Source organism: Myotis lucifugus, unplaced genomic scaffold (assembly GCF_000147115.1).
Source record: "Myotis lucifugus unplaced genomic scaffold, Myoluc2.0 scaffold_47, whole genome shotgun sequence".
NCBI classification, from domain to species: domain Eukaryota; kingdom Metazoa; phylum Chordata; class Mammalia; order Chiroptera; family Vespertilionidae; genus Myotis; species Myotis lucifugus.
The window spans coordinates 3,749,057-3,812,887 of NW_005871095.1; the positions used below are offsets into that span (position 1 = coordinate 3,749,057).

The following is a 63,831-nucleotide window of genomic DNA, read 5'->3' on the forward strand; positions in this document are numbered from 1 at the left end:
GGGGATGTGCCCACAACCAAGGTACATGCCCTTGACCGGAATCGAACCCGGGACCCTTCAGTCCGCAGGCCGACTCTCTATCCACTGAGCCAAGCCGGTTAGGGCAGCATCCTCATTCTTTAAATGGGATTTTTCCCTCTCTAGAAACTTTTAGGGTTTTTCCTTATCCTTGCAGTACTGAAATTATTTGGCAGTGTGGCTTGGTGTGGGCCTTCTTTACTATATACTAGTATATCACTCAGGCGTCTCACTGGACCCTTCCCATCCAGAAATCATCCCTTTCAATTCAGGGACTTTTTAGTGTAATATATTTGAGGGTTCTCTTTCCTCTTTTTGGCACCCCTGTTAATTGGGCCTTAGACTTCCTGAATGGATCCTTTGTTTTTCTAACTATTTTTTCTTACTATTTTCTACCTCCTCCTCCCTGTTTTGTCCTACTATCTGCCAGATTTTCTGAACTTCATTTTCCAATTCTTAGTGGATTTGTTTTTAATTTTCACTATCATATTTTTTATTGTCAAAAGGTCTTATTCCCTGAATTTTCTTTTAAAATGCGTTTTGCTGTTGTTTCATATTTTCTCTCCTGTCTTCTGAGGTTTCAAAATAGTTTTTTAGATGTTTTTACCTACATTGAACTGGTTTCTTCTGAATTCTTTATTTTTTGTTCGTTCTGATCTCTTTTCTTTTCATATAAGGCTTGGCTGTGCATTTGCAAGAGGCACCACAGAGAATGTTGGGAGGTAGGCTTATTGATTTGATTTCACGCAGGGAGTTTGGGCAGGGACCTGTCTCAGTGAGCTGGGAGCTCTCTGTACACTTCAGTGTCATCATCTGTGGGTATTCCTCCTGCTCCACCCTCCCAAACCACCTGGGTATTTTCTCATGGGTGGAGAGATATTTAGAGCCTGAAGCTTGTCCTAAAACTGGCCTTTAAATAAGACTTGTAAACACACAAACTAAGAAGCCTATTTAGGGCAAATGGAGGTATTCGAAGATACCACACGTACATAGTGTGAGTTACAAACTCTTATTGAGTACTTTTCTGGGAAAATTGTTGCACGTCATTCTCTTATTTTCTCTATTTAAGGACACTGTGAAATATGATCTCCAATGATAAGAAACTGACACTTAGATGATTTCAAATGAGAAACTTCCCAAAGTCCCTGGGATAGAGTGGGGAAGGTGGAGGATGACTGCTCAGTGGTTAGGATGTAAAGCCCTCACCCTCTGTGCTCTGTGGTTAGGGGAGGAGGAACCAGGGAGGGGATGAGCATTGGAGATGAGCGGCTCTAATTGTGTTCAGGGAGAGCTGCCTGCAGAAAGACTGCGCCGGTCACTAAGAGGCCGCCTCCTCTTAATACCTCTTCCCTTTTTCCTGGCTGCCTTTCTCTTTTTAGCAATCTAGTTTCCTTTCTTTTCTCTTTCTCTTTTGCTTTCAGTTATTCTCTTTCACTTTCTTTTTTTCTCATTTACCGAGTTCTGACTGTTTTGTCCCTATAGGAAGATAACGTTTTCTATTTAATTTTTACCTAATTTAACATATCTTAAAACCACACTGTAGGCTGTTTGACTCCATGTTTACTGACAAACAATATTTTGGGTATTCATGATTAAAACATTGAAAAAGAACTTGCTGAAAAATGTCTTAAAAAGCAACAGAAAATTTAGCCCCATTTCCTAAGTAAGCGTTTCTACATATAAAAATAAAGATTTCTGTTTTCCCTTGAAAATCAAGGTGACTGCTAATTCCCAGTTCACTAAAACTTTAATTCAGACTGCACTATTCAAAATTGGTGGTCGTGATAAGCATCATTAAGCAAGCAACCACTTTGTGCAAGGCTTTTCACATATACTAGCCACCCAGCACGCGAAATCGTGCAAGACCCTGACCCTCGAGAAATTGCGAGACCCGGGACCCAGAGTCAAATCCCCGCCCACCCGCTCGTGCCTTGCTGCACATGCAGCACTGCTCACCTGCTTGCACCTCGCCACACACACAGCCTCCTGGTGATCAGTCTTTGGTCGTTACGGCATTAGGGCCACTGGTTTTTATAATATAGATTGTGTCGTTGGTTCTTATAGCATCTTGCAGAGTAGATATTGTCATCCTTAGACGCTGGACTCTTTGTCCTTATAGGTTTATGACCCTTTTCTTTTTTTTACTCCTTTACAATCAGAGGGATGGGTATACTTTGCCATGCTTTTCTGGAAGTGTTGATTGTAAAGGATTTTTAAGGCCCTTCCAGTTCTTAAATTCACTGGTAGCTTTTACACACAGCTCCTTGTCCTTTGGGGACCTTGTGGGATGAGTCACTGGGGACCTCTGACTTTCCCCTGAGACCTGAAGTTTAGTCCAGTGAGCAGGCCTCAGAAAAGCAACCGTACTATGACTTTAGTGTTCGTTCTTGGCTGCTACGTCTCCCACTCTGGGCTCCTCTGCAGGAATGGCCTGCCTTCCCATCTATCTAGCTCTGCCACCATTTCAAGAATGTTTACTGGGTATTTTGGAGAAGGGCGTATGCCAGAGCTGGCAGATTATTTTCCATCTGTAGCTGTGGCAGAGAAGGACCTTTCTGCAGCAAGGACCCAGGCTGCCCTAATGATGTACTTTGGAACAAAAATTCCTGGGCCCAAGCAACATCTAAAGGTGCATGGTGGATGTTGACCCCCAACTAAACCCCAGTGTGTTTGGATCAGTTTTGTAGTAAAAGGTATTCTCTGAGGCCATTTTGGAAAAACAGTCTGTTTAGAGGCAGGGCTGCTGTTCCATGGGAGAGGGCAGAGGGAGGAAAGGCCCTGGAGCAGGGCGAGGCTCACAGAAGGACTAGAAAAGACAGTGTGGCTTGGGTTCTGATCTCTGGAGAATTTAGTGGAGCCAATGAGTGCTCTGATCTACCTGGGCAGGGGGCCTGCTAGGCCATGTAAATCATAGACACAGGCTCCCTGGGAGGGCAGGTGGGCCATTGGCTGAAGAGCTGGTGTTTGGGCTCAAGGAGCAGGATTCTGGTCTCTGGCTGACTAAGTGGGATGCTGGTAAAGTGTCTCTCTGGAAAAAAAAAAGGGGGGGCAGAAAAAAGGAATACAAACAAGATTCTGATTTGCTGCTTTTCCTGTTGTAAATACTCACACCATGGCTGACTTTGAGCTCCTAACAGTTTCTGGCTGGTGGAATTCCTGGATATTTAACAGTTGGCTGTGTAAGCTGGTAGAAGCTGGTAGGAATGCAGGCTGCAGTGTCAGAGGGCCCAGGAACTGTGCAGGTAAACTCATTATGGAACAAGGACAGATGGAAAAGCTGGAACCCAAGACCCAACAGGACTAGCAGAAGTAGTCATAATGATGATGATGATGCCATCATAGTCATAGTGTCTGTCATTTACTGAGTTTTTATAATTGGCTGGGAACTGCAAAATAGCATCCCTTCAGTTTTCACAGCCACCCTATGGGGTAGTCAAAAATATGTACATTTTATAAGGGAGAAAACAGGCTCTGAGAGGGTAAGTAACTTGCACAAGGTCTCAGAGATTATTGTAAGTGACAGAGACAGGTGTTGGGTGATTCCTGAGGCTCCTCAGTCACCACATACGTTCTCCCTCAGGGCAGCTGATGCAGAACCACTTGAATTACTCAACTGGGGCTTTTTGATTCCCGAAGGATAGACTTGGGCCTGGGGCCTTCAGATGTGGGGTGTCAGGGGCCCAGCTAAGGCACAGAGGGTGTTGGAGCTGGGAGCCAGAAAGGTGCACATCTGGTGCACAGGCTGAATTAATTAGGTCATACTGGGGGGCAGAGAGGTGGCAAAAGTGTTTCCAAGCACCAATCATTCCTCCTTACATAACCCTGACTGCCGGTGAAACTCTAGTTTTCAAGAGGAAGGTCTTCATTTAGCCCTTCATGAGCTTGGGCTTGCCAGCAGCTGGTCGACCTGAGGAATGACAGGTGTCATTATGACCTCCAACCAAAGCCCAGGCAAGAGGCAGGAATAAGCTGGATGCAGCTACCAGCCTGGAGCACAAGTGCCCAGATGCTCTTCCAGGACTGTGACCTTGGCTCTTGTTACAACAGACTCCTATGTAATTGATGCTCTGGCGCCTGGCTCAGTGCCAGGAGCTGGGCAGGCCTGTGAAGGGCAGGGAAGGTGGTTATACTTTGGCAGGTGGGAGGTGGGGGGAGGGCAGACACAACTGCAGGGGGAAGGCATTGTCTGGCAAGTCAAACCTGCTCTGGAGAGTATTTACTCATCCCATACCTGTGTGTCAGGTGCCCTGCTGGAACCAGAGGGTGGGCTTGTCCTATCCTAGAGATGCTTGAGGAGGGAGGGGAGAGGAGTGCAAATGAGATGCAGGTGTGAGGGTGTGCACGGCTAATGGTACAGAGATGGAATGAAGAAGGGAGCGGGTGGGTGGGCTGCACGCTGAAAGGCTTCTGAAGGAACAGACGTTCCACTGGGTCTTACTGGGTGAGGAGGATTTACTCACTCAGGCAGAAGCTGTGGTATGGGAAGCTAGGGAGTGCATTTCCATAGGGAGGCAGGGACAGCAAACACAAAGGCACAAGGCCTGACCCTCTGTGAGCTATGTGAAGTTCATTATAATTAGAGACAATTGTGTGTGTGTGGGGGGGCAGGCGATGGGAGGGACAAAGGTGGTAGTGGGGAGGGGGAGAAAGACTAAGAAAAGAGGTCAAGACTCCATCCTGGAGGGCCTGTGTGCCTGGCTTGTAAAGGAGTGTGGATTTTATCTTGAAAGAAGGGGCAATTGAAGGGTCCTGAGGAGGCCCCACACGATCCACTTATGATTTAGCTGCATCATAGGAAGGGGGTGAGGGGAGGGGCCCAGGGGAGGTATGGGAAGGCTGGAAGCCGGTGTGATGGGACTGAGGGGTGGTGATGGGAAGAGGGAAGCTAGGAAACCAATTAAGTGGCAGGGCTGGGATTTAGGGGAATGCTCATCCCTGAGGGAACTTGCCAGAACAGGAGTTCTCAGGTTTCTAGGGTGGCCCCTCTCCCAGGGGGATGGGGCATCATGTCACAACTGGGGTTCAGGCACAGGGCTGGAAACAAAGCCTGAGGTCAGGCCTGGCAGTGGCCTGACTAATGTGTAGTGTTTTCCCGTGCTCTCCCCACTGAAGGCAAGCAGATGCATCTTTTTGCTTATGGTTAATAAGTCCCCGCTTTTTCATGGGGGAAAGCCGAGCTTTCCCTGGAGGGAGGGCCAGCGCTCAGTCACACTGCTCCGTGGGGCACCATGCAGCCCCACATTCTTTATGTGCAGGTGGTTCTCCCCTCCCCTTGCTTCGCAGCTCTTCCTAGAGGCGGTTGAAGTCACATTCTTCCCCTCATCCCCTCCCCCCCATAACTGTCCCCTGTTGATGACAGCCTGTGGTTGGTACCAGCTGCAGGTGACGAACTCCCCATCCTCAGGGACTCCACCATCTTTTTGTTACTTTAAAAAAATAGAATTTTTAAAGTTTTAATTGTGGTTAAAAAAACCACACAGAAATTGTTAAGATGCTATAGTTTAAGTGTACAGTTTAGTAGTGTTAACTATGTGCACATCATTGAGCAACCGATATCCAGAACTTTTTCTTCTTGCAACAGTGAAGCTCTGCACCTGTGAAACTGCCTTACTCCCCTCCCCTTGGCAACCACCATTCTACTTTCTGTCTGTATGAATTCAATGACTCTTATAAGTAGAATCATATATTTGCTTTTCTATGACTTTTTAAATTAAATTTAATTTTATAAAAAATATTTTTATATTTATTTCAGAGAGGAAAGAAGATGGAGAGAGAGATAGAAACATCAATGATGAGAGAGAACCATTGATCGGTTGCCTCCTGCACACCCCCCACCAGGGATCGAGCCCACAACCCAGGCATGTATCCTGACGGGGAATTGAATTCTGACCTCCTGGTTCATAGGTCAACACTCAACCACTGAACCATGCTGGCCAGGCTTTTTTTGATTTTCAAAAAATTTTATTTTTATTTTGTAATATGTTTTTATTGAAGAAGGGAGACGGATAGAGAGATAGAAACATTGGTGAGAGAGAAATAACACTGATCAACCGTCTCCTGCACAACCCCTACTGGGGATCGAGTTCACATCTCGGGCATGTGCCTTGACCAGGAATTGAACCCATGGCCTCCTGGTTCATAGGTCGACGCTCAACCACCAAGCCAGACAAGCCAGGCTTTTTGTGACTTTTTAAATTTCACTTAGAATAATGTCCTCAAGTTTCATTAATGTAGCATGTGTCAGAATTTTCCTCCTTTTTAAAAGGCTGAGTAATATTCCATTGTATGGATAAACCGTATTTCTTTATCCATTCATCTATCCATGGACACCTGGATTGCTTCCACTTCTTGGCTATTGTGAATAATTCTGTGGTGAACACGGCGGGTGCAGATATCTCTTCAATATCCTGCTTTTGGTTCATTTGGATATATACCTAGAAGTGGGATTCCTGGGTCATATGGTAAAATCTTTAATTTTCTGAGGAACCAGAATACTCTTTTCCATAGTGGCGGTACCATCTTATATTCCTCACCAACATTTATTTTCTGGTTCTTTTTGTTTGTTTGTTTGTTTGTTTGTTTGTTTGTTTGTTTTAATAGTGGACATCTTAGTGGATGTGAGGTGATATCTCATTGTGGTATTGATTTACATTTCTCTGATGATTAGTGATATTGAACATCTTTTCATATACTTGTTGGCCATTGTATATCTTCTTTGGAGAAATACCTATTTAAGTCTTTGCCAATTTTTAAATTAGATTATTTATGTTGTTGAGTTACAGGCATTCTTTATATATTCTGGATATTAACCTATTCAGATATATGATTTGAAAATATTTTCTTCCATTCTGTAGGTTGCCTTTCAATCTGTTGATCGTGCCCTTTGATGTGCACAAGTTTCTTTTCTCTGCTTTGTTATCGCACCTCCTGCTTCTGATCTCTGCCTTCCATCACTGCTGCTGGTTACCAGTAAGTTGCATTTCCTCTATAGACTGATCATAAAGAAAGAAAATTCAATTTTTTTAAAAAAAATTTATGTCCAGACTTTATAGTTTCTTTTAGTAATTTCATTCATTCATTCATTCATTCATTCAGTTCATTCAACAAGCGGGTGGATATAAGCATCTCTGTTAAGCTTTATTCTGTGACAGATGCTGTGAATGCAAAGCCAACAAGTGATGTTTGTCATAGACTCACTGCAGCCCTTCTCCTCCGTGATGCTTTCCTGACTGGCTCTGGATGCTTGGGTGGTCCTGCTTCCAACTTCCTATAACTTGAAATGTCCCTCCAGTGTTGTAGTCATCATGCTTTGAATTATTTGTACATCTCCCTTGCCCATGACAGTAAACTGCTTTTTGTCACATCTTATTCATCTTTGTACAGGACAGTGGAAGTTGCTACATCTCTTTAGGTAACTGCTGGATGGATGCATGTGTGAGCCATGCCAGGCTGCCCACCACTTAGCCACAGGTCTCCCCAGTGCCCAGCCTTTCTGAGCAGCACCTCCCTTTCTGCTGCAAGACCCAGGGCCTCACCTTGCTCTCTTCTTTTTAGGGTTGCAATTGCTCATTCTGCCGTTGGAACATTGCTCCCCTTAGATTCTCTTTAAAGTGATCCATAGCCACTTTTTGTTACTTCCCAAGACAGGCCTGCAGGTGACTGTTAATTACCTGGGAAATATGCTGGGGCCCTTTCTTGAGATGGTAAGTAGAAAGCACCATAAGCCTGGCTTATATATTTTTGTGGAAATTAAATATTCCTCCATATTTCAGCTCTTTCTTGGTTTCTCCCATCCCCTATTATTGAGTCCTCATTTCATGGGGTTACATAGGCTCGCTGGCTAAAGGGAAAAATAGATAGGTACAATTAATTGTGTGGGGGGGTGTAAAATACTACAGATCAATAGTATTTATTGGGGGGGGAGCTCAAATGGGAAGCTGCTAACCCAAAGTGGACTGAGGCTTCAGGGTGGGCAAGGTCTCCTGGAAAAAAAAATAACCATTGGATTTCAGTCAAGAAAGGTGCCAAGTAGGTTATCTAGAATGAGTGGGGAGAGGTGGGGGTGGAGGGGTCGGGGAGAAATGAATTAAAGAGGTAGAGCTGGGGAGCAAAGGGGTTCTTTTCAGAGGAAAAAGTATTGTCTAAAGCAACGGTTCTCAAAGTGTAGTCCCCAGACCAGCTGCATTGGCATCATCTGGGAGCTTGTCAGAAATTCAGGTTCTCAGGTTCCATCTGAGACCTACTTACTCAACAACTCTGGAGGTGGGCTTAGTCTTCTAGGTGATGCTGGTGCTTAAGTATGAGCACTGCTGGTTAAAGGTATGGGGAGGTCAGAGTGCTGCGTTCTGTGTACCTCATTCTCTAGAGCTGAAGGCAGGTGTTGGGTAGGGAGTGATGAGAAGAGGCAAACTATTGCATAAAAAAGAGGGATAGGAGTAGTGCCAGGCTAGTTGAACATGTATTTTATGAGATTAGAATGCAAAAATAAATAATTGTAGTTTTAGATTATTGAAAATGAAAACACAACACACCAAAACTAAACAGATGCAGCTCAAGCAGTACTTAGAGGAAATTTATAGTAGTAAACACCTGTATTAAAAAAGAAAGATCTCAAATCAATGACCTAACTTTCCATCTTAAGACATTGGAAGAAGAGAAAACTAAACTTAAAGCAAACACAAGGAAAGAAATACAGATTAGAGAGGAAATTAATGAAATAGAGACCAGAAAACAATATAGAGAATCCACAAAACCAAAAAGTTGGTTCTTTGAAAAGATCAACAAAATTGACAAACCTAACTAAACTGACCAAGAAAAAAAGGAGAAAAGACTCGAATTACCAAAATTAGAAATGAAAGAGGGACAGTATTGTGGACCTTACAGAATAAAAGGATCATAAGGGAATACTATGAACAGTGGTGGATTAGTCAGCTCAGGCTGCCATAGCAAAAAACCACAGATTGGGAGACTTAAACAATAGACACTAATTTCTCACACTCTGGAGGCTGGCAGTCCAAGATTAAGGTGCTAGCAGGGTTGGTTTCTCTTGAGGCCTCTCTCCTTGGCTTGCAGATAGTCATTTTCTGTCTATGCCCCTGCAAGGTTTTCCTCTATTCATGGACATCCTTAGTGACTCTCTGTGTGTTTTAATTTCATCTTTTTATGAAGGCTCCAGTCAGGTTGATTAGGACCCATCCCAATCGTCTCACTTTAACTTAATCACTTCTATAAAGGCCCTAGCTCTAGATATAGTCATATGCTGAGGTACTAGGGGTTAGGGCTTCAACATTTGAATTTGGGGGTGGTGAGGGGGACACAATTCAGTCCATAACAAATTGTATGCCAACAAGTTAGATAACATGGATGATGTGGAGAGATTCTTAAAAAGGCACAAACTACCAAAACTGACTTAAAAACAGAAAATATGAATAGATCTATAATAAATGAAGAGATTGAAGTAGTAATTAAAAAACTTAACATAGGAAAGCCCAGACCCAGATGTCTTCACAGGTGAATTTGACCCAAGGCCCTTATATGCCACCAAAGACCAATTACATTATTCTTCATAAATTCTTCCAAAAATTAGAAAAGGAGAGAATATTTCTCAACTCATCCTAGTATTGCCTTTATATCAAATCCAGACAAATACATTGATCACAAGAAAAAGGACACTTATGAACACAGACACAAAACTCCTCAACAAAATACTAGAAAACCAAATCTAGCATCATATAAAAAAGATTATGCACCATGAGCAAGTGGGATTTATCCCAGGAATGCATGGTTGGTTTAACATTTGAAAATCAACATATTACCCCATTTTGATGGAATTAAGAAAAAAAAAAAGCCTGCATAATTATTGCAATAGATGCTGAAAAAGTATTTGATAAAATCCAGCACCCTTTCACTAGAAATAGAAGGGAACATCCTCAACCTGATAAATGTTCTCTACACAAATCCACACTAACATCATCTTTAACTGTGAAAGACAAAGCTTCCACTCCAAGACCAGGAACCAAGCTTGGATATTGGCTCTCATCACTTCTGTTCAATATTGTGCTAGAAGTTCAAGCCAGGGCAACCAGGCAAGAAAAAGAAATAAAAGCATTCAGATTAGAAAGAAAGAAGCAAAGCCATCTCTGTTTGCAGATGACATGGTTTTGAGTGTGGGAAATCCTGAGGAATCCATTAAAATTGAGTCACTAAAACCTGGTCCTTACTTTCAAGGCACTTCCAAGCAAGAAGGGGGACAGTGTGAATGAGTGTAGATGTGTGAGTATTGTGGGAGAAGTGTTTCCCAGAGAGGAACATACTTCATCTGAGTTCATGTAAAGTATGTAGGTGTCTAAACAGGAGATTGTAGGATGGATGATTGGGGTAGGGAGCAAAGGTAGGTATTTCAAGCATAGAAGAATATATGCAAGGAGACTCAGTGTGATGAAGCAGGGTCAATAATGAGCTGTGAGTGTGGCTGGGGAGTTGGATTCATGAGGCAGTGTGGGAGATAGGTCAAGGAGGTGAACAAGGCCCTTATATGCCTCCAAAGACCAATTACATGATCGTGTGCAGTGTCTGGGTTTCGTCAAGGGTCTCTGGACTTGTACTTGTGTTCATCTCATTTGGATAGAAGTGGTGTGATCTCAGCACCAGGTCTGTCTCTTTTCCAGGTTTCTGGGTAGAGCGCACCCCTGTGCACGAGGCTGCCCATCGCGGTGAGGCCTTGGAGCTGCAGCAGCTGATCGAGAGTGGCGCCTGTGTCAACCAGGTCACAGTGGACTCCATCACACCCCTGCACACAGCCAGTCTGCAGGGCCAGGCACAGTGTGTGCAGCTGCTGCTGGCTGCCGGGGCCCAGGTGAGCAGCCCTTTAGGACACCCATGGAGCCTGGCTGTGGCTGTGGGCATAGATGGGACCAGTTCAAGGGATGGATAGCGGGAGGAAAATACAGGGTTTGGGATTTGCATCCTGTGATTTGCAAATGCACTGGAAGTAAAGAAACCACTGCAGAAGACTGAGCAGGAAAGGAAGGAGGAAATCAGAATGGGGTGTGGTGGGAGCCCAGGGAGGGGAGAGGAAGTCTCTGTGTCAACTGCACACTCAGACCAGTAAGTATGGTCATGGGCTTGGCTGTTAGGGGGTGACTGGTGGCTGAAGAGAAGGCAGTTTTAGCAAAACGGTGGAGGGTGTGCCCTCCTCTGCACTAGGAAGGGGACAGGCTGTCTGGAGGGCTGCCAGGGCCTTGGCTCAAGAGCTGCTGTTTGGGCTTAGAGAGCAGGATGATTAAGTGGGACGCTGGCACACTTCCCTGGTAAAAAGGAAAAAAACAAGATTCTGATCTGATTTGCTGCTATCCCTGGTGTAAGTACTCATGCCATACTGATTTCAGCCTCCAGTGCTTTCTGGCTGGCGGAATTGCTGGATGTTTCATAGTGGCTGGGTGAGCTGGGCCGGACACCATTGGGCTGAATGGTGTTGGGGTTCAGAGTGAGGCTGAAGTGAAGATGGTGCACTGCTTACTCTTTCTCAAAGCTTGGCATTGAAAGCAGGTCAAGAGGAAGTGGAATAAGCTTCCGCATGTAACCAGATAGCAGCTGAATTTGAATAAGTCCTTAGCAGAATCTGCCAGTTGGGAGCTGCCCTTTTCCTGCCCTATGATTTTCCAACTAGAGGAGGCATGTTAAGCAATTTCAGGCACTCCTAGCTGAGGCTGGAATTAAAGCCCCTTTTTATGCCCTGCCTGCTTCAGCTGGAACCTGGAGCTCTCCTTACTGGCTCTGTGCATATTAGGTGCTGGGGTGGTGGCAAGAGTGAGTCTGAGTTGATTCTGCCCAAGAAAGAAAAGAGCCACAGGCTTAGGAGGCTAGTAGGTGATCCTAACCCTAGTTCCTTTGATCCCTAACTACCTTCCCCGCCTGACACAGGGCCTCAGCACATACTAGAAAACCCAAGAACTTCTTAGAAAAACTAAGAAGTGTCTTTGCCCAGATGAATGTGCATCAAGATGAGAAAGCGCATTTCCTCCTTGATCCTGTAACACTTATTTCTCCCTCTCCACAAGGTGGATGCTCGGAACATCGATGGTAGTACCCCCCTCTGTGATGCTTGTGCCTCTGGCAGCATCGAGTGTGTGAAGCTATTGCTCGCCTATGGGGCCAAGGTCAACCCACCCCTGTACACAGCCTCCCCACTGCACGAGGCCTGCATGAGCGGTAAGTCAGGAGGAAGGGAGCTACATGGATAGGAAGTGGGAGCCATTGGCTGGCCCAGGAGAGCTGCTGGTATCTGGCTATTGGTTGTTCCACCAAGGAAATGCTCATCTTTCCTTCTGGAGATATAGTCCTCACTCAGGACTAAGGGGCTGTTGTTTCCATGATAGGATTCTATTTCTTAGCAGATGCTCAGTGCCTCTCAGACACTAACACTGGAGATGGGTCTACTCTGCAGTCTCTCTCTCAGTCTTTGCTGTCATGTTGCCTTGTGAGCACCTAATCTAGTTAGGAGATGAGACCCAGACAACATCTCTGAGGACAGGTACTCTTTAGAGGAGGGGAAGCTGGTCCTTCAGGTTCAGGGAGCAGGTGGGATTTCAACTGCTCTCCAAGAATGGATGGACTTCAGATGGTGGAGGATAAGAGGAAGGCTGTGCACAGGAAAAATGACATTGAGTCCCATTGAATCAGAAGTGCCCAACAGACAAGCAACAACATATAAGACTGGAAATTTAGGGCAAGGCCAGCTGGTGGAAAATTTTTAAATGACAGACTAAGGATTTTGGATTCCACTCTTGAGCAAAGGTTGCAAACTTGTAGCCTATATTTTGATTGACCAGTACAGTGTATATCTTTGTTGTATTTCATTGGGATGTGTGGTGTGTCCTCCTCTGTGTCTTCATGCAGGGACACTGTTCTCTGCTGCCTCACACCCAATTCCCATAGCTAGGTCCCTTTTCATCATTCTCAGGCACTAGGGATTACTATAGGCAGCTCTTGAAGGTTTCGGAGCAGATGTTGAATGACTGGAAAACAGCATTTTTGAAAGGTTAGTTTAGTGGCCAACCATATACAGTGTAGAAGAGGAAAAACTTTTATCTATCTTAGATTCACTGGCTGGGCCCCACCAATTAGGTGACAGGGAACCGATTAACAAGAGAAAACAGAAGTTTGTTAATGTGAGTAGTGCATTGTGGATAGGCATGGGAGAACTTGGCAAGGTGTCACGCAAAGGGGTGGTTAAAGTTTTGGCTCATAGAACAACTAGAGGCCCGGTGCACGACATTCGTGCATGATGGGGGGGTGCCTCAGTTCAGCCTGCGCCCTCTAACAGTCTGGGACCACTCGGGGGATGTCTGCCTGCTGGCTTAGGCCCACTCCCCGGACATTCCCTAAGGGGTCCTTAGCACTGCTGCAGAGGCAGGAGAGGCTCCCTCCACTGCTGCTGCACTTGCCAGCTGTGAGCCTGGCTTCTGGCTGAGCAGCCCTCCCCCCCGTGGGTGCGCACTGACCACCAGGGGGCAGCTCCTGCGTTGAGCATCTGCCCCCTGGTGGTCAGTGTGCATTATAGCAACCGGTTGTTCCTACATTTGGTTAATTTGCATATTAGGGTTTTATTATATAAGATCAATTTTTAGGAAAATGACAAGACAAAGGAAAAGGACTTTGAGCCTCCAGGATGTCAGGTTGTGGGGAGGCAAATAAATGGAGGAACTAATGGTAGATGGGGCTAGTTTTAGCAACTCCAACTAAAGTTGTCTCTGGTGATTATCTTTTGTCCTTTCTGGTAGATAGGGGAGGGAGACACCTTTACAAATATATATCCTTATTTTAGGCAATTTGGGGGAGGGCAGAGAGCTTTTCTTCTATCTGTTTCTTCTCAATTGTCATAAGCTCAAAATAAACATTATGCCAAAATCATATTTTGGGTTACCCTTCAATAGACTGAAATGGTGGTGGTGGTAAGGGATATCCTGGGAGTGAAGAGATGAGTTGGGAGCCATCACAGTGATCCAAGTGCAAAACTCTTAGAGTCCAACTGGATGGATTCATTTATAAAACAGAGAAGAATTAATGGGCTTGATATAAGGGAGACGAAAGCATGGGGTCATAACCTACTCAAGGTTGAGTAGGGAGTAATGGCTGAGATAGAATGGCCCGGGGGAGGATGTGCCCCTAGGGAGGGGTGAGAGAGGGCCTGGTAGTGATAAGACATCCAGACAAGAATGGCCAGCAGACAGCTGTAGATGAGGGGCTAGGTTTCAGGACTAGAGGTAGAAACTTGGTAGCTACTAACCGGTGGTGTGATCAAGAGATGTGAGAGGATGAAATCTTGTACATGATGAACCTTGACCCTAACCCATGTTAAAGATACCTGGAGAGGAGCCAAGGGAAGAGGCAGGAAAGGTGTCCATGAGCTGGGAACCCCTGGTAAGAAAGTTTAGGTAGCTCACTGAGGAGGCTTGGACTGGGGGATGCCAGCAACTTTATGTCAACAGCTTGAGAGGCAGCCCTGAAGGGGGAGCACTTTCTCTCCCACTGAGGAACTGGGGAGCAGTGAAGAGAGTCTTCTCTGGCTGTTCTGAAGTGGTATTTCCCAAACTTTCTGTTTTCCCAGCAACAGGGCCAGCTGTGCACTCCATGTCTGCTGCAGCCAGGCAGGTTTGGGGAACTGTTGTGCCTTCAGGAGAAAGGACAACTATCCACTTGCTCTAGGGCCACATGGGGTCATGAACTGCTCTTAGCTTGTGATGTAAACCCAATTCTCCTCTCTGCCTCTGCAAGCATGGGGCTTACCTGTTCTAGCCATCAGTTCTGTCATGCTTATTATTTCTAATGTATATATTAGTGATATTCAACCAGCGTGCCCTAAGAATTTTTAAAACATGCAATACCTGACTATTTAGTCAAGGGCACTGACCTCATTTCCTTTAGATCGTCAAATAAAAAAAATGACAACAGCCAACACAACAATAGTCATCTGGAGTGAATGCCCTGTCATGGAAACATATAGATCATAGAATAGAGTTACATTTTATTGGTCACATTACATAATAAGGTTGTGTCTGATTGGTTAATTCTTGGCACCAGAAATCCTTATATACATGTGTAGGCACCTGGTTTTTAAAAAGTCACTTTGCCCTGGCCAAATGGCTCAGTTGGTTGGAGCATCTTCCCATACATCAAAAAGGTTGTGGGTTTGATCCCTTGTCGGAGCACATATGGGAGGCAGTTGGTTGATATTTCTCTCTCACATCAATGTTTCTGTCTGTCTCTCCCTTCCTCTCTCTTAAAAAAAATCAATAAAAACATATCCTTGGGTGAGGATTTTTTTTTTTTAAAAAAAGTCACTTTGGAGCAAAAACTAGGTTATTACTATTATATATTTTTGTAAATCGATAAAAATTATACCTATTTTTTGGCAGATTGGCAAAAAATATAATTTATTTTTTGGTGTGCCCCAGAATTTTAGTTATTAGTTTATGTGTGCCATAGATGAAAAAGGCTGAAAATCACTGGTATATACTATATATTCATTGACAGTTTTAATTGTTTTCCATTTCTCTTAAGGAAGTTCTGAATGTGTGAGGCTTCTAATTGATGTTGGGGCCAATTTAGAAGCACACGATTGCCATTTTGGGACCCCTCTGCACGTTGCTTGTGCCCGGGAGCATCTGGACTGTGTCAAAGTGCTGCTCAATGCAGGTACGTTGGTGTTTCTACCTGCTCTGTTCAATGCATCTGCACTGCTCAAAGCAGGTGTGTTGGTGTTTACCTGAGCTGTTCCATGCAGGTTTGTTGTGTTTATGTGCACAATGTGCCAGCTGAGAGCTAAATGGTGGAGTCAGCTAAGGTTTGAAACTAGCTCTCTCACTGGCCAGCTGAGAACTTTGGCCTCAGTTCTATATTTATAAAACAGGAAATATAAAACCTATTTTGCGGGCTTCTTGGGATGATTTGTTTCCACAATACCTGGTGCATCGTAGTGCTCAACAAATGCTAATAATTATTTTTAGTGGCTACAGGGAACCACCCACAAGACCTGTCTAATCAAGTTGCTATCTAAACCAAAAAGAGATGGGGATCCAATGGAAAATGGGGTTGGCAGCTTTTGGAATCCAGGTTATTGTCAGGTGTTCTAAAAATACTCAGGATACTCTGGTAAACATGGTACAATAGGTAAACACTGTACTCACCTCCTCCAACGACCACCTCAAAATCATAACCAAATTATGGAACCCATCACCATTGAGAACTACCTGAAGATTAGATGAACAGAAGTCCTGTAACTAAGGATGTACAGAAGAAACTACATCAAACTGTGTTGTAGGTGGCAGGAAGGGTACCAGGTGTTAGTCCAGTGGGGTTAGACCAGACCTGGGTTCAGCAACTTCAGTAGTACTTGAGGTGTGACCAGGAAAGAATTCAGAGCCAAAACATAAGAAAACATCTATATATATAAAAGCCTAATATGCAAATTGTCCCCTCGGGAGTTTGACCAGGAGACCATGCACTGACCACCAAGGGGAGGTGTGGAATGAAGGAAGGCCCTGGCTGACAGCTGGTAGCTGGGGAAGGGAGGCCCCGGCCGGCAGCTGGAAGGCCCTGATTGGCCATGATCACCAGCCAGGCCTAGGGACCCTACGGACCCTACCCACGTATGAATTTTGTGCACTGGGCCTCTAGTTTATTTATAAAATCACAGAGGTAGAAGAAGTAGTTTGTAGAAGAAGTGGACTGAGGAAACAAGTTATAGAGGCAAAGGAATGGCCCTAGGAACTTGGGAGAGTGAGGAAGGCAGTGGTAATGTGCTTGGGGAGAAAGGGAAGGGAAAGGCACAGGCATGCTCCCAGGAGGGAGAATGTGTTGAGTCCTCTGTCCTAAGGGTTTTAAAGGTGGAGATTTTAGGGAAGGTCCCAGGGGAAGATCTGAATAAAATATTCAGCAGCTTTCCAGGTGTGTCCTTTCAGGGACTCCACTGACTGATTGATTGGCACCAGGGCAGGGAATCATTACCCAATGCAGCTGATCCTGAGGTCAGCTGTGGGGTTGCTTATCTGATTTTGCTGCTTCTGGGCCTGGAGCTAAAATACAACTGAGGCATAGATGCTATCTCTAGGGAGGAAAGGTCAGAGGGTCCAAACTGCATAACCAGTGAGTCTTATTAACTTTAAGTTGTCACTTTTAAGTCTTTTCAGTGAAAAAGATTAATTTTGTGTAAGGCTGGTCATGGTGGCAGTTTTTATTGTTTATACAATGATAACATATTTAGATTAGAAACAGTCATAAGTCTTCCAGCCAAGCCACTGATCAGATGGTTGGATCCCACTTCTATCAGTCTAGGGTATCTATGTATCATTACTATTGAGATTTTAAAGATTTTACAGTGCAACTATCCTCAGCTTTTAAAATAAAGGTTTGATGGTGCACCAACCCTCTGCAATCCCATTTTGCTTTGCAATCAGGATTTTGATAATGAGCAGAGTGCCTGGTATATATGTGCTCAGTACACCTTCATTCATCTTTTAGTCCCTTTTGTACCAAAAGGAGAAGAAATAGAGCAAGGGATTTAAAACCTATTTGAAGTAGTGGCTATAGGAGAAAGGATCAAATTAGTAGTTCTAATCCCAACATCCTCTCTGCAATAGTTAGGACTTTAGAGAAGTGATTTCTCCTTCATAACTAATAGGAGACCAACTCCACCTGGATGAGGGGCTTTATTTCTTGGTTCGGGTAACTGAAAGGATCAGAACTAGAGACAGTTTCAGGGTCTGTTTGACTCAGGGTTTCAAGCATGTCATCAATTTTCTTTGAATTTTGCGATTCTGCTTTCCTCAGTGTCCACTTGACCATACTTCTGGTGTCCCCAGTGGGATAGGATGGATACAGCAGAATTGGGCTGAAATCTGAATGCTTCACTTCATGAGGCTTCTGATAGCTTTCTCAGAGGAGTGAAAACTCTCCCAGATGTCTCCTGCACACCTCCCCTTATGTTCCATCAACCTGAATTGAGTCCAGGGTCCAAACCTTTTCCAGTTCCTTTGGCTTGACTCTGCAAATTCCAATTGACTTGGGTCTAGGTGGGAACAGGGATGAGCCCAATCAGGGCCCACAGGGAGCTGGAGGTTAGGTCATCCTGCTCACTCCCACCCCAGGACTGCACCCCACACTGCAGGGTGGCAGTTCAGTGGGGTGGGGTTGGAAAAAAGTAGAAAGGGGACCATATGGCCTGAAGCAGGGGACTTGGTAATTTTTAAAGGGAGTTTCCATACACCTGGGTGCTTGAGTGAGGGATGAACAGAATTCTCCTGGGACAGCTTGCAGTTGTTGACTGCCACTGTGCTGTCAGCTCTAGACTCAGTCCTTGCTATTTTCATCTCAGATGCTCTCCTGTACATCCTTCTTAGACCACATGCAGTCTTTTACTTATTTAACAAAACTAGTATTTAACTACCAGAGGCCTGGTGCACGAATTCATGCACATTAAAAGGAAGTTAATTAGAAGAAATATTTTAATATCGCTATTTGCCCTTTCTCTATAATAGAAGTGTCAACCAAATTCACGATGGACAAAACACATGCATGCGATTGGCACAGTGAGAGCTTTATATATAGATAAACTTGCTTAATTAGACCTGCTTTCTGATTTAGCTAAACTTTTTCCAGCCCAGTGAAGCACCCCAACTTCTCTTTCAGGTAATTGTCAACAACACAGCAGTAAATATCAACATGATGCACATTATTATTGTAGATCATGCAGGGAGAACAAAGGGTGAAATATTTAACTGTAGCAGTGTTTGACTATATTCTGCATGGTGAGAAAACCTGAAGTCATTTTCAAGGTCCACCATTTCTTACTTTTTTCCAGTTGGGTCAAGTTTCTAAACTTTCTAGATCTCCATTTTCTGGCTAATGAAAGAAAATAGGATTCTACCAAGTCTCCTATCTACCTACTCCAGGACTTCTGTGAGGATCAAATGAGATGAGGCATGTGAAAACGCCTCACAGACATTTGGTTAAAGTGTAAAATGTTTGCACCTGGCTATAAAGCAAGTTGTGTTCCTGGGCTGAAGAAACACCAAGGAGGCTAGTTGCTAGGGACAGGAAGCCAGGCGTGCTATGTGACGTCATTACTCGGTGCCCACAGACACCGTTTCTGGTCTGGTCTGGTCTGTGGGCCGCATTTTGCACTACGGGGTCTTGGCAGTGTTGGCTGTGATTTGGTGGGGTGTTGCTCCAGGGTGGTGGCGGGGCCTGTGTCCCACTTGGGGGAAGCCGAGTGTTGCTTTGTTGGCGCCAAGTCCCTGGTGCCGTTTCTCTGTAAATGGCCAGTGTGCGTCGCAGCAGCTCTTGCGTCGAGCATCTGCCCCCTGGTAGTCAGTGTGCATCATAGCATTTGGTTGGATGGTCAGAGGGACACTTAGCATATTAGCCTTTTATATATAGATAGATGGGAAATCTCACACATACAAAAAAGTAGAGAGAAGAGGACAGCATATGGATTCTTTTCAAGGTAGTGATTCTTAACTTTGTGGGAGGCTGGTCACAGACCCCTTGGAAAATAAAATGATTTTCTGACCATGCCTCTAGAAACATAAGCATTTGGGCACTTTTGCACTGGCTGTATGAAAGGGTTTGGCCCTACCTGAGGAGCTAAGCTGTGTGTGTGTGTGTGTGGGGGGTGGGACATATGTGCCTCAGGGGTGTATAGGAGGCTGTTGATCATTTGTGGGAAGTGAAGCCATGTTGCTGAGCTGCAGATGATTTTTGCAGAGGAGGAGGGGTGGGGAAGGGGAAAGTCCAGTTATTACTGTGTGTAATTTTTAATCTGACAACTGGCAGTAAATATTTAACTCTGCTGGAGGTACTGCGAGGAGCTAATTGAGCAGAGTTTGCTTGTACCTTCCCAGCACAGGACTTGTCACATGTTTCTCAGGTAATGTTTCAGTCAGCATAGCACTGAGCTATGTGTGCCTGCTCTGCCCAGAAACTGTGTCAGGTTCTTGGTGTGCTAAGCTGGTGACAGCCCCTTGTCTTTGCTGGCTAAGGTTTTACTCAGCCCGCTGCAATCCCATTTTGCTTTGCAATCAGGATTTTGATAATGAGCAGACTTTGACCCACTTCTCTGAAGCATGAAATTGAGAATTTTTAATGCCCAGGTGGCATTAGCACTCTCTTCCCGCCCCCCCCTCAGTTCATGACGATCACTAGGCCCCACAAAGTCACTCTCCCCTTCCCCTGTCCCCCTCTGATGCTTCTCCCTTGCTACTTTCCTCTGGTCCCCCATCCCACCATTCTAATGTATTCTATCTATATGTGTTTTGTAAGATACACATTATTGAGCGAGGCATGTATTTTTAATTGACATAAATGGATTTGTGTTATATTTCCTGTTTTTTTCACTCAGGCATGTTTCAAGACCCACCCATGTTGCCCTGTGTACCACTGATCTGCTGTTTCCCGCTGCTGCGGAGAATGCCAGCTTCCCTCTTAGTCACAGTCCCTTCTTTATATCCAATCAAATAATGCCAAGAACACATTTTTAAGAGATCCTGTTTTGTACCTTGGGATGGCCACCTCTTGGAAAGAGTCACCCTGCTGAGGCCTTGTATATTGAGAAATCACATGGGATAGAAGGGGAGGTGTGGTTTTTAGAGCTATTTCCAGCCATAGTTTTCTCCTTGATCGTGAGAATAGCTTTACTTCTCCTGTGCCCCTTTCTCTGTCACTAAGTAGAGACAATCTTTTTCATTCCCTATTGGCAAGAATATCTGTAAACTGCTTGTGGTTATGGATGACTTTGTTCTTTGCCTCTTGTGTTTTCAGTTTTCTAATATATGCACATGGTAACTGTATAAAAATAAATGTTATTTTGAAAACCTGGGGGAAAAAAAAGAAGAATATTGCAAGAATTAATGACCTGAGAGAAAGCTACTTGAATTTTAGATTTGGTAGACTTTACAATTTATTTTTCATTACAAGTTTGTGTTTAGCATTCAAATTCATATTTGCATTATGATTGCAACACTATACAATTTTTTTCCACATAAATAAGTATTGGAATAATACCCCTGATGTAGTACAGTGGTCAGATTGCAGGGAAAATGTTTCTTTTATTTAATGTATTGCTTTCAATTATTATTTTTATAATACACATCTGTCAAATTAAATAATTAGGGAATTTAGCTTTCTTTCTAATTGAGGGATTGTTTTTCCTGACCTGGCTTCTGAGTTTGGCTGTGGGAAATGGAGACAATTTCTTTTCACTTGTGTTATCATGATGGAGTGCTTGCTGTATTCTAGGATCATACAGTGAACACTGTCATGAACAAGTTTGTATGTTTTACTAGGGGCTTGAAACTATTTTAAGTCAGAAATCAGAAAGAAGAATTTTTCAAATATTTTTGAGCAGTGGGACTAGAAAATTTAATAGCCTTATATGCTCTTAAATCTTCCTATTTTGGCCTTCTAAATTCATCCTTACATGGTCATATGCTGGTGACCTGATTTTTAAAAACCCCACTTTAATGGCATTTTATGATTATCATTTGAATCTATTATTGGAGGGAAAACGTCACTGATTCTGAGCTATTTGTTTGAGTTCTTTAAAATACTTTTCTCCAAGGAATCTTCATGCACTGATGGTGGGATTATAAATTGGTGCAGACACTATGGAAAACAGTATGGAGGCTCCTCAAAAAACTAAAAATAGAACTACCTTATGACCCAACAATCCCACTTTTTGATATTTATCCAAAGAAAACAAGAACACTAACTCAGAAAATGTATGCCCCCACCCCCATGGTCACATAGTCAAGATATGGAAACAACCTAAATGTCCATCAACGAATGGATGGATAAAGAAAATGTAATATATATATACATTATATATATATATATATATATAAATCTTTCCATTTGCAACAACATGGGTGGACCTCAAGGACATTATGCTAAGTGAAATAAGTCAGACAAAGACAAATACTATATGATTTCACTTACATGTGGAATCTAAAAAACAAACAAGCAACAAAACAGAAACAAATTCATAGACACAGAACAAATTGGTGATTGTCAGATGGAAGGGGTGTTGGGGGACTGGGTGAAAAGATGAAGGAATTAAGAAGTACAAATTGTCAATTATAAAAATAGTCATGGGGATATAAAATACAGCATAGGGAATACAGTCAATAATATTGTAACGATTATGTATGGTGCCAGATGGGTATTAAACTTATGGGGGGAGATATCACCTCATAAGTTATATAAATGTCTAACCACTATGCTGTACACCTAAAGTAATATAATATTGTATGTCTACTGTAATTGGAAGGTCTGACCCCATAAATGCAAAAAACAAAAACAAACAAAAACCTTTTTCTTTATCCCCTTTCTCTATAACCTCCTTATCCACTTAGGAGCAAACTGTGAAGAACTTGGCACTTTCTTTTTATTTCTAAAAAAATTGAATCTATTGAAGTGACATTGGTTAATACAATTTTATAGGTTTCCAGTGTGTAATTCTATAATACATCATCTGCATATTGTACTGTGTGCTCACCACCTCACGTCAAGTCTCCTTCCATCACCATTTATCCTCCATTTATTTTACCCTCTCCCACCTCCCCCCACTCTCTGGTAATCACCATACCGTTTTCTGTGACTGTGAGGTGTTATTTTTTTTAAAAAATTTTATTCCCTTCACCTTTTTCATCCAGCCGCCCAATGACCTTCCCCTCTGATTGCTGTCAGTCTGTTCCCTGTATCTCTGAGTCTGTTTCTATTTTGTTTGTTAGTTTATTTTGTTCATTAGATTCCACGTAATACTCTCCAGGTTCATCTGTGCAGTCACAAAAGATAAGATTTCCTTCCTTCTTTCTTTTTTTTTTTTTTACTTTATTTTTATTGTTGACACTATTACAGGTGTCCCTATTTCCCTCTCCTTTGCCTACCTCCACCCAGCCACTGCCATCCCCTTCCCTCTGGCCATCACCACACTGTTGTCTGTGTCTATGGATTATACATGTATGCTCTTTGGCTAATCCCTTCACCTGCTTTCACCAGTCATGCCCTTCCCCTTCCTCTCTGACAGCTGTCAGTCTGTTCCATGTATCCATGCCTCTGTTTCTATTTAGTTCATCAGTTTATTTAGTTAATTAGGTTCTACATATAAATAAGATCATATGGTATTTGTCTTTTTATGACTGGTTTATTTCACTTAGATAATAACCTCCAAGATTTCTTTTTTTTTTAATGGCTGAGTAGTATTCCATTGTGAAAATGTACCACAGCTTTTTATCCTCTCATCTACTGATGGGCACTTGGGCTGTTTCCAGATTTTGGCTATTTGTAAATAACACTGCAATGAACATAGGGGTATATATAGTCTTTTGAATTAGTGTTTTGGGTTTCTTCAGATATATTCCCAGAAGTGGAATCACTGGGTCATAAGGCAGTTCCATTTTTAATTTTTTGAGATAACTCCATACTGCTTCTCACAGTGGCTGCACCAACTTGCATTCCTACCAAAAGTGCACGAGGGTTCCTTTTCTCCACATCCTCACCAACACCTGTTGTTTGTTGACTTATTGATAGCCATTCTGACAGGTGTGAGGTGATATCTCATTGTGGTTTTAATTTGCATTTCTCTGATGATTAGTGACATTGAACATCTTTTCATATGTCTATTGGACATCTGTATGTCCTCTTTGGAGAATGTCTATTTAAGTCCTTTGCCCATATTTTAATTTGACTGTTTTTTTGTTGAGTTGTACAAGTTCTTTATAAAATATGGATATTAACCCCTTATAAGATATCTCATTAATGAATATGTTCTCCCATTCAGTGGGTTGTCTTTTCATTTTGTTGATGGCTTATTTTGCTGTGCAAAAATTTTTAGTTTGATGTAGTCCTGTTTATTTTTTCTTTTGTTTCCCTTGCTTGAGAAAATATATAAAAAATATTGCTACAAGAAATGTCTGAGATTTTACTGCCTATGTTTTCTTCCAGGATTTTTATGGTTTCAAGTATAACATTTAAATCTTTAATCCATTTTGAATTTATTCTTGTGTATGGTGTAAGAAGGTGGTCTAATTTCAGTTTTTTTGCACGTATCTGTCCAATTTTCCCAAAACTATTTGTTGAATAGGCTACCTTTACCCCATTGTATGTTCTTGCCTCCTCTGTCAAATATTAATTGACCATAAAAGCTTGGGTTTATTTCTGGGCTGTCTATTCTGTTCCATTGACCTATATGTCTATTTTTTTACTGCTAACATGCTGTTTTGACTACTATGGCCATGTAGTGTAGTTTGATATTAGGTAGTGTGATTCCTTTACCTTTGTTTTTCTTTCTCAAGATCACTGTTGCTATTCGGGGTCTTTGGTGGTTTCATACAAATTTTTGAAACAGTTTTTCTGGTTCTGTGAAGTTCTCCATTGGTATCTTGATGGGAAGTGCATTGAATCTGTGAATTGCTTCGGGAAATATGGACATTTTAATAATGCTAGTTCTTCCTCTCTATGGACAATGTATATGCTTCAACTTATTTGTATCTTCTTCAATTCCTTTCTTCAGTGTCATAAATTTTCCAAGCACAGGTCTTTTACCTCCTTGGTTAGATTTATTCCTAGGTATTTTATTCTTTTTGAAGCAATTATGAATAGGATTTTTTAAAAAATTTCCCTTTCTGATAGTTCATTTTTGGTGTATAAAAATACAACTGACTTCTGGATATTTATTTTGTATCCTACTACTTTACTGGATTCATTTATCAGTTCTAGTAGATTTTCTTTTTTATAAAATCTTTAGGGTTTTTTATATACAATATCAGGTCATCTGCAAATAATTATAGTTTTACTTCTTCCTTTCCAATTTGGATGCCTTTTATCTTTTCTTGTCTGATCACTGTGACTAGGACTTCCAGTACTATCTATACTAATAATAGAGGAATATGCAAATTGTCTGAGACGCCATCACAGTAACAGTAATGACCTAACAGCAGGTTGCATGGGGCGACCAGGCCGGCAGGTGGGGGGTAGTGAGGGTGATCAGGATGGGTGGGGGGGCAATTGGGGGCAACCAGGCCAGCAGGGGGGCATTTGGGGGTGACCAGGCTGGCACAGGGGGCAGTGAGGGGCAACCATGCTGGCAGGGGGGCAGTTGGGGGCAATAAGGGGTGACCAGGCTGGCAGGGGGGAGAGTTGGGGGTGACCAGGCCAGCAGAAGGGGGTAGTTGGGGTGACCAGGCTGGCAGGGGGGTAGTTGGGGGTGATGTGGTTGGCAGGGAGGGCAGTAAGGGGTGACCAGGCTGGTAGAGGGGGGCAGTTGGGGGCAACCAGACTGGCAGGGGTGGCAGCAAGGGGCGACCAAGCTGGCTGGGGGGGGGCAGTTAGGGGAGATCAGGCCAGTAGGCAGAGGCAGTTAGGGGTGATCAGGCAGGCAGGCAGGTGAGCAGTTAGGAGCCAGCAGTCCCGGATTATGAGAGGGATGTCCGACTGCTGGTTTAGGTCCGATCCCCAGAATTGGGCCTAAACCGGCAGTCGGACAACCCCCGAGAGGTCCTGGATTGGAGAGGGTGCAGGCTGGGCTGAGGTCCCCCCCGCTCCCCGGCACAAATTTTGTGCACCGGGCCTCTAGTGTTGAATAAGAGTGGTGAAAACAGACATCCCTATCTTGTTCCCGATTTCATTTGAACTCCAGAGTGTTTGGGGAACATCACCTATTTTCCCTTTGAGCTTCCCTTTTGTAAAATAATATTTCTATTTAAGGAACATTCATTCATTCATTCATTCATGCAACACACATTGTTAGAGCCTCTGTGTCTGTAGTGTGTGTGCATGTGTGTATGTGTGTGAATGCATGTGCAAGGACAGGCAGGAGAGCTTGAGTAGTTAAACCTGAGCTTCTAGTCAGGACCCATGGGGACAGACTGCGTAAGGTATTAGCACTGCTTCATAACTCACAGGGAAGTTTTGTTTAATTTTTCTTCATTTTTGTTCTATTTTGAGTTACATTATTATTGACTAGAGGCCCAGTGCATGAATTCATGCACCAGTGGGGTCCCTTGGCCTGGCCTGCAGGATCAGGTTGAAACTGGCTCTCCGACATCTCCGAGGGGTCCTGGATTGCAAGAGGGTGCAGGCCAGGCTGAGGGACCCCACTGGTGCACGATCAGTGCCAGAGAGGGATGTGGGAGGTTGGCCAGGGGTGGAAGGACTGCAGGAGGGCTCCAGGACATGTCCAGCCCATCTCGCTCAGTCCCAATTGGCCGGACCCCAGCAGCAAGCTAACCTACCAGTCAGAGTGTCTTCCCCCTGGTGGTCTGTGCACATCATAGTGAAGCAGTTGGGCAGCCTTAGCATATCATTAGCATATTATGCTTTGATTGGTTGAACCAACAACCGAACTCTTAGCATATTAGACTTTTATTATATAGGATACCTTTCTTTAGCTTTTTATGTCATAAGAAAAAAAATAATCACTGCTTTTGGATTTTTGAAAAGATTTTGTAAAGGTTGCAGCAGAGTCTTTCTTGATTTTGTTTCCTCGATGGGGATTGTTTCTGTAGATTGTGCTGGATGAAAAAGTCAAAGTTGATGTTTATCTCAGCTCCAAGTTCTCTCTTTGGTGATACTTGTTTCTGTTTTACCTGCAGGGGCCAATGTGAATGCAGCAAAGCTTCATGAGACAGCCCTTCATCACGCGGCCAAGGTGAAGAACGTGGACCTCATTGAGATGCTGATTGAGTTTGGAGGCAACATCTATGCACGGGACAACCGGGGAAAGAAGCCCTCTGACTACACGTGGAGTAGCAGTGCCTCTGCCAAGTGCTTTGAGCACTATGAAAGTGAGGCCAGGCTCTCCTTGGTGTTTGAATGATGCAATGCATAGTAGAATAGCACATGACACTTATGCACCAAGCTCTGCTCTGACAATATATTAGGTCCTTTATGAGTAAATAAATAATCTCAGACTAAGTCCATATGAGGCTGAGAATGTAGATCCAACCCTCACTGTTCAGGAAATGATCTGGCTAAGGACAAGATGTCTTCTTGGTAAACAAATTTTTAAATGAGTTTACATAGAATTAGAGTCATAAGAGGCTTCAAACACCTATCAGTTGAAAAAAAATGATTTATTCAAATTTTTGCCAGCCCTTCCTAACTCAAATCCATTATGAACCTAGAGGCACATTCCATCCCTGTCTGTCAGCTAACCATTTCCTGGAAGATAATGTTTCTTTTACAAATAATTTGGGGGACAAAGTAACACAGGAAAATGAATTTCACCAGTAATTTTTTTTATTTTTCCTTTCAAAGACTATTGTATTTTAAACATTTTCATAAATTGAGAAAACTCTCTTTGGTTAATTTATATTTTTGTCAAACACAGATCATTCTAAAAGGCAGGTCCTCAAGGCCAGGCTCTGTTTTGCAAATGTCCCTGTGATTCATCCGCCAGGGACCTCCAGGTATCTTCCATCGCTGGCCCTAGCTTGCTTGCACAAGCTCCAGGCTTGTCTGTGGTCCTGAGGTCCTGACTCTCTGCACTAGGATGTGCATTGTGTACTCTGCTGGAGCTGGGATGTGCATCAGTTCTCCTGAGATCTGTTTGTGCCCTATAGCCCTCAGTGGCCTGGAGCAGCAGGAGCTGGCAGCCTAGACCAGTGGTTCTCAACCTTCTGACCCTTTAAATACATTTCCTCATGTTGTGACCCCAACCATAAAATTATTTTTGTTGCTACTTCATAACTGTAATTTTGCTACTGTTATGAATCGTAATGTAAATATCTGATATGCAGGATGGTCTTAGGCGACCCCTGTGAAAGGGTCGTTCGACCACCAAAGGGGTCGCGACCCACAGGTTGAGAACCACTGGCCTAGATTATAACTCTCATTTGTCTGGAAGTTTGACAAACAAGCCTACTAGCTGTAGATTGGTGCTGACAAATCCCTGTGCTAGGGTTATAACATTATGGGGCAAAAGTCACACACACACACATGCACACAAAGCAAAAACCTACACCCCCACCCCCCTCAAATGAAATCCCTCTGGACATCACTGGAATTCCATTTCCTGCTCTTGTGTCCTTGGGCCCTGGCTGTCCTTCCTGGTAGCTTTCAAGAGAATGCTTGTAAGGCATGTCCTATTTTTAGGGAAGGGAGGTGTTTTCAGTTCTTGATATTTTTTAAAAATATAATTCTATTGATTTCAGAGAGGAAGGAAGAGGGAGAGAGAGATAGAAACATCAATGATGAGAATCATTGATCGGCCTCTTGCACACCTCCTACTGGGTATGTACCCTGACCAGGAATCGAATCATGACCTGGTTCATGGGTTGACATTCAACCACTGAGTCACACTGGCTAGGCCAGTTCTTGATATTTTTTAGGTTGAAGGATGTTAATCTATGTTCAACTATGTTAAGCTAACCTCATGTGCTTCATGTTCCCTTTTTACAGAGACACCGCTAACCCTGTCACAGCTCTGCAGGGTGAGCTTGAGGAAGGCCACTGGTGTCCGAGGGCTGGAGAAAATCGCCAAGCTGAACATCCCTCCCCGGCTCATCAATTACCTTTCCTACAACTGAGCTGCAGGCACGGGAGGCAGGAGCAGGCTGGTGGCACCCTGGCTGCTGGCCTTGCCGAGCTCAGCGTTGTTTGTTTGAAGCCCTCAGTTCCTATAGATAGAACAACGTTCCCCGAATCCCCATTGACTGTTGTGTTTCATCTTCTCCGTGGACTCCTGGAGAATATTTCCAAGGCATTGGGAAGGCCCTGCCTCAGCTTCTGCTGGGGCCGTGGCCCTGTGCTGGCTCTTCTGGAACTTGGTTCTAACTCTGGCATTCCCAGCGTCCAGCTGTCCTCTCTTCACTGACCTTCCTCAGAAGGACACTCAGGAAAGACTGTTCTGGGAGCACAGGGGAAGGCCAAGCAGGGCTGCGGCCCAGGGTACTGCTGTTGATTTCCACATGTCTGGGAGGTCCAGGGGTGTGGTGCTATCTCTAATTCATTCAGCACTACGCAGCCCGGGGGGCCTCAAGGGGACAGCCTGAGCCACAGGGGGTGGGCCTGTGGGAGGTGAGGCCCTGATCACGTGGCCTGGGATGGATGCATTAGTGACATCATGCCACTTGGACGCTTTTTTTCTGGAGCCAAGGGTGGGCACTTTCCAAGGCCCACCTCCACCCAGGTGTACCCATTACTCAGGGACTTTGTACGGGTTTTATGGGGGAAGCTCAGGGTCTTCATTCCCCACAACCAGCACAGTGTTTCACAGGAAATTTTTCTTCAGTTTTAGGTCTCAACCTAAGACGTTTATGTGAGGGATAAATAAACTTTCAGAAGATATGTAGGTATGTACGTAGGTAATGTGAAGGGGTGTTAGCACATTACCATGAGCTGTCATTTCCAATGTGAAAGATTGTTAGGAAATGCTTTGGAGATTATTTTTAATCATTTTATGGTTGCCAAATGAAGTCTTCCCTAAATTTTGTTAATTCCTTGAAGTTCTGAGATTGGTAGAAGAGGTTGCCAGCACCCAGTGGGTATTATCAACCATTGATTGGTGCATTCTGTAGATATCTGTGGAACATCTATTATGCTTATGGCATTTTCTCGGTGCTTTGACCTGGATAGGAATCAGACTCATTATCATAAGCTGGGGAAAATAGAGTTTTGCAATCTGTTCCTATAGTAATAGAAACAAGTAGTTCTAGATTATAAGTCATATGGTGAACTAGTAAGAATATTCAGACTGCAGTTGTCTGCCTAAGATTCTGTATCGTAATAAAAACAAACAGAAAACCAGGGAATGAAACTAGGTGATTTTGCATGATTAAGTTCAGGTATATTTGGTTTCTGGGGAAACAGAGAAGGTACCACTTGTGAACACCCCAGAAATGTGGACGTTACCCCATTCTTCCAGAGAGTGTAGAATAGAGTGAGCCTGAACTGTCGTCCAAGGTAATGCCAAGTGTGCTACACAACCAGAAGTGTCTGCACAGGGTTACTTGGGTGGGGCCCCAGATCTGATGGTAAGTTTCATGCTGGTTGTACAGTTATTTTCCATCTCACTGTTCCAGCCATGGTTACATCATTCTATGCTGAGAGTAAGAGCCACTTCGATTTGGTTACAGGCTTAAATACAAGTTCTGGGTAAATCAGTGTTTCTGTATGTACTAATAACAATGGGGGAAAAAAGCATTGGGTTCTGCCCTTTAATCTTTGTAACAGAAACTTGCCTCTAGCAATAAGCTGGTAACATTTCCATAAGTGGGTGCACAGAGTACAGAATCGCAGCCCCACGCTCGCTGCTCAATAAAAGGTGTTGAATAGAGTCCATCCTTGTGGTCATACGCTCTTTTCTTGTTGGGAGCAGAAACACTGGATGAGCTTCATCCTGTGTGCGTCCAGAGGGGCCACTGTCATCTTCCCCATACTTTGGAAGATCAAGTTATACGTCTGTGCCTGTCTGATTCCCATCTTCCTGTCTCTCTCTTTGTCTCCTACTGCTGATCTCACTCAGTGCCACCATCAGCTGATGAAAATTTTAGGCCTCCTCCCAGTCTGTACCCCACCCCCACCCCCAGCTTTACTGAGCTGTAATGGACAAATAACCTGCCTGCACCCTTAAGTAGAGGTGTGACTCTGGACAAGTTTTTCCACTCCTCTGCACCTGAAACTTCCCAGCTGCAGAAGAGGAATAGAAGGTCAGACTTTGATCATTAAAAAGATGTTGATGATCAACCACTAAATATTACAGATGAGAAATGAGGCCCTGCTAGCCTCATGGGTTTTTTGAGGCTGAAACTGGGTTATTAAAAGATGCTCTGAAAAGTATAAAGTGCTCCCTAAATCCAAAAGTTATATGGTTATGACTGGACTATGGTTTTGTTGGTTTATAGACCTTACAACTGTGTAAACAACTCCCTTCTGACTTTGGGATAGTGCCACATACTTTAGGAAGAATATGTTCAAAAGAACTTTCAGTTTACATTTTAAAATTCAATGTGCAGATTTCAAGAAGACATTTGCAACACAGATAAATGATTGGTAACCAAAATATATAAAGATCTCTTATAAATCATTAAGAAAAAGATTAACAACCCAATAGGAAAAAACAAAACAAAACAAAACCAAAAAACAGCAAAGACTATGAAGAGGAAATTTACAAAAGAAGAAGCCTCGAATGTTCCCTGACAGGACATTTGGTAACAAATGGCAAAAAATGATACCATTACATACCATCAGCTTGACAAATATTAATAGGTCTGACAGTTGCTTTTTTCCCCATTTTAAAATCATTTTTATTTTTCAATTTTAGTTGATATACATTATTATATTAGTTTCAGGTATACACCCAGTGATGTAGAGATTATATAACTTACTAAATAATCATCCCATAAATAGTTATTAGAATATTATTGACTTTACTAGAGGCCCGGGGCACAAAAATTTGTGCACTCGGCGGGGGGTGGGGGGGAAGGGGAGGTCCCTCAGCCCGGCCTGTGCCCTCTCGCAGTCTGGGACCCCTCAGGGGATGACCACCTGCTGGCTTAGTCACGCTCCCCGGGGGATTGGGCCTAAGATGGCAATCAGACATCCCTCTGGCAGCCCGGCAGCCCTCGGGGCGGGGGGGGGCCACTTGCCAGCGGGGAGCAGGCCTAAACTGCAGTCAGACATCCTTAGTGCTGCTGAGGAGGCAGGAGAGGCTTCCACTACCACCGCTATACTGGCAGCCATCAGCCTGGCTTGTGGCTGAGCAGAGCTCCTCCCATGTGAGAGCACCATGACCACCAGAGGGCAGCTTCTGCATTGAGTGTCTGCCCCCTGGTGGTCAGTGTGTGTCATAGTGACCAGTCATTCCCAGTCTTTCTGCTGTTAGGGTCAGTTTGCATATTACCCTTTTACTATATAGGATAGAGGCCTGGTGCACGGGTGGGGGCTGGGCTGGTTTGCCCTGAAGGGTGTCCCGGATCAGGGTGGGGGTCCCGCTTGGGTGCCTGGCCAGCCTGGATGAGGGGATGATGGCTGTTTGCAGCTGGTCACATCCCCTTCAGGGTGGGGGTCCCCACTGGGGTGCCTGGTCAGTCTGGGTGAGGGGCTGAGGGCCGTTTTCAGGCTGGCGGGTGACTGAAGCTCCCAACCTCTCCTTTTTTTCTTTTTCTTTTTTTATTCTGGGATTTATTTACCTTCTATGGCTGTCACTGGAACTGAGAGCCGGCTTTAGCTCTGAGGCTCAGCTCCAGCTCTGAGACCTCGGCTGCTGAAAGCAGGTATCTGGGTTTGTTTGGCTTCTATAACTGAAACACTGTTGCAGCTCCAGCTCTGAGGCCCGGCTGGCTGAAAGCAGGTTTCTGGGTTTGTTTAGCTTCTATAATTGCAACATTGTTTCTTAGAGTGCAGCTCAGAGGCTGGCAGCGGCAGGCGGGGAACCTTGGCCTCCTCCATCACTGGAGCAAGCAAGCCTCCTGTTCGCTTCAGCTGCCTGGCTTCCGGCCGCCATCTTGGTTGGCAGTTAATTTGCATATCGCCCTGATTAGCCAATGGGAAGCGTGTCAGAGGTACGGTTAATTACCATGTTTGTCTAGTATTAGATAGGATTCCCTATGCTGTACTACGTCCCCATGACTATTTTGTAACAACCAATTTGTACTTGTCAACCCCTTCACATTTTCCACCCATTTCTCCTAACCTCCCTCCCGTCAAAATACAATCTGTATCTATGAGTCTGTTTCTGTTCTGCTTGTTTGTTTATTTTGTTTTTTAGATTCAATTGTTGATAGATATGTATTTATTGCCATTTTATTGTTCATACTTTTTTCCTTCTTCTTAAAGAAGTCCCTTTAACATTTCATATAATACTGGTTTGGTGGTGATGAACTCCTTTAGCTTTTTCTTGTCTGGGAAGGTCCTTTTTAAAAATACGTTTTTATTGCTTTTAGAGAGAGGGAAGGAGAGGGGGGAGAGAGAAACATAGATCTGTTTTTCCCCACGCCTCCTACTGGAGTTTGAGCCCACATGTGGGCATGTGTCCCAATTGGGAATCGAACCAGAGACCCTTTGGTGCATGGGATGGTGCTCAACCAATTGAACCACATTGGCCAGGGCTTGGAAGGTCTTTACCTGTCCTTAGATTCTAAATGATAGCTTTGCTGGGTAGAGTAATCATGGTTGTAGGTCCTTGCTTTTCATCACTTTGATTATTTCTTGCCAATACCTTCTGACCTGCAAAGTTTCTGTTGAGAAATCAACTGACAGTCTATGGGAGCTCCCTCATAGGTAACTAACTGCTTTTCTCTTGCTGCTTTTAAGATTCTTTCTTTGTCTTTTACCTTTTGCATTTTAATTATGATGTGCCTTCGTGTGGATCTCTTAGGGTTCATCCTGTTTGGTACTCTCTGCACTTCCTGGACTTGTATGTTTATTTCCTTCACCAAGGTGGGGAAGATTTTGGTCATTATTTTTTTCAAATTGGTTTTCAATTTCTTGCTCTCTCTCTCCTCCTTCCAGCACTCCCATGATGAGAATGTTGGTATGCTTGAAGTTGTTCCAGAGGCTCCTTCCACTATACTCATTAATTTGGATTCTCTCTCTCTCTCTCTCTTTTGAAGTTCTGATTGGGTGTTTTTTGCTTCCTTAAATTCAAAATTGCTGATTTGATTTTTGGCTTCATCTACTCTACTGTTGATTCCCTGTAAATTATTCATTTCAGTTAGTGTATCCTTCATTTCTGACTGGTCTTCTTTGATGCTGTTGAGGTTCTCACTAAGTTCATTGAGCATCTTTACAACCAGTCTTTTAAACTCTGCATCTATAGTAGATTGCTTGTCTCCATTTTGTTTAGTTCTTTTTCTGGAATTGTATTCTATTATTTCATATGGGATGTGTTTCTTTGTCTTCTCATTTTGGTGACCTCCCTGTGTTTGTTTCTACATATTAAGTAGAGCTGCTACACCTCCCAGGCTTGGTAGAGTGGCCTAATGTAGTAGATGCCCTGTAGGGTCCAGTGGCACAGCCTCCCTGATCACTCAAGCTGGGCTATGTATACCCTTCTCTTGTAGTTGAGCCTTGATTGCTGTTGGCATGTCAATAGGAGGGATTCATCCCCAGGTTAATCAGCTGCAAGGACTGGTTATGACCACTGACCACTGACCTTTGATCACTATGGAGGATCAACTGTACAGAACACAGAACAGGACTTTCTTCAGCATGGCTCTGGTGCCCACAGAGTCCACTCCTTGAGTTTGTCACTTGTGGCGGTGGTTGGGTGGTGATGCTTTGATGTGGTCTGAAGCAATCCACCAGGTGTGCTGGTTCTGGGGCCTCCAAGGAGGTACAGGCCAGGTCAACCACTGCCTGTGTTCTTCCTGGGACCACTGCACATGAGCTACAAAGCAATCTGCAGATAGCTGCTTCTTGTGCTAGGCTTGCAGGTGCCCAAGTGAGGCCAAGCTGCAAACTAAGGCCAGCTGGGGCTACTTAGTGAGAGGTATGGGGCATGCTGAAGCCAGATACTACTTGTTTGAGAGATTTTAGGAAAATCTGAAGCATGAGCCAACATAGGCCATTCTTATGGAAAAGCCACTGGAAACAAGTCAGGTGGGCCTGAAAGTTGGGTGGGGCAGGGCCTCAGGGAATTACCAGAGTGAGGTGAACAATGTGAGTCAGGTTGATGGAAACTCAGATATGGCACCTTTCTGCCAGTTCTGTGAGGGGAGAGCTCCACGATGGCCTCTGCCAGCACCTCTGTCTAGGAGAAAGCTCTCGCCCTGATGTCAATAATTCATTTCCTCCCTGAAGGTCTCTGGTTCCTTTCAAGCTGCTTGCCCAGCACTGGAACTCAGGGGGAGTGAGTCCTAGTAAGTCCATGCACGGACCCTTTAAGAGGAACTGCCTGGGACTCCCTCAGTGCTCCATTTCTCCGTCTCAATCCACACTGGTTTTTACAGTCTTACGTTATGGAGACTTCTCCTCCTGGCACTGGAACCCTGAGATGGGGGGCCTGGTGTGGGGCTGAGACCCCTTGCTCCTCAGGGTGTACCTCTGCAGCTGAAATATCTCTCCTGATTTTTATCTGCCATGTGTTTGTGGGACTAGCTCCTTCCTAGTCCCTGCCTCTTTTACCAGCCTCAGTGTGGCTTTTTCTTTAATTCCTACTTGTAGGACTTCCATTCAGCCAGATTTTAGGTGGTTCCGAAAGATGGTTGTTCTGTAGTTTAGTTGTAATTTTTATGTGGTTGTGGGAGGGGGTGAATAACTTATCTACCTATGCAGCCATCTCGACTGGAAGAGGTCTGACAGTCTCTTAATGTTGATGGATCACACGGGCAAATGGGAACTCAGCTTGCTAGTGGGGTATAAATTGATTCATGCATTTTGGAGCGCTATTAGATGATATCTAGTGTAAGAAATAAGGCGAGCCCCCCAATTCAGGGGTCCTGGTAGAACACAAAACATACTCAGGAGCCAGGCAGCAAGGCAAATATCTTCTACGTAGAAGGGTGTGCACACATGGTCTGGAAGCACACGCACACTGAGCAGGCGGTCTGCTCGGCTTTATAATCCCTGATGCACGTGACCTGTCCCTCACTCTTGATGGGAGCTCAGGCGCACAGTCTTTCGTGATTGGCTAATTCAAAAGGAGGGGTTGGCCTTTGTTGTTTCAAGATGGTGGCCCCCAGGGGAACTGCAAGTCATGCGGCCAACATGGCGGCTGCCAAGTCACGCAGCCCAAAATGGTGGCTGTCTAAACTGTTCTTTGACAGAAAAGATGATTTGTTTATTCTCACATCTAGTACCATTAAAAGTGCATAGCACATGTGCCTAGTACTTCTACTTTTGCAAACATACCTTAAAGAAACTCTCAGACATATCATAAGAAGAATGTGTAGATATTTAGTGCAGCAATTTGTAATAGTAAAAGACCCCATCAGTAGGAGAGAAGCTGTGGAAGCTATTTGTATAATGCCTATGTGCTACAAAAGTTAAGATGAATCACAGTTATGTGTTTTTAATGCTAATAGATCTAAAAATTATAAGAGCAGATGAAAAAAAGTTGTCAACCTATTTATACACAACACAAATCTATTTGTATAAATTAAAAGACAATACAGTGTAGGTATCTGAGGATACCTATGCTTGTAGTAAATGTATAAAATCATGGAACCCACACGCCAGCATCCTGCTATGCTTACCTCTGGGTGAGGAAGGGATCTGTGACTTGGGAATAGGAACAAAGAAGACTTCATTTCTCTGTGACATTTCATTTCTTAGAAAAATATATGAAGCAAATATGAAGAATGCTGCTATTTGTTCCTGGTAGGTGGTGAATAGATACATGTGTGTCATTCTCCTTTTTATTTATTTTTATTTTTTTATAAACCGTGCTTTCCTTTTATTCATGTTTCCTTCTTAGTTGCCACTTTGGTAACAAGTAGGTCCCCACCTCTCAAGAATATTGCATCTGAACAGGCTGAGCCAGAGCCAGTGTGAACACAGGCCCTAAACCAGGGCTTTTGGAATAACAAGAACAGCAAAACCAGCTTTTTCTTCCATTAGAAAGGGACTGTGAGTCGGAAGGTCCAAAGTTCTACTTTCTAAAAAGAAAACCTGGAGCTCAATATAAAAATGAAAACCAAAATCTATCAGAAATGAAGCATAGTACCTCATACTCAAGGTCAAGATGGTTTTTGAGAAATAAGTATCTGATTATCTGGCCTCTTCTATTAGGAATGGCCCCATTCCAGCATTTTTAAAGGAAGATGTTTTTGTTTCTATTTCATTTCCCAAACAGGAATAAAATCTACTAAAAGGGAGATAATCAATCAGAATAAATAAGCTCACTCATGAGAGACACTCCTAGATAATGATTTTTGGTTGCTGAGAGTATTCAACACATTATTTCAGAGTGGCAAATTTAGAAATAATCTGAAAAGAGAATTTGAAAGTGGCAGCCACAGTCACTGATAGAGTTATGCGAGACACACAGACATATAACTCCTCTTTTCTTTTTAATCAGTGTATATGGCAAGGGGCCCAAACCCCTGATCATCAAAATAAGTTATTTTGTACATTACAGTGCACAGAACAATAGAGGGAAAGACTTTCTTGTGGAGTGACCGAAAGGCATTTGCAAAAGGTTGATATCACTCTGAGGTGGAAGGCCTGGAGCCAGTGCTGCAGCATGGCCCTCATTAGCTTGACCCCTCCTATTCTTTGGTTGCGGTGGCCTTAGCTAGAGCTGCCTTTTCTAAACGTTTTGCTGGCTTCTCCTTCTCCTCCTCCTCTTCCTCCTTGTCCTCCTCCTGCCCCCTCCCCCTCCCCTCCCCCCTCCCCCTCCTCCTCCTCCTCTCCTCCCCCTCCTTATCTTGGGGATAGAGGTCCAGGTACTTCTGCATGCATTCCTGCATGGGCCAGAACTGGTCTACACAGTCTGATCCTTTGAGATCCTCCGTGCTATAGTGGAAGCAGGAACAGGCTGACTTGAACTGTTCCCCACAGGGGCCACTAGCCATTACCCCAAGGCACGGGCAGTACCAGTTAATGTCTCCATTTGGCAGGATCAACCCGTGCTCCTTGTATGGATCATTGGGATCGTCAGCCACCAGCTCTGCATTGCTTGGAGTTTCATGGTCTTCTTTGGTCACAAATATGATTTGATCCTTCCCTTCCTGCCAGCAGTAGGCCATGGCAGCAGCCCAGCACTCCTGTTTTGGTATTCTTTTTACAATAAAAATTTAACGTACAGAGGAGGGGATAAAGGGCAGAAATGTTTTAAAAAAGAAAGATATCTGTGTGACAGTTGTAAACTGGATTCTGTTTAAGAATATCTTTCAGCTTTCTATTGGCTACAAAGTCATATTTTGGGTTAAAAGGTTTTGTATTCCATAATAGGTGCTGATGGTTTTTTGTTTTTTTAAACCAACCTTATTTTTAAAATGAGGAAATAGGTTGTAGCTACTTTCTTAGATATGCTAGACTTTAAAAGCCCTGAATGTTCTCTGTGGCACACAGGGCCTGCTTGCACCTCAGGGAACAGAAGTGTCAGGTAAAGTCCCTTTTCCCTCTCTCTGGTTAGTCTGTCCTGCTTGGCATGACTCACTCCCTAGATGTTGTGAACCTTCTAAATGTGGCTTTGGGCCAAATCCTATCCCTTGGAGCAAGCATGTCAAACTCAAAGGCTAACATGGGCCAAATAAAGAAGGTTTAAGTGTATGTGGGCCGCAAAAAAACAAAAGCTTCAATTTTCATAGAAACATAGGTTTATTTCGATAGAGACATGCTGAATACAAAGGGCTGAAATAAATGAGTCATCGTTAACATAAAATAATAGAACATTTTAATAAAAATTAATATTTTTTTCTTGAACACTAACTTACCAGACACTGAATAACTGCACAAGTTAATAAGCGCAATGCAAATAAACCCATTTTTCTTGTTCTCTGAAAGTGAAATATTTCCTGTTGCACACACCAAACAAGTCATTCCAAGACTAATGACGTGGCAGTCGGTTGCTAACATATTCGCTGCTAGTATTACTGGAGAGAAATGGTGTACATGTGCGTAAGGGAAATGAATGCAACACGATTATAGTGATCAGTCATTAGTGAACGTTGTAGTTTGTTATTAATAACTAGTGGCCTGGTGCATGAAATTCATGCACGTTAAAAGGGAATTAATTAGAGGAAATATTTTAATATTGCTATTTGCCCTTTCTCTATAATAGAAGTGTCAGAGATGAAAGAAAATTAGTAAAATGTATATGAAAATAATATACAAATTTATTAATAAATACATAATAACAGCATCATGTCCCCTGGCTGGCGCTGGGCGGGGGATGCATCCTCACATCCCCTGGCCTCGCTGTGCACGCAGCCCTCCCCACCCATGCCTGCCATGCATGCAGCATGGCGTGAAGGTGTCATGACCATTTGCATATTAGCTCTTTATTATATAGGATCATGTATAACAGGATATTGTAAAAATTAAGTCATGAAATTTTATTAAAACATTTCTTACATACTGTTATATTGGCTGGGCCACAAATATTCGTTGTGGGCCGCATGCAACCCACAGGCTGTGAGTTTGACATGCTCGCCTTGGAGAGATGGAAAGCAGTTCCTCTGAACTGAGGAACCATTTCACAGCAGGCAGACGCAGCCTGCTCTGGGCACTGCCTGCCCTCTGCAGGTGGGGTGAGGAAGGTATAGGGAGGAAGTGGGTCACCTAGCAGCACCTTCTCTCCTGTCATCCCTAAGTCCCCTCTGGTCCCCAGGGGAGGACACTGCCCTTTCCCTAGCTGACATTTTCACAGAAATGCCACGTGTCATAACCCATCCATACTTCCAGATGAGTCTGCACAAAACTTTGAAGTTGTTTGGGACAGAAAGAATGCTTTGCATGTCCATTTCCTCCCCTGCTTTGTTAGAACTACTGTACATGCTTTCTTTCCAGGGGGCAGTACTCATTACTTCTGAGCAGTTGAATTTATTTACAAAAATGACCCCAAAACTGGCTCTAAACACAAAGCCCACCAGCTCACTCATGTTATGGGCAGCTGTGCTGTCTTGCAGACATAAGTTGGGATGGGATCTCAAGGATATAGCAGGTTGGGAGGGCCTTCCCACCCTCTGGGCAGCACTGTAGCATTTACTGTTCTCCCTATAATGGTCTGGAAAGTACTTCCAGACCCTGGAGTCTGCTTTTTCTCTTTTCTTAGTATTGGTACCACATGGCATTGACAGCTAGGCCTCAGTTATGTTGTCATGAAAATCTTGTGATCTTTGGCAATTTGAATGAAAATATGTCTTAAGTTGGTCCAATCTAAATAGGGTGCCTCCTAAAAGCCGAATGTCTTAAACTCATAAAGATTCATGACAGCTCTCTCTCTCTCTTACACACACACACACACACACACACACACACACACACACACATTTATTTATATAAAAGTTTACTTTCTAGCAGCTGGTCTCCAGGTGTGCAGTTCTTGTCAACCACAGACTTCAGAGCTGAAAGAGAATTTGCAACTGAACTCTGAGCCAGAATGTACAATTCGTTTAGCTCTGTTTTCTGTGTGATCAACAAGGAAACTCCCATTGCTTCTTGGTGTTAATTTGAATCCTGAGGCTTATTCTGCTGTTAGAGACAGAGGTTTAGATGAGATAAGAAGAACATTCACTCATTCCTTGGGCCGCTTTCTCCATCCATCCATCCACCCACCCATCCATCTATACGTCCATTTATCCTTTCTTTCTTGTTCTTCATTTTTAAGCAATAATTCTATTTTAGGTACTCTGCTGGGCACTAGGATACAAAAATAAAACAAATCAAAATGAAACAAGCCAAAAAACCAACATAAACACAAATTTTGGCACTGAAGGACCTCATTGTTTCTCAGGAAGCAGACCAAGGACAAGTGCTGTATCTAGAAATGCAGCAACAAACAGGAAGGAAGAGCTAACCCTGCTTTTGGGAGAGAACAGAGAGATGACCTTGACTCTCTTTCCCAAATCTTGGGATAATAAATTAAATTGCATAAAAAACCTGTATTTTTATATTTACAGTGCTGTGTAGTTTACAAAGCTTTGTAAGGGATATGGTAGGCAGTTACAGACATGAGCAGAGTAGGAACAATAGGCCAGGTACAGAAGGTCACTAGGGCAAAAAGCCCTGGGTGCTTAGCAATGGGCAAAATTGAGAAGGCGAGTATTGTCAGGTGGGACCTCATCCCCAGGGTGACCTTTCCTCCCCTAGCATATCACTGGTCAAGCAGTTTGGACCCTCCCCTGACCTTTTCTCCCTTGGTAGATTGCTAGTCATGTGGTAGATCCCTTAGAGGAGGAGCAAGGGGGCCAGAGAATAGCCTCATATGACCCCCATACAAGCCCTTGCATGATCACTCCCTTAAGCCTTAAGCCCTCAGGACAATGAGGTTCTGGCCCGAATGAAATAATCTTAAGAACAAAGCTTCAGGTTTATTGACCACAAAGACAGGGTTTTGGTCAAACTAGAGATAACATCAAGGCCTCAGTTGTGTTTCAGCTCCAGGCCCAGAAAAAACAGCAAGGCCAGGCAGGGGAACATCATGGCTGATATCAGGACCAGCTGCAATGACTAATTACCACCTGCCCTGATGCTGACCAATCAGTGGAGACCACGATCCTGAGAAGACACACCTGAAAAGCTGATCAATATTCTATTGAGACTCTCCCCTGTCACCTCCCCTAAAATCTCTGCCTTTGAAAAACAGATAAAACCCCTGAAGACAAGGACCCAGAGCATGCGCTTTCTCTTGAGCATGCCCACACTCTTTCCCTCTCCTTCCCCCAGGTGCATTTTCTTTGCCTTTCTTTCTCATAAGCTCCAAGGGCCCTTCTTTCACCTCTGTAACTTGTTTGCTGAATCCATGCAGTCTCGCTGTCTCTGTTTTACAGTTCATTTCTTCTACCTCTGTGACTTTATAAATAAATTTCACTTGTATTTGAGTCTTGCCTCTAAATTCTTTCTTAGCCAGAACTCAAGAACTGAGGTCTAACAATCTGGTGCCAGTTCACTGTTAACATAAGGACCTGGGTTATTGATGGCACTTCCTCAGAGTGAGTGTGAGATACAAAAGACTCATTGATGTAGCTTTTCTTTTGTTTTGTCCCTTTTCTTTCAAGCACAGAAATAAGAGAATGACATATAAGCCCATTTTACATGTGTAAAGAGTTTACTGTAACCTTTCTTATCCTTATGGTTTCCAAAGACCAGGAAGAGAATTTTAAAAAGGGCCAGATGGGTTATAACAAGGAGCATGGGGATTTTTCCTACAGCCTGTGGGAATCTACATCTTTTAGAACATGTATGGGTGATTTTACATAATTGAAATGAAATGAGCCATGAAAAAATATCTATCACAAGCCACCTTCAAAGGGTCGAGCGTTAGTTTTTCTTTTCTTTTGGAGAATCAGAGAGGTCCCTTGCTTCCTATAAAAAAGCAAAGAGCATAAAATTTTATTCAAGAAATATAGCAACAGTATGATTTAGTTTCGTATATCCCATATCCCAACTGGAAATGGGATAAGGAGGGTAGCAAAGGGAGAGGATGTAGGATGGAGGTACTGAGGAAGGGAATGGAAGAGAGACGGTGCTGGTGAGCAAATGGGGGGTGGGGTATTGGGCCATGTTGTGAGGCTTACCAAGTCTACTGACTGCCCTCTGTGGTGTCACCAGAGGAATGACAGCCAAAGTTCTGCAGGGATGGGAACTTTCCACTCAGAACAGGCTGATGTAGGGTGGAATTTTGGAAGGATATAGCGCTGATCAGGGCAATATTATCTGAAAGGATGGATGACTTCAACCCAAATCCCCATATCTGCAACTCCTAGGCCTAGGTAGCTGCACCTGAAATGCTATGAGGCCTCCCTAGATCATCTGACCTAGAGATCCTAAAACAGGGTAGCACAATTGCCAAAACTTGATGAAGCAGAATGACACTTCTAATAAAAAGGAGACTGTGACCCAAGACAGGGCCTTTGGTTTTTATTGAAACACCAATATTTTCTTCATGGAAGCAAATGTTACAAGTTCCTATGCTAGCCTACAACAACATATTTCTTTGCATTCCAGAAACATTTAATTGATTGCCTGTGATGGCTAGAGTATTCTGTGAGGGTCTGCCTAAGTCACAGAGGAATAAAACCTGGAGGAAGGCAGCCAGCTAACTGCATACATGAAAGCTCTGCTCAGGGTTTTAGGAAGACCACTCAGGAGTGAGCAGCTACTTCCCATAGAGAAGTACATGGAGCCCAGAGGCTGGATGGTGAAGGAACATGACCAAATCTACTTGAGACTATACAATGTAAAGTACTATTTCAAATATCGGCTTTTGACTTATGTTTTTTAAAAATTCATTTTTATAGTTGAAAGTATCTTAGATGTCCCCCTCTTTCCCCCATTGACCCCCTCCAGCACCCCCGTGTCTCCCCATCCCCAGGCTTCCACCACACTATTGTCTGTGTCCATGGGTTATACATATAAGTTCTTTGGTTAATCTCTCCCCACCCACCTCCGCTGTCCCTCTGAAATTCATCAGTCTGTTCCATGCTTCTATGTCTCTGGATTTATTTTGTTCATCAGTTTATTTTGTTCATTAGATTCCACATATGACTGAGATCATGTGATACTTGTCTTTCTCTCTCTGGCTTATTTTGCTTAGCATAATACTCTCCAAGTCCCCCCATGCTGTCTCAAAGGGTAAGAGATCCTTCTATTTTACAGTTGCATAGTATTCCATGGTGTAAATGCACCATAGCTGTTTTGTCCACTCCTCTACTGATGGGCAATTTGGCTGTTTCCAGATCTTAGCTATTGTAAATTGTGCTGCTATGAATTCAGGGTGCATATATTCTTTCTGATTGGTGTGTCGAGTTTCTTAGAATATATTCCCAGAAGTGGGATCACTGGGTCAAATAGCAGTTCCTTATTTAATTTTTTGAGGAAACTTCATACTATTTTTCATAGTGGCTGCATCAGTCTGCATTCCCACCAGCAGTTCCTAGGGTTCTCTTTTCTCCACAACCTTGTCAGCACTTGTCATGTAAATAGAAACAACAACAAAGCTGGGTAGCAATATTCATATCTGACAAAATAGACTTCAAAATGAAGGCCATAACAAGACACAACAAAGGTCACTACATAATACTAAAGAGATAGATCCAACAAGAGGATATAACCCTGGTAGACATATATGCACACAATATAGGAGAAGCTAAATATTAAAAAAATACTTTTGGAGGATTTTAAGGGAGAGATCAACAGCAATACAGTCATAGTAGGGGACTTTAATACTCCACTGACTTTACTGGATAGGTCTTCCAGACAAAAAATCAACAAGGAAACAGTGACTCTAAATGACACACTAGATCAGATGGATTTAATTGACATTTATAGAACATTTTATCCCAAAGCTGCAGAACATACATTCATCTCAAGTGCACATGGGTCATTCTCAAATATAGATCACATGTTAGGACACAAAACAAGTCTCTACAAGTTCAAGAAGATTGAAATTATATCAAGCATCTTCTCGGATCACAATGGCATGAAATTAGACGTCAAATACAATAAAAATATTCAAAAACATTCAAACACATGGAGGCTAAATGGCATGTTATTAAATAATGAATGGGTTACCAATGAGACCAAGGAAGAAATAAAAAAACTTCCTGGAAACAAATGAAAATGAACACACAACCCGAAATCTATGGGACACAGCAAAAGCAGTCCGGAGAGAGAAGTTCATAACACTACAGGCCTACCTCAACAAACAAAACAATTTGTTAAATAAACATTCTAATGCTACAACTTAAAGGGTTAGAAAGAGAACAAGAAAAGCCCAGAGTAAGTAGAAGGGAGGAAATAATAAATATCAGAGTGGAAGTAAATGACATAGAGCAGTGGTTCTCAACCTTCTGACCCTTTAAATACAGTTCCTCATGTTGTGACCCAATCATAAAATTATTTTCGTTGCTACTTCATAACTGTAATGTTGCTACTGTTATGAATCGTAATGTAAATATCTGATATGCAGGATGGTCTTAGGCGACCCCTGTGAAAGGGTCGTTCGACTGCCAAAGGGGTCGTGACCCACAGATTGAGAACCGCTGACATAGAGACTAAAAAAAAAAATACAAAAGATCAATGAAACCAAGAACTGGTTCTTTGAGAACATAAAAAGATTGATGAACCTTTAGCCAGACTCATCAAGAAACAAAGAGAGAGGACCCAAATAAATAAAATCAGAAATGAAAGAGGTGAAGTAATAATTGACACCACAGAAATACAAAGGATTGCAAGAAAATACTATGAACAACTATATGCCAACAAGCTGGACAATGTGGATAGAATGGACAAATTCAGAAAAATACAATATTCCAAACTAAATCAGAAAAACTGAATAGGTCAATAACAACTGATGAAATTGAAGCAGTAATAAATAAAACTCCCAGCAAACAAAAGTCCTAGTCCGGATGGTTTCACAGGGGAGTTTTACCAAACATTCAAAGAACTAACACCTATACCCCTCAAACTACTCAAAAAGATCCAAGTACTATTGTAATTCCAAAACCAGATAAAGACACTACAAAGAAAGAGAATTACAGGCCAGTATCCCTGATGAACATAGATGCTAAAATCCTCAACAAAATACTAGCAAGTCTGATCCAGCAATATACTAAAAAGATCATACACCAAGTGGGGTTTATTCCAGGAATGCAAGGCTGGTACAATATTTGCAAATCAATAAATGTGATACATCACATAAATTGAAAGACAAAAATCACATGATCATATCAATAGATGCAATAGATTTGACAAAATCCAACATCTGTATTCTCAGCAAAGTGGGAATAAGAGGAATTATACCTCAACATAATAAAGGACATATATGACAAACCTATAGCCAACATCATGCTCAATGGGCAAAAATTAAAACTATTTCCCGTAAACAAGATGGGGATGTCCACTTTCACCACTCTTATGATTTATGTTGAACTTGAGAAAAAGCAGGAGGTGGTTGGAGAGGCAGGTAGAAACTTTGTTCTATCCAGGCCCTCAACTGATTGAATGAGTCCCACTTACACTGTGAAGGGTGCTCCACTGGGTCTAGCATTTACCAATTCAAATGCTAATCTCATGCAAAATCACCCTCACAGACACCCCCATGATAATGTGCTTCCTGGGCATCCCTTGGCCCAATCAAGTTGACACATAAAATTAACCATCACACTTCTCATAGAAGCTCATCCTTGGTTTTGAAAGGGTTTTAGAAGTTTGTAACATGGTTGTTTCTCTAATGTGACTTCAAAGTAGAGGTGATTCCTTCTCCTTGGCACAGGTGTGCTTCCAGGACTACTGTACGTCACCAGAAAGGCCAGTCTGGGGAAAGAATGGGAAAGAGAGAGAGAGAGAACAAATGAATGAGAATGGAAAATAAATTTCTCAAATTATTGAGAAAAAGTTGGATGAGAAGGAAATGAGTTAAGGATTAAATAGGTGTTGGAAATTTGGTCTAGCATAGTTTAGTTACTAACTGGAGTAATAGTCCAGGGCAGGATGCCTCAGGGTTGGTTAGGAGGCCGTTTCCCATTGTGGACCCTGCCCTGAGCTTCTCACAGGCTTCTACATCTGGAAATGTGCTTTGCTGATCTTGAATACAATTGTGTCTTTCTCTCTGCCACTATTTGTTTAGACTCTCAGCTGCTGCCAAGTGTTTGATCCTCAGAAACTGAGCACCATAATTGTATGTACTTTGTGCTGACAGACTGTTGATTACTTCAGACCAGGTGTGAGTTATTATTTTCCACAGGACTTCCCGACCACTGACAGAAATGATTGATGGATGGAAGAGATCCAAAGACACCCCCCAAAATCTCTATTTTATCAGTAAATACCACCATTAATTGTTTTCTTTTGTGTTTTTTATACAGTAATCCCTTGGTATCACAGGGGATTGGGTTCAAGTCCTCTGCAGATACCAAACTCTTAGAATGCTCAAGTACTGTTTTTTTTTTTTTTTAATCCTCACTCGAGGATATTTTTCCATTGATATTTAGAGAGTGGAAGAGAGAGGGGAGGACAGAGAGAAATGTCAATATGAGAGAAACACATCAATTGGTTGCCTCCTGCACAAGCCCCTTGACTGGAATTGAACCTGGGACCCTTCAGTCTGCAGGCTGATGCTCTATCCACTGAGCCAAACCAGCTAGGGCTCAAGTTCTTTATGTAAAACTAGAGGCCTGGTGCACGAAATTCGTGCATGGGGGTGGGGGGACGGGAATCCCTTAGCCTGGCCTGCACCCTCTCGCAATCTGGGACCATTGGCTCCTAACCACTCACCTGCCTGCCTGCCTGATTGCCCCTAATCACCCCTGCCTGCCGGCCTGATGCCCCTAAACGCCTCTGCCTCGGCCCCCACCACCGTGGCTTTGTCCGGAAGGACATCCAGAAGATGTCTGGTCTAATTAGCATATTACTCTTTTATTAGTATAGATGATGTAGAGTATTTGCATATAACCTACACACAAGCAACCTCCCATCAACTTTATTATTTTATTTTGTATTATTATTTTAAAATATGTTTTTATTATTGATTTTAGAGAGAGAGGAAGGGAAAGGAAGAAAGGGAGAGAGAGAGAGACATTGAGTGAAACATTCCTTGTAGCAAACATAGATTGGCTGCCTCCTGCAGGCCCCCTACTGAGAGTTGAGCCCACAGCATGTGCCCTGACTGGGTGGGAATCAAACCAGTGACCTTCTGGTGCATGGGGCGATGATCAACAACTTAGCCACACCAGCCAGTAATATTTTTATTTTTCAAGTTGATTCTAGAGAGAGAGGAAGTGAGAGAGACAGAGAGAGACACACACATACACAAGTGAGAGAGAGAGAGAGAGAGAGAGAGAGACATTGATTTGTTGTTCCACTTATTTATGATTCATTAGTTGATTCTTGTATGTGCCCTGACTGGCAATTGAACCCACAACCTTGGCATAATGGGGACAACACTCTAACCAACTGAACTACCCAGCCAGAGCCCTCTGTATACTTTAAATCATCTCTACATTATTTATAATATCTAAAACAACGTAAATGCTATGTAAATAGTCGTTAATACTATATTGTTTAGTGAATAATGACAAGAGAAGAAGTCTGTACACATTCACTATAAACACAGTCATTATAGGCCTAACTACATAGTACACGTCAGCAACAAGGTAGCTTTTCCCCCAGAATATTTGTTGATCCGAGGATGGTTGAATTGGCAGATAGAGAGGGCCAACTGTATTTCCAAGTGAATTAAGGCCCTTTGTCAAGTTTGGCCTCGGAGCAGCTTCATGAGGCAAAGAAGAGCAGTTGCCACCATCTTTCTGCACTAGAACACTGAGCAGTAGAGTGAAAACGTAACTTGGGAAGTGACTACATTCAAAATCATGGCAGGATGGGGTCAGTGGCTCTCCCTTTTGGGAACTTGCCAGACTGAGGCCTTGCCTGAACCCTATTTCCTCAGGAGGTTCTTTTGCCTAACTTGTGACATCTGGTTCCCTTAGGAAATCAGAGTGCTTACTTGGGCTTGTGGCATGTTCCCAGGTGGACACTGAGGAAGGCATTGTTTCTGATGGTGCTCAGGAAAGTACAGCCAGAGTAGGGACCCACCCCTGCCCAGTGCAGACAGGACTGTTTTTTCTTACAAGCTTCAACAGCATTCCTACAAGGCCAGAGATAACAGCTGCTAATACTGTCTGTGTGTATATGTATGTATGTACCATCTATCTTTCTATCTCACCTGTCTATCATTTATCTGTCTATGCCAGTGGTCGGCAAACTCATTAGTCAACAGAGCCAAATATCAACAGTACAATGATTGAAATTTCTTTTGAGAGCCAAATTTTTAAACTTAAACTATATAGGTAGGTACATTGTTATTAACTTAATTAGGGTACTCCTAAGGCTTAGGAAGAGCCACACTCAAGGGGCCAAAGAGCTGCATGTGGCTCGCGAGCCGCAGTTTGCCGACCATGGGTCTATGCATTAATAGACATTATTGAATTCCTATATATGGTCCTGAACTGGGTACTGGAAAGGGGGATGGAAAGCTCCCCTCTAGGACCTGCGCATCTAGGAGGGGATAAAAGGTGTGTAAATAGTATCAACACCAATCTCAATAAAAGCCAAAATAGAGTGGATGCCTGACAAGAGGATAAATGTGCTTCAGATTTTTTTAAAAAATATAAGTATTGGAAGATGCTTCATGGAGGAGAGAATTTTGAATTGAACTTTGAAAACTGGATAAGATTTAAATAGGGGAGGGGGAGAGCGAAGGGTGTGGGCTTTACAAGCACAGGGAATAGGGCAGGCAGACAAGGGTGGGGAATAGGAATGCTTAGGCGCTATCATTTAGGGTGTGTTGGACTGTGAAGAAACCCCCAGACTCAAAGAGGAATGTATTCTCTGACAGAACAGAGTCAGCTGTGGGGCAGGCTCCAGGATGACCTGAGTCAATAGCTCCGGGATGTCGTCAAGCACATGGCCCTTTCCTCAGCTCTGCTTGGTGTCCCAGGTTGACTGCACCCTCCAGGGAGCAGAAAGCTCTGCGGTGATGCCAGCTTCACACCATGATGGACAATGTGCAGAGGAAGATGTAAGATCATCTCTCATCTGTGGTCCTTGTAGGGTGGGAAAACTCCCTAAATCTTTCCAGCAGGCATTCCTCATATTTTTAAATCCTCACTTGAGGATATGTTTTTATTGATTTTTTAGAGAGGGAAGGAGGAGGGAGGGGTTATGAAGGGAGAAAGGGAGGATGAGAGAGAGGGAGAGGGAGAGAAAGAGACAGAAACAAACACTGATGTGAGAGAGAAACATCCATCAGTAGCCTCCCATATGCGTCCAGACTGGAGATCAAACCAGCAACCCAGATATGTGCCTTGACCAGGAACCAAACCCACAACCTTTTGGTGTATGGGATGACATAGCATCCAATTGAGCCACTGGACAGAGCATGTTCCTCATCTTTTTACAGTTCCCTCACCCACCACTCAGCAGACATTGAGCAGATTTGTATTAATATCCATTCCTGGAACCAAGGTATTACTGAGATTTTCTTAGACTAATTATTGGGGTGAAATCGGTGTGGGGGTCCATTGTGGCCCCCACAAAGGGAGTGCCAGGGAAGAAAAGAAAAGACTGCCTACTGTGGCACAGTAAATATGGTGGCAAGGAAGGCGGGCCCTCAGTGCTGGTGGAAGGAGGCAGGGGAGTTCTGACCTGGAGACAGAGGGGATTGTCTGAAGGATTTTACTCAGGGAAGGAGAGGAGTAGAAACACGTGTGTTTTGCAAGACAGGAAGACAAGGGGAGACTGGAGGCATGAGGGGTGTTAGAAGTCCTTTGAGGAGTTGTGGGGAGAGGAGGAGGAGAGATTGCAGAGAGGCAGAAAAGTGAAGAAGGTTGTGCCTGCCAACTCAGAGACAAAATTGACTGGACTCAGTGACTATGTGGATTATGTCTGGGTGGTGTTGTTGGCCTCATAGATTCAAGTCTGAGTTTCTGGGGAAATGGTGATGCCATAAAAAACCAAAAACAAAATAAGGGAGGTCAAGAGATGGAGCTGTTTGACCAGTGGCCACCCCTCACTCAGCCTAGGACCCTGGGCCACTTCCCGCTCTGCAAACACATGCTGTCCCCTGACTGGGGAGCTCTAAGTTCCTCATTCCCTGCTGATTCTACCTGTAAAAGTCATTTTGACATCAGAGGGCAGAGAGTAAACTTGGGGCTCCCTGCAGCCTCTCTTCAGTACCTGGAGTTTCCTCTAGGCAGACGTATAGCTGGGGAGAGAATCAGAATTTTCCCTTCAAATCCTGGGGACAGCCACTGACACTGACCCCAGGCCACTCTCTTTCTGGACTTGGAGGTAGAGATCCTGCTCTCCAGTCTTCCTTGCTCCCAAGGATATGACAGTCCTCTCCCCTGAACACCTCCAAGCCCAGGAGAGATCAGACTGAAATGTCAAGGAGAACCTATTGCAAGTTTGGTGATAATGGAAGAGCAGAGGTCTGCCTGTCTCACTCCCAGGCTGCCTCTGTGGGGTGGACTCCCGGTCCCACTCCTCACCCTCTCACTCTCCTCAGATCTCCACCTCTCAGCCTCTCATCTGGGCAGAGCCCCAACTAAAGAGGGAAGAGGAACTATTCCTCTGTTCCCACCAAAGGCTCGCCTTCCAAGTCCTCTCCCATCTAGAACAGGGATGTCCTCCCAGGACAATTAGTGAGAGAGGCCACCATCATTATGGGAATCCCATGCTACACACAGAGGTCTGACTGCTCTTAAGCTCCTGACAAGAAAAGCACAATAGTGTGCCTGGGGTGCACCTCCTAATAGTGTGCATTATTTGGTCTTGAGTAACACACAGAAGAACATCCACAGCAATCCCAAGATGGGAACCTATCCAGTGCAGCCCAGTTTTTTCACTCTTTCCTGTAAAAATCCTGGAGCCGGTGCTGTCCCCTCGTGAGTGGGGTTGCTCAGGGTGGAAGGAATGGGACTCTCCTCCCTAAAAGACTAAGAGCTCAGTTTGGACCCTCTCCAATGCTCTATTCTTAAGTCTTTGTATTAGTCAGGAAAGGCCAGCTGCAGTAACAAACAGCCCCAAATCCCAGGGCCTTCATAGGAGAGTTTATTTTTCCTTCATGGTACAGAGAACATGAGTTGATGGGGAGGAGGGTGCTCTGCTCCTTGCCGCCATCAGGGACCCAGTGTCCACCACCATCTGGGACCTTGGAATTCTTCTCTGAATCTTCTGGTCCACAGACAGGGGAGAAAACTATGTGGAGGAGATACCCCTCTCACCTGCCTCAGCCTGGAGGTGCCACACATCGCTGCCACTTATAGCCTACTGGGGAGGACAGGATCTACCTAGAAGGAAGGATGCTGACAGTATCATGTATCTGGGTGGTAGGGCGATAAAAACACGAGTATGGGTAACAGCTAGTCTGAGTCTGCCACAGTCCCCGTATCAGGCAGAACAACATGTGTATCAAAGTGTGCAAGTGCGACCTCCTTCTAAAACTTCCCACCGTTATGCTGGCCTGAGAAGATCTACCTTGTCTAAGGTCTGGACCAGCCTCCTTGGTACCTGGTACATATGTCACATGGAAGGAAGAATAAGGATCTTCTCACCACAAGGGCCAGAAGTGTCTGTGTTCTTCTTGGAGCCAGATTTTGTGTTGTTGCTGCTGTCTTCCATTTGGGGTAAAGCACAGGTGCCATTTTCCTAACCTAACACTGAGTTCCAGCCCCGCAGGACACTGGGTGCGCGAGAGGACAGGCCACCAGGCAGAGCAGAGCAGAGCCCATGTCTTCTCTGACGTGGCCACTTGCCGACACAAGGAGAAAGGAGACAAGAGAGTAGAAACAGTCCCATCTGAGTTCAGGCTGAGAAACACTGTTTTCCAAAATAACATAATCTCAGGAAATCAAGCATTAAAGGAAGACAGACACTGACAGTCCAACACACTTCACCTGGAACAGTTCGGGCACAGCAGCATAAATGGACAAAGAAAGCCCTAAACTGTGCCTCATCAGTGTGTTCTTCTCCCGCACAACAGAAGAGGGCTGTTTAATTTAGACCAGAGAGAAGAGATTAGAGCAAGTGAATGTGCATCTCTCAGTCTATGCCAGCTTCTCAAATGGAACATCAATCAAGGAAAGTCGGGGGATGGATGGGCCACTCTAAACTTAGGGAACGTGCCGGCCACGGCTCAGCATCTGAATGTCCTGTCCTCTCGGCCTGGGAGCTGAGCTGCTTGCTGTATTATGTTTACCTCCCTGGAACACTTACTCCAAAGCACTTTGTGGTGTATTTATATGCTGTCTGAGTTGGCTCAGGCTGCCATAACAAGATGTCACAGATTGTGTGGCTTATATAACAGGCATTTGTTTACTCACGGTTCTGGAGGCTGGAAGTCTGAGATCAAGGTGTCATCGGGGGGCGGTTTCTCCTGCGGCCTCTCTCCTTGGCTTGCAGTTGGCGCCTTCTCCCTGCGTCCTCACATGGTCCTCCCACTGTGAGTGCCTCTCTGGTGTCTCTTCCTCTTCTTATAAGGACGCCAGTCTTATGGGGTCAGGGCCTGCTGCCATAATTGTATAACTCTAAGTGCCTGAAGAGTAAGTACTATTACTAGTATATTAATCAGAAAGAAACCCAACTTCATGTCTTACACATAAGACTGCTTATTTTTACATAATAATTCTGGGGATGGGCAGTTACCACCTGTGGTTTAGAACAGAGGTTGACAAATTTTTCTTTAAAGGGCCAGATAATAAATATTTTCAGTTTTTGGGGACCTATGATTTCTTACGCAACTACTCTACTCTGTCATTACAGGGCAAAATCAGCCACAGACAAATGAATGAGCGTAGCTGTGTTCCAATAAAACTTTAGCCGAAACTGGTTTGGCTCGGTGGATGGAACGTCGGCTTTCGGACTGAAGGGTCCCAGGTTCGATTCCGGTCAAGGGCATGTACCTGTGTTGCGGGCACATCCCCAGTGGGAGATGTGCGGGAGGCAGCTGATCGATGTTTCTCTCTCATCGATGTTTCTAGCTCTCTATCTCTCTCCCTTCCTCTCTGTAAAAAATCAATAAAATATATTTTTAAAAAAACTTTATTTACAAAAATAGATAGTGGGCCAGATTTGATGCCCAGGCCATAGTTTGCCAACCCCTGGCATAGAAGCTCAAGTATGCCAGGATTAAAGTTTTTACAATTTTCTTGTCTTTCCCTCATGATTCCAATATAGCTGTTATAGCTCTAGCTATAATGTCTGTGTTCCAGGCAGGAAGAAAAGGAAAGGAACAGGGACAAAGGGGTGTCTGCCAGCTGAGTAAGCCTTGTTTTCCAGAGGTCCCACCTAATAGGTTCTGTTTTTTTCTCACTGGCCTCCCACATATGCAAAGAAGACTGGGACATACCGTCCTTTTTTCTTTTAGTTTGGGCGCATTGCCATCCCAAATAACATGTTTTCTCTTATTAAGAAAGAAAGACTACACAATAAGTAGTACATAGTAGCTCCTACCACCACTGCTTTTTTTGCTTTTTTTTTTTTTTTTTAAGTCTCCATCCCAGCCGGTGTGACTCATTGTTTGAGCCTTGACCTATGAACCAGGAGATCATGGTTTGATTCCCAGCCAGGGCACATGCCTGGCTTACAGGCTCACTCCCCAGTGTGGGGCGTGCAGGAGGCAGTTGATCAATGATTTTCATTATTGATGTTTCCATCTCTCTCCCTTTCTCTCTGAAATCAATAAAAATATTTTTTAAAAAATTAAATTTTTTTTAAAAAGCCTCCAACTAATCAGTCAATACTAACGGCTGTTCATTTTACTTGTTTCTGGTTACCTCAAACTTTTTTCCATTATGAAATACTTAGAGGAGAATACAACTTTCATGGTCTAACTGCAAAAAGACTACTCAAATTTTCCGATCCTCATTAAAAAAAAAAAAGACACACAAAAAAATCAATAACTCCTTTCATACTACATCGATTTCCAGGTGGAGAACAAAGAAGGAAAGAGGCAGGAGACAGAGGATGCTGTGTAGTGCCGGCACAGCGATGATTGTTAGCAGCTGGAGAGTAGAGAAGGAAGGCAGCTGTGCCTCCGGGCATGACTGATGATGTGTGATGGGAACCAAGAACTATGTCCATGCTTGGTCAGAGTCTGGGGAAGCAGATTCCATGACATCTCTTGACCATCATTTAAATGCTCCTTCACCCAAAACGTGTTTATGAAAATGCAGGACTTCTTCAGCCCCCAAGGTTTGCTCTACTTTCTGTCTTCCCAAAGTAGAGTTGAGACCCTGCAGACACTCTCCTGGTCCTCATTTACCTTTCATCATCACCTCCCAAAAGGCCACATCTCTAAATACAGTCACATTGGAGGTTGGGGCTTCAACAAATGAATATGAGGGGATACAATACAGTCTGCAACAGGCATGCATAGCAATGCATAAAAAAAAACATGGATGGTTGGAGACTAACATTGCCAGAGAGGAGAGTTGGAAAGGGAAGGGGCCATGGTCAAGATGGCCCTGTGCTATAGAAAGTTACTCAACTCACAGATCCACAGAGACCCATGTCCTCCTGGGACTTAAAGTGTAATAGTCTCCCTCTGTTCTCCTTCCCATTACCCTTTCAGAGAATGAGTGTGGTGTGTGTGTGTGTGTGTGTGTGTGTGTGTGTGTGTGTGTGTGTTTGAGTCTATGGTGACAAGGACAGGATAAGAAGATGCCCTAAGTTAGCATTGGAATCCAGGAGAGCTGGTGTAGAATAGGAGACCACCATGTACACTTTGAGCCTTTCCCCCTGATTTAGGAGTGGCCCTAGAGGGTGGTTTGAATCTCTGGTTTTTATGTATCTATGTATCTTTGGTGGCTCTCTCTGACATCCACCTTGGAAGTCTAAGATCGAGGTATTGGCTGATTTGGTTTCTATGAGGACTCTCTTCCTGACTTGAAGATGGCCACCTTTCTAGTGCGTCCTCACCTGGTGATGAGAGTGAGCTCTGGCCTCTTTTCCTCTTCTTGTAAGGCCACTAATCCAGTCATAGTTCCACCCTCAGGGCCTCATTTAATCCTTACTATCTTCCAAAGACTCCACCTCTAAAACCATCACATTGGGGGTTAGGGATTCAGCATAGGAACCTTGCGGGCACAAACATTCAGTCTGTAACATTATTATTATTAAGCTTCTATTTCTTGAGCACCTGATGTATGTCACAGTAAATGTATCAGGGAAGTATGTCTATCGCCCCAGTATTTCTGATGAGAAAATCCCGAGAAGTTAAACCATTTACCCAAGATTACATTCTAAGGAAGAGGTGGTGTGAGAATAGGGATCCCTATGTAGCTGACTTCTAGTTTCTTCTTGCTGCTTCAATGTGTGTGTCGTCCCACAGTCTGTCTGCCCAGCGCTCTGAATTTTCTCCTCTCAAGGCCAAACGTCTTCCTTCCCCGCCACTCTTTTCCATATGACTTCACCTCCCTGGTTGCGTGGTTTTCTGCCCTGCCTCAGAGAACTGTTGAACAAATGACTGATCATGCTCCTTAGCTCTGGAAAAATAGCTGTACTTTAATAAGGGCTTTCTGGAGGCATGGGGCCTTTGGGCCCACAGTATAACTATTGTGGGCACTAGACACTTGCTTTCGTGGTCTTTTCTTTCAGTAAGAAAAGTTTAAAGATATATTTTACAATCGTGTTGGCACAAAGATGAACTTAATGCAGGCTGGATTCATTATTATTATATTTTATTTTATTACAAGAGGCCAGGTGCATGACATTCGTGCCCTGGGGGGTAGAGAGGAGTCCCTCAGCCCAACCTGTGCCCTTTCACAGTCTGGGAGCCCTCAGGGGATGTCCAACTGACAGCTTAGGGGGGAGCGGGCCTAAGCTAGACATCCTTAGTGCTGCCGCTGCAGAGGTGGGTCACTGCACTCACCAGCCATCAGCCTGGCTTGTGGATGAGCAGCGCTCTGCCTGTGGGAGTGCACTGACCACCAGGGGGCAGCTCCTGCATTAAGCATCTTCCCCCTGCTGGTCAGTGCGCATCATAGCAACCAGTTGTTCCGCCGTTCAGTCGATTTGCATATTACCCTTTTATATATAGGAAGGATTTTTATTTTGTTTTAATTTATTTTAGAGAGAGGAAGGGAGAGAGAGAGAAACATCAATGTGAGAAACATTGATAGGTTGCCTTCCATACCCACCCTGACTGGGGATCAACCTAGTTATGTGCCCTGACCAGGAATCCAAACCATCACCTTTTGGTGTGCGAGGTGATGCTCCAACCAACAGAGCCACACTGGCCAGGGCTTATTATATTTCATTTTAAAAGAACTTAGAGTTAAAACATTCTCATGGGTCCTTCAAAGCATCATGGGCCTGAGGCACTGCACCTCCTGTGCTGTGTATGGGAAAGGGGACCTGGCTCTGAGCCGGTCTCCCTAGGGCCAGCCTGTAGTGTGTGAGTTCTTGACTTTGTGCAGGAAAAAATTTCACAACATGAGCCCAGATAAATTTTAGAGGACATTTATTAAAGCTGGGAACAGTGAAACCAGAAAGTGCTGGGTAGGTGAGCCGAGGCTGGACTGGGGACAGGTTTAGGGGATTTGCTTGGAATGAGCTGTCACTGCCCATTGCTGCCCTGGCTGCAAGCCTTGCGGGGCCCTTAGAGTTTAGGAGATGCATGCTTGTGGGAAAAGAAGCGGGTGGAAGGTCTGAATGTGCTCTGGGAGGGGGAGGACTTACTGGGACCTTTGTTTTTGAGGAGTTTTACAGGCTGGGCGTTTAGGGGAGGGTTACTAGAATATTCATCTGCTTTATGCTGATGTATCAAAATTAGATTTATTCTCTTAATCTGTCCTTGGGTTGGTTGGCAAACGTCACTAACTGAATTTCTGCCACCTGTTTCTGCTATAGCTTAAGGTAATTTAAGCTATTAACCCTCTGGTTGGGGAAAAGAAGTGCACACCATTTATTCCTAAGTGTCCTTGATTTAGGAAAGATAGTATTTACTAGATGGTTGCAAACTGCTTGGCATCTAGATTTGCCAGATGACTGTAAATTGCTGTTTAACTATCTAGTCTTTCTAAAGGGCTGTAAACTGCTGTTTTCCTGTTTCATTTGTCCTGGCTTCCTGGCCTGTCTCACCTGGAGATAAGTGAGTCCTGGGTGGTAGTGGGGAATTTAGTGCTGGAATGAGGGGCTTAAAGGCGGCTCTGGGAGAAGTGGCTTTCTGGGTTTCTGTACCTGCTGAAGACAGAACCAAGGGAGATTCTTGAGGTTAGCTTTTTATTTATTTTATATATATATATATATATATATTTTTTTTATTGATTTTTTACAGAAAGGAAAGGAGAGAGATAGAGAGTCAGAAACATCGATGAGAGAGAAACATCGATCAGCTGCCTCCTGCACATCTCCTACTGGGGATGTGCCCACAACCTAGGTACATGCCCTTGACCGGAATCGAAAGGTCCCGGGTTCTATTCACTGAGCCAAACTGGTTTCGGTGAGGTTGGCTTTTTAATGTCACTCAGCTTTCATGAATGAGCCGAGGGTTCACCCCAAAATAATGGTCAGCCAGTGGTAGGAACACATTTATGGCCTGAGTCTCCATATGCACAGACTTCTTCAGATTCACCAACCAGTGACCCCTGGGTGAAAGGTGGGTTCTTGACTTCGTGCAGGAAAAATTTCCCAATGGTCCAGATAACCATTTCACAACATGAGTTCTGGTAGGGCCAAGCTCAGGGGAAGTCACCCCTGCAGCCTGGGTCCTCAGCCTGTGTTTCAGCATTTGGCCACATGGCGGCACTAACGTGCTGGCCTGCTGCCCTGAGCCCCAGGCCTGGTTCTGCGCCCTGGGATCTCTGAGCACATTCTGGCTGGGGTTTGCCCTGCTGTCTGAGGCCTGAGCCAGAACAGGGTGTTTGTCTAGAAGGCCCCCTTCTCCCTGCCACCCTCAGTAACCCTCATCATTTCCAAGGCACTGAAAACAATGCAGTTCCAGGAAAACATAGATCTGGGCAGTGGGGCTGAGCTGCCACCTCATGTGTCACCACTGAGCTGTGGTTCTGGGAAGGAACTCCTTGTGTCTTGTGCTCCTTATCTGAAACACTATAAAGATCTCTCAGGCCGCTCCTGCTCTCAAGTTTTAATTCTGCAGGAAATACAGCAGGGCCCACACTGTTATGGGCCAGAAGAACTGGTTTGCTGTTTTTGCTTTGCCATTGTCTTGGCTGGGTGGCCACAGGCATGTCACTTTCCCTCTCTGGTTTTCACTTGTCTGTAAGAAAGAGGCCTTTCTATGGGCCACCAACCTGTTGGGAATGTCCCTGGGACCCAGGTGACATGGCCTCTTCCTCCCTCCCTCCCTCCTTTCTTTCTTCCCTCCCTCCCTCCCTCGCAGACACTGGCGGAAAAAGGGGTGGCTGTGCCCTGTCAGGGGAAGGTGGATGGCTGGATGCAGACCTCCAGGTGATCTGTACCTGAAAACTAGAACCTGCCATCTTGCTGCTGCTGGGGCCTGGAGGAACTGCCAAGTTCTGGGGATGCAGAAAAGGCAGGAGAACCGAGCCCAGGGCACAAATACCACAACAGATCTTACAACAAGAGCTCTCAGATGGCTTTGCCCAGGTCCCACTGCAATGAGCCACATTACTGGTCACTTTTTATTTAAAGTGCCTTTGAGGTGCTGCAAGTTCTCTTGTATTTAGACATCTGGGGTCTCCAGCACCTGGCCCAGGGGCTGGCAGCAGCACTCCCCTGAGCCAAGGTGCAAAAAAGTGAGCCGGAGCACTGACTGAAATACAGTGGAACCTTGCTTATGGAATGTCTCCTATCTCCAACAATTCGCTTCTCAACCTGACAACTCTTTCATGTTGATACCGATATGATCAGTCTCACATCTCTCAGGTGACAAACAAAGGAGAGAATGCGCGAATATGTGTCAGTTTACCACTATTAAAATCTCAGGATATTGTGCTGTGAATTTTTGTGTTTTTTTTTGCTTTTGTTGCTGCTTATAATTATTGTTAAATTTTCATTTTTTTACTGTACATTTCCTTTCCTTTTTGTTAAATTTTCACTTACATTTCATGTCCTTTTTGTTTTGTTATAGATTAAACAGTACAACAGATATGTGCTGTATATAAGAAAGGTTAAAACAGAGAATCATTTTGGGGTCTGGAAAGGATTAATTCAATTTACATTATTTCAAATGGGAACAATGATTCGGTTTTCGAACAGCCTTCCTGAATGAATTAAGTTTGAGAAACGAGGTTCCTCTATACAGAGTTCCAGGCCTTGCTCCTGAAGTTGATTTTGTAGATCTTGGGTGGGTCCCAGAAATCGGCATTCTTTTAACCGGCTGCCCAGGTGCAATAATGCCATAGAAATGTTCCAAGTGTAATTAGCCGTTAGACATAAGCAGAGCAAGGACAATGGGACAGGTACAAAGGTTACCAGGAGAAAAACTGGGGAATCAAGGACCTCACCTCCAAGGTAAACTTTCCTCCCTTAGCATATTGGTTTGGGTCCCCTGACCTTTCATATCACTGGCCATGTGGTTCAGACCCCCTGACTTTTCCTTCCTAAAGATAACATCTAGGCCTCACTTATATTTGAGCTCTTGGCCCAGAAAAGCACTGATTAATGACCCCCTGACCTGGTGCTGACCAATCAGTGGAGACCATGACCCTGAAGGAGCACATCTGGAAAGCTGAATATTCTGCTGAAACTCTCTCCTGAGACCTCCCCTAAGATTCCCATCTGCCAGGGAGAGATAAAAACCCTCAAGACAGAGGGTCCACTCTCCCTCTCCCTCCCAGGAGCTTGTCCACGCCATTCTCTTCCCCTCTTCTTTCTTCACTGGCACGAATCCCCTAACCTCTAAGAGAACCCATGAGACTTGCAACCAGGGAAGCACTAGGCACCAGCAGCTCGTCCTGGGTTAAGCCCCTGAACCTGTCTCCAAGGCCCCTTATCTTTGACTTCCCAGACTAGGCTCCCCTGTTGCTTCTTCTATGCTAAGACCTTCTTAGTTTCACTGTCCTGAATGTGCTTTTGTTGCAGCCAACATATTCTTGCTTTACTACACTTTGTCTCTTGACTGATATCTGTTCTTCAAGAAGACAAGAACTGAGGTCTCATTGTCTTGCCGGTAACAAGTCATGAATGATGTTCATTAGTGGGTGTTATTATTTTCTATCTTTTCTTTTTCTTTGGTGTTTCTTTTTAACATTTTTATTTTTAAAATTAATTTTGAGAGAGAGAGAGAGAGAAACATTGGTTTGTTGTTCTACTTACTTATGCATTTATTGGTTGATTCTTGTATGTGCCCTGACCAGGGATCAAACCCACAACCTTGGCATCCAGATGACGCTGTAACAAACTGAGCTACCCAGACAGGGCTGGTGTTTCTTTTGTTTTAAATTGCATCTTAGTACCTTGAGATTCTGGAAAGAGATATGAAAAAAGCCAGTTTTTAGAGCCAGTGTTTTCCCATCACATGTTGTCTGGGGAAGCGTTCTGGGCCTTTCCGGGGCTGTGGTCACTGTGGAATGCTGGTGGCACTGAGTATCCTAGGACCCCTCACGCTCCTGGCACTCAGGCCACAGCCCTACCTAAGGGCTTGGGAGGTGGGCCACCACTAGATGTATCCCTGAGAGCTGGCCAAGGGCATGGCACTTCTTCCAACCTGGTGGGCCTGGGAGTCCGGAACCTAAATTACACCTTTGATTACTCCAAGCATCTGAGAAACACTTAGTTTAGAGCAGGGGTCCTCAAACTACGGCCCGAGGGCCACATGCAAATACAAATATTGTATTTGTTCCCGTTTTGTTTTTTTACTTCAAAATAAGATATGTGCAGTGTGCATAGGAATTTGTTCATAGTTGTTTTTTTAACTATAGTCCGGCCCTCCAACGGTCTGAGGGACAGTGAACTGGCCCCCTGTTTAAAAAGTTTGAGGACCCCTGGTTTAGAGAGACAAATAACATCTGTGCTCAGAGCACATCTAAGACATAACATGAAGCCTCGAAAGAGAGGGCTCCCTCTTTGGGATTCTCCCTTTTCCTTCCCACTCACTTGATCGACCTCCCAAACCCCAAACCACTTCCTAGGCAGCAGTGATGCTGCTGCCCCTTTCTCTGCCCTTGGAGATGCAGCCGCATGTGGGCCAGAGGCACCCGCCTGCAGGCACTTCTGGGACTCCTGTCTGCCCTCTGCCCACCGCTAGGCAGGGGTCCCCAGGCCTCCTTCAGGCTTCCCTCCCCTTGTTAGGGCCCTGCCACCCCCACAGCTTAGGCATCCTCTCCCGCTCCATAATCTAGCCTCCAAACCCAGTCATAACCAGCTCACAAAAGAGGAGAGGGGGGAAGTTAAAAAAAATGTGTCTTGGCCTCAAAACCCAGAACTGAATTCACTTTCAAACCATTTAAGAGTGACGAGGCCCTTATGTGTAGGCTGAGGGCTCAGTTTCCGTGGGTCTCCCTGCCTCAGAGAAAGGTCTTTGCTGGCGGATAAGGGAGGAGTGGGAATGGGGCACCAGGAGAGGACTGTCCCTGCAGAGCAGGCTGAAATATTAGCTTACTTCACACCCGGGACTCAAGGGGAGGAACTGGGATAAGTGTCAGACCTGCTTTTTTGTCAAGTCTCTTGTCCCCCCTCCCCTTCCTCCTCTGTCCAGCCAACCCCAGCCTCCCGGGAGAGCCGTGTCTGGCTCATGGGTTTCCTGTTAACTCTGCACGTGTGTGTCTGCCCTAGGCCTAGCAGTTCAGCCCTTTCTTCCATGCTGAGAGCGGGGCCCAGGCCCCCAGCCCCAGGCCCTGTGCCTCCTTCTGGAGCGGAGCCCGTTCTGTGCTCACCTTTTCCTGGAAGCAGCTGGCGGGCCCTGTGCTGGGATTGGAGATGCTGTCCAGGCACTGAGGTGCCCTCGCTGCTGGAGTGCAGTGCCCAGGTAGAGGGGGAGCGGAATGAGCTGAACACTTAGCTGCTGCTGCTGCTCCGATTTGTGAGGCTTGAGGGGTGGGTCTTCCGACACCACATACCCCCTCTTCTCAGCACTTGCCCGCGAGCACTGCTGCCCCGCCATGCGTCTACTACAGCAGAGGTGGGAGGTTTCATTCACTCATTCAGCCACTCGTCCACCTGGGGCAGTATTTCTGTCCCAGGCTCTTTCTTGGATTGGCAGGCAGCTGTTCCAGACAGAAGGTGGAGAGACTTGGGCTCTGGCGGCAGCTCTGAGCTGCAGCTCGGCCAGGCTACAAAACCATAAGGAGCTGGAGCCTCGACCCTGGGCCAGCCGGGCCCACAGCAGCAGCTGAGAGTGATTACTGATGACTGTGCTTGCAGAAAGCTCGGCTACCTCGGGGTCAGGGCCTTCTTCTAACGAAGAGGGAATTTGGATGCTGCCCACAGCTGTGAAGAAGTGTAGGCCTGTATGGTGTAACAGAGTCAGCTAGGGCAGTGGTCGGCAAGCTCATTCGTCAACAGAGCTAAATATCAACAGTACAATGATTGAAATTTCTTTTGAGAGCCAAATTTTTAAAATTTAAACTATATAGGTAGCTACATTGTTGTTAACTTAATTAGGGTACTCCTAAGGCTTAGGAAGAGCCACACTCAAGGGGCCAAAGAGCCGCATGTGGCTCTCGAGCCGCAGTTTGCCGACCATGGAGCTAGGGTCTTGCCTCCACGGTCGTCTCCTGTAATTCTGCCCACCTGCACCCTCCAGGGACTCAGCCCTCGAGGACATAGTCGCCCATATTTCTGGGCCCCTTCCTGAACACTAGACACTCTGAAGGCTCAGGTCAGCGCATCCCTCCTCCCTGCCATGCTCGGTGATGAGGAGTGGGCCAGCCTCCTACCTGAGCTCGGCCCCTTGCACAGCTGTGTCGTTCTGTGTGTAATTTAGCCTTCCGAAGTCTGGTTTCTTTATCGGGAACATGGGAATAATTGTAGTCCCTACCACCAAACTTCTCAAAAGGCTCATTGTTATTCAATTTCCCAAAGACAGTTTCAAAGCCAAATGCTGGAGAAACAGGTCATTTTATCTATCTGTCTATATAAATGCCTAATATACAAATTGTCCCTGCAGGAGTTCGACTGGGAGATGGATCGCTCACTAGGACATGCGCTGACCACCAGGGGGCAGCACAGAATGAAGGCAGGCCCTGGCCAGCAGCTGGCAGCTGGGGAAGGGAGGTCCTGACCAGCTGCCAGAAGGAAGGCCCCGGTCGGCCCTGATCGCCAGCCAGGCCTAGAGTCCCTACCCATGCATGAATTTTGTGCATCGGGCCTCTAGTGGTCTTATAATATGCCAGGTGGGGCTCTAAGTGTTTTACATACATTATCTCATTAAATCCTCAGACTGTCTGCATGGGGTAGATATTACTGTGATCCCTAGTTTCAAAATTAGGGAATGGAGGCCCAGAGACCTCCAGGAATGTGCACAAGGTCACACACCTGCTAGTAGTGGCAGAGTGGGGATTCCAACCAGAGTGGGACTAGAGGAACCACGGTCGTTGTTTTCCATTATTGAGATACTAGAGGTCCAGTGCACGAATTCATGCATGAGTAGGGTCCCTAGGCCTGGCCAGCGATCAGGGCCAATCGGGGCTGTCTTGCCCAGTCCCAATTGGAGCTAGGCCGACTGGGGCTGGGCTGATCAGGGCTTACTGGCTTGGAAGAGGGACCGGCTGGGAGTAGGGACCATGG

The 63,831-nt window shown here is 44.4% G+C and overlaps 1 protein-coding gene and 1 pseudogene across 2 annotated transcripts; one reads left to right on the top strand and one right to left on the bottom strand.

Annotated features, from left to right (window-relative positions):
* Positions 1 to 3,130: 3,130 nt before the first annotated feature.
* Positions 3,131 to 30,354, top strand: ASB13 (ankyrin repeat and SOCS box containing 13). The gene is made up of 6 exons (XM_023753597.1): positions 3,131 to 3,260; positions 10,686 to 10,873; positions 12,078 to 12,228; positions 15,580 to 15,714; positions 26,667 to 26,858; positions 28,474 to 30,354. Exons 1-6 carry the CDS (start codon positions 3,131 to 3,133, stop codon positions 28,599 to 28,601), a joined length of 924 nt encoding a protein of 307 aa, XP_023609365.1. The 3' UTR covers positions 28,602 to 30,354.
* Positions 30,355 to 37,223: 6,869 nt separating this feature from the next.
* LOC102428686 lies at positions 37,224 to 37,708 on the bottom strand (annotated as a pseudogene). Its single transcript, XR_002829165.1, has one exon. The product of XR_002829165.1 is annotated as a mitochondrial intermembrane space import and assembly protein 40 pseudogene (transcript).
* Between the last annotated feature and the right edge of the window lie 26,123 nt (positions 37,709 to 63,831).

What these genes read in the sequence shown, in the direction of transcription:
- ASB13 (XM_023753597.1), top strand. Translation starts at nt 3,131, where the DNA reads ATGGCTGACTTTGAGCTCCTAACAGTTTCTGGCTGGTGGAATTCCTGG. An exon ending in TGCTGGCTGCCGGGGCCCAG is followed by an intron (nt 10,874 to 12,077) that starts GTGAGCAGCCCT and finishes CCTCTCCACAAG; the next exon opens with GTGGATGCTCGGAACATCGA. An exon ending in GCACGAGGCCTGCATGAGCG is followed by an intron (nt 12,229 to 15,579) that starts GTAAGTCAGGAG and finishes ATTTCTCTTAAG; the next exon opens with GAAGTTCTGAATGTGTGAGG.